The following is a 70,498-nucleotide window of genomic DNA, read 5'->3' as shown; positions in this document are numbered from 1 at the left end:
GAGAAGAAGACTTGCAGCATTGCAGTTCTGCCTAGAAGCTGTCATCAGGAATACGTTATTGTGCTGTATGAACATATAGGTGACACCATTGTCATACACAACTGGATCTTGGGACTCTGGATCACCCTGAGGAAGATCAAAAAGAATAAGAAAACAGAAGTTAAGAGATGAAACATTGTTCAGATGCTCCCACCAACTGTGAGGATAAGAACATTTAAATTACATACTTTGTCCAGAAAGAATAGCAGATCACATTGAAACTGCATATTCAAATCATCAATAGAAGGAACCTTGGAATGACAATTTATTGCAATTATACTAAGAAGCCTCGAATATTGCTTGACAAACGCACGTAACTCACATTTACGAATAACCAAACCAATAAGAAATTTCCGTCCAGAAAAGAAAATAAAAAACTTCATTAGAAGTCTTCGAAAATGATCGGAAACCATGTGAACTCTACGATCACCATGATCAATGTAACGAGCTCAGGATACCACACAAATCTACACCAAATCTCATCCAAATCAACAAAATTCGAGATCCAAGTCATGGAAAGAACAAGCAAATTATCAGCTCACCTCTTTCTCAATAAGCTTTGTAAAGAAACGCTCTGCCTGTACAGCTGAGACGTCACCTCTATAATCACGCCACACTAGGACGCGGCCTTTGATATCGAGAAGGAAAAGCGCCGATACGGCGCCTGCCATTTGCTAAAGTTCGAGAAGATCGGAGATCAGATCAGGCTGCAGAGACGGATCTGGTTTTCAATGTATTCAATGAATGAGAAGGATCGTGAGACGGAAATTCTAGGGTTTTTTTGCATCATTTCTGATTTGTTCACAGTCGTTTACTTCAATTTCCAAAGGAAGTTAAGCTCGAATTATGCTTATAAGCATAAAACAAAATTTAAAAAAAAAAAAAAAGGAAATAAAAGATGCGAGAATAATTGGGAGACTTCCTCAGATAGTCAGATCTCCCTGTCTGAAAGACAAGGAGCTCCACTATAATCCGCTTACTTTTGATGTACGTACACTAGATGAAGTAACGGGCTTTCAGATCAGGCCGGGCTTTTGTGCAACCCAGTAACAAAGCCCAGACGTAACTGTCAATAAGGGCCCATTTGGGATGGCTGAGACGAAGATCCAGCTAAGCTGGTTTAAATGCTTTGAAACGCTTTGGATAACAGGATAAGCCAAGTAGCCAACTGAAGCGGATAGTCCTTCCTTGAGCTCTTCGGATCCTTCACCAAACATTATTGCTTAAGAGGCCCACATAGGAAAAAACAACTAAAAGCCACTGCACTCCAACCCTGAGCCCTTCCACTTCCAGCCATCCAGGGCCGAGTTGAACAGTTCGCTAAGTTGATTGGGCTGCTTTGAGGCATTTGGAGTAATTTAAAGCTGTCCGGTAATTTAGGCATTTGGGAAAATTGACCGATAGTTGATTTAGGCTCTCCGGTAATTTAAAGCTGTCCATATAGCTATGGACCCACCTCGAAAGGCCATAGGCTGCTGCGCAGCTCCCAAACGGGCACCAAGTAATTTGGAATTCCTCAATTCCAGTCCTACGTTGTGAGGTTGTGCATTTTTAGTTTTTTCCTTTTTTTTGTAAAGGTGCATTTGTTTAGGACTTTAGGTGACGTTAAAGCTGTTGTTGGATCGATGAAAAATGAGAATGAATGTAACCCAAATCAATTAAATTACACTGGACTGGATTTTAAGCTGTACTAAATCATTATTTCAGAATCTTGTGAAACTTTGTAAAAAAAATGTTTATATAAAAAGAAATGTTTCTTTGCAAAATTTGTGAAATGAGAGCTTATCTTATGTCTCGACATTATATATAGTTAAGTTTTAATGCGTGGGAGTTAGACCTAGCTTAGTCAAAGATTGATATATCAAGTATTTTCATCTTTACAAAAATTACAAATATTAAACAAAATCGTGAACTCAACGGGTTATGAATGACCAATATTCAATCCAACGTTCAGTCTAATTATCTCATGTTTAGATGATTAAATTTGGATTTTGTAACCAATTTATATAATTATATATAAATATAAAATATACAATATATATGTATATATATATATGTATATAAGTGTATATTAAAATAAAACTCTCAGTTCAAAGGGTTTTTCCTTTAAACAAGTAGCATTATATTTTTCAATAAAGAATAGGGTAAATTGTTTAAGCTACCCTTAGTTAATTGATTAAGTGTATTTTTATTGTTTAAAAATTGACTAATGCTATTTCTACTACTTCACACAATTGACTAATACTGTTAAACATCCATTAAGATGAAAAAAACTATTTTACCTGTTCTTCTTCTTCAAATTTTTAAAATAAAAGAAGAAAAAGGGGAAAGAAAAGCTGATTCCTCAAAATTCTAACCTTTCAAACCCAGCGATGGCTAACCTTCCATGGCCCTCCTCTTTAAGAAATTTACCCTATATATTATTAACTATGGAGACTTGAATCACCCGAAGTTTTGTCTGTAAAGGTTGAGGAGGGATGCATCCGCGTCCAGTTTTTCTTCTGTCCCCCTTTTGTACCCACCTGAACTCCAACGGTGTTCTACGCGGTGACCACAATAATGGCAGTGGAGCAATACACTCCAAGCACCCCACGTGCCTTAAAATCAGTTTGAATTCTAACACTAGTTCCAGAGTTAGTCGGTAATGGTTTCTATTAAATGTTACAGTTACAATGATCTGAACTATGGAGCTTAATCTTGATGGGCGGCAACTAATGGAGGATGAATTTATTATATTTTTTTGTTAGAAAAAAGAAAATATATGGAGTGTTAAATGCCAACGGCTGCACCGCCTTGGATGTTTTAGCAAAAAGCTTGGGAGATGCAAAAGACACCGGAATCTAATCTGATACTCGAAGGCGTCAGGGCTCTATCTTACGGTCTTATGAATCAAGCCCTCAGTGACTCGAACACCGAACAACACGAATCCATCAGTGGATTCAGAAGCGCCACAGCTTCGGAGCAGGTAAGGGAGTTATGCCCGTTGTTCCCACAATGCAAGCCGCTGCGTGACCGAACAACATGAATCCATCAGGGGTTTTGGTTTTTGAGATCTCCTGTTGCTTGCTCTTTCTTTCTACGATTGTTCTCCTTCTGCTTTCTCAAAAAGTAAGGAAGAAGAATCTCAGACCGTACAACAATGCTTGAAGCCCATCATGAAGAAAGCCTTTGATGATGTTGAAACTAAGATCTCTTCGTCGGAACTAAGATCGAGATATCTGCTTCTAGGCTTTTGTTTGAAACAGATAAAGAAGTAATGAAGAAGAAAGCCTTTGAGGATGCTGGAACTAATGAGATCTCTTCGCCAGAACTAAGATCTATTCCACACGCTAGCTACGTCGAAAGCCTTTGAGTTTCAAACTGTTGGAATGATGAACAACAAAGCCTCCCTACGGGACTGAGACGAAGACTAGACGGAAAGGTTTTAGGGATGGTATTTTAGGAAAAGAGGTCCTTCTCAGCAATGAAAGAGAAAATCTCTTCTTGTTGATTCTCTTCACTAAGATGAAGAGCACGGTGAAACCCTTCCTCCTTTTAGCATGAGCTGATTTTCATGTCTTGTTTTGTGCCTTAACCCAACAGGAAAATGAAGGGGAGAGAGAGAGAGGGGGGAGGGAGGTGGAGGGTAAAATTGGGTTTTAAGGAAAATATATCATGTGCAAATGAGTTTTGATGGAATATTAACGGACCTTAACGGTCAGGGAAGAATTAGTCAATTATGGTTAGCGTTTGTCAATTTTCAAACAGTAAGAGTATATTTAGTCAATTAGCTAAACCATAAGGATAATTTAAAAAATTTATCCTAAAGAATATCAGGAGTGGTTATTTCCACTCTCACATAGAACCATTCATTTTTCATACAAGTATATATGAGCTTTAAATTTAGTTACCTCATTCATAAAAAAATAATAATGATATTTACCTCTACTATAAAAAAAACTCATTTCAAATGATGTAGGATCCATATAGTGTTTTTTTAAGCAATGATCCATAAAGTAGGTTATTGTTTATAAATCAAATCTAAATTAATCTCTTAAATTAAATAATATATATATATGAAAAATATCAAACAAAAAACTAAATTTACAAGCGGTACCAAACACAATTTATCATAATATTGGTTCCATGCATAGTACAGGGGTGGCCATTCTCTAGTTTAAATATAATAAATGCAATTTTCATATTTATACTAATTTATTATGTATATGTTATAAAGTATTTTTTATTTTAAATTTGTAGTTGTCTTAAGAAATTAAATGGAGCTGGATTAAACTTTGATCCAATCAAATTCTAATAGGTTTCAAATATGATTGAATTCATATTTATGTTTTCATCAATAGGATTGGACTCCAATTTGTATCTAATCCAATTAGAGTCATATGAGACATTTGTGTGTACCACATGCTTTAAAAAAACTTTTATGTGCCATTAGTCAGTCTTAAATGACAATTTGGTCATTTAATAATTAGGGAAATATTTAAAAATTAAAATAGAAACTAGTTGGGATCACTTAATGCACGAGCCTTGTTATGCAAATTTGAAGGTCCATTTGGTTTGCAATTGGAATCGGAATCGAAATCTTTTAGAATCATAATTAGAATGGCATATTCCCATTGTTTGTTTGGTTCAAATAGAAATGGGAATGAAAATTGGAATCAACAGTAATGAGATTTCATTCCCAAAAAAGGGATAGAGAATAGTCATTATTCTCTCAAATAGGGGAATGTCATTCTAATAGGAATGAGAATGAAACTCCATTCTACCTAACCAGATAGTTAGAATTGGAATAACCTATTCCAATTCTGATTCCGATTCTAGACCCCTATTCATGTGAACCAAACAGGGCCTCAAATAGAAAGAATATCATGACATTTCTAATTGAGCCAAGTCAATACAAGCCAATTGATGTATTATATTTTTGAGTTATATTTAGTTGTTCCGATAACAATCCAAAACCCTGGTGAGAATGGCTAATATCATATAGGGATGCTAATGGTGTTAAATAGTGTATGCCCTTAGCTCCAACAAGATTGATGTATATATACATTTATTGCAAATGAATAAAAGTACATTATTGTTTCATAATAATATTGGTATGCTTCTATGTATTTATCCCTTAAACTGGACATTTATTATAAGACTCATGTTAATCTATAATGTTCTTAGTTGTTGGATAGACTTGAGGAGTTTATCCTACCAAGACTGACATTGATGTACTGCTAAAGATGTTGGGGCAGTTTGTCTTAGTTGCTATTGTTATATTTGAAGCACATACAGTGTGTGTTCGGATGAAATATTGAACCCAAACCATTTTCCAATTATGCCCTGAACCTTGGAGATCAATGGGCAAAACTGAAAAATTACACATAACCCCAAACTTGATTATGGTACTACACTAGTTGTTGGATTGTGATGTCTTTGATATGCCAACCAATGAAATCCATCAATGGCCAAAACCTAGGTATGCTGGGGTAATTTAAGAATTCACCTGAGTGAATGATCATAGTGATTGGATTAGCCCATTTGTTGAACAAAGTGAATGGTAGAATTTACACTATCTTTAATGGAAACCTAAACTGCCGATAGTGAATTTCAACTATGTTTGAAATATGATTTTACAAAATATATTTATGATATATATATATATATAAATTATTTTTTTATGAAATATATTTGCAAAAGGTTTTAATTCTCAAGACCCATCCAAGTAGAGAGTGTGACAATGCACCTTGCAGTTAGGGGAGAGGTCATTCCCTATCTAGCAGTGTTTGATCATTATGGGGCGAGATGTTAAGTGTAAGAAATCATTATAGTGTTGATTACCTTATGGATTTTATCTTACTTAAGTCCATTATTCTTGAGTCTTAATAGGATAGTTGAATTCAATGTTCATTTAGGTGTAAATGTTGGGCCCATATTAAGTCGATAATGATGTGCTTAGGAATTCACTGTGCTTAGTAATAAATTTGGCCAAGCTTTTTCATAGAGGCTGGGCCAAACCCATGTGGATTCATGTGAGGTCATTGTGGGGTCCCACACCATACAAATCAAGCCTAACTTGGCCATACAACACATTGAATCGTGAGCTTTATAGCTGATGAGCCTAAGGCCCATAATTAATATGATTAATTAAGCTAGCACATGCTGTTATGTGCCATTGGACGAATCTGGGTATGAAGCACCTATTCTTATAAGAAGATAAAGTTTATTTCTAATTAGAGTTCAGATCTGATTTAAATCTGGATTATCTCCTAATTAGATTAGGAGATAGCCCCATAAGAGATTATAAAAGAGGAAGGGGCAAACTAACCAAATAAACTATATATTTTTGCAGTTTTCAGTTCTCTCTACTCCTCTTTATCTCTTAGATTTAGCCAATTTGACATCAGCTATCTAGAACTGATATAGATAAATTTTTCCTCCGATTTTTGCAAGAAAAATCAAGTATATTAAGCTCATATTCCTTAGTTCGATCTAAGTAGTTGGATCTCAGTTTACAAAAAACTACATTGCTAAACCAACTTCAGGTATAAATTACACCATTTTCATGGAGATTAATTTTAGGACTAATTTGGATATGAACTTCCACCTTGAGACCTACTCTCTAAAATCTATATCAAATATACATATTCCTCTTCATTTGATTTCAAATATGGTCCAATTTGCTCGACGGAGGCTTGACACATGATGAACCGACGCCCCAACAAACCCCCTACATTCACATCTCAGCGTGCATGGAGAACACTCCCAATACACGGGTGAGAGGTTCTGTTGGGCGCCAATCTGATTATAAAGGGTCTTTTTGTCATTTTAAAATTTACGTTACCGGGTAACGGAGTAAGCACATAATACCGTACGCACTACACTATACAGTATGCACTTCGATGGTTTCTTTCCGCGTTTCTCTTCTTCCGCCAGCAGCAGAAGAAACGGAAGATTAATATTCTGCTCCTTCGGACCTTCGCTTGAAACACCGAAGCGCTCTGCTCTCATCCTTTGATTTCGTTTGAGAGACTTTAATTCACAGTGAGCATTTAAATTAGATTTTTAGCCGATTACGTTCAGAGTAAGCACTATATGTTTTTCTTAAACCCTAATAAATCTTCTCCTCTGTATTTTACATTCACAACATTTTTTTTTTCTATTTCAGTTTTCTATGTGTTTTCCCCATCTAGCAAAAACTTGATACTTGATTTATTTTAATCTCATTAATTTATATACATTTTAATCTTTTTGTAGTTCCCAGAAATCAGCCATGACGATGTCGATAACAGAACTGGACGATGAGACCGTACATAATATGTCGATCGGAGCCGTTTTTTCAGACTTTGTAAGTTATTGCTTAATTCTATTTTCCTTGTTATTTATATGCACACGTGTATTTTTTTTGTACAATTCTAATTTTATATATGTATATATTTTTCAAGAAGGATAAAGAGTAGATTCTTCAAGTTTTGGAATCTGTCTTACAATGAAACGAATTCAATATTGAAAAGACAAGTGAAGTATATTTGTTGATATTCACTGCTTGGTGTGCATAACTCCTTAAGAACACTTGAAATGGCACAGACAAATTATATTCCGAATTCTGTTGATCTACAAGCTAAACTAATTCACTATTGAAACTAAGATTAACTACCTTAGACTCAAGAATCCTCATTTATACTAACCAATTACCTGATTCAGAATGCCATGGTTTGATATTTTGTTCTTTATATATATATATATACTGATAGGAAACAATTTATAATCGAAAGGGTGTTAAAAAGAAATGGACAAGAAAGGGCCATAAAAGAAAGATTTTGTTGATTATCATGATAAAGATTGTCTCATCCTCTCCAGTTAGTAAACATTATTATTGCAACATTTAAATTTCTCCAAAGTTACCATTTTGATTTTCAGGTGGGGAAGATAAGTTCAATTGATTTTCATCGGACCAAGGATTTATTGGTTACTGCTAGCGAGGATGACTCTGTGCGGCTCTATGACATTGCAAATGCTACGTAAGTGTGCTAGTATAATAAAAAAACAGTTAATTTCCCAAATCTCAGCCTATTGGTGATACTGACATTAGTCTTTAATGCACCTGCAATGCAGTGTCCTCAAATGGCCTGCAAGTAAACATCTTGATACATGGGTTATTGGGTTAGTAGACTATCATGGAATATTTGTCAGCATACTAGATGTGTAAAAGCAGGCTTTTAATTGGCCCTGCTGGCGCTGCTTTTCTTTCTCTTTTGTGTGTGTGTGTGTGGGGGGGGGGGATATGATCTAGTCTAGTAGAGAGGGGGGAGTTAGTTGCTGTTTTGAGTTCTAAGTTTTGGTAATGATGGAGATTGTTTTGGTTGTTTCTAATTGATAGGTGGCTGGGTATGTTTATGGAATGCTGTAAAATTTTGTGAGGTCATGGTTTGCTGCCTGTTTGGCTATTGATTTTAACTTGACATGTAGCTTTGGTTATAAATACTTACTTTACAACTTAGAATTTTGCAATCCTTTTGCCAAAGTTTGATGGATGAAGGATATCGAAATAAAAGGTGCAATTCATCACAGTACAACCATAATATTCTTATATATGTACTTTCTTTCAAAAAAAAAAATCTTTTTTTTTGATAAATACTTAAAAAAAAAATCTTATATATGTACTGTAGGATCTGCATGGTTTTTGAGCTTAGCGTGCGCTTTTTTTTTTTTTTTTTCTCTTCTTTATGAGAGCTAGCCTTATTGCCACTCTCCACCCCTGCATATACCATCCCAAATACAACAGAACTGCTGTAATTGTGCGTCTTGGGAGGGAGCATGCGACCCCCAATACAAAGAATCTCCAAGTGCTTCCTCTCTAGCAAGATCATCAACTAGGGTGTTTTTTTGGTTGAGGACCCAAGTGGATGATGAGTTCTGTGCATTTTAAGAAAGAAACAAAAAAGGAAAGAAAATCAATTTTCAATGTCTGACATGAGAAAATGAAAACCTTTCTAATTTGTTCTTATATTGTTTAATTTACCACATGAAAGAAAGGAAAAGATCAGGGGGGTGGGAATAAGAATAGGAAAAAGAGATTGCATTATGCATGAGCATGATTGTGTGGACAAAGCTTAATCATTTTTTTTATCTTTTCCGAAAAACACCAGCACTCAAATTCTGGTCTTGGCTACTTGGGTCTTGGGAGTAGACTGAGTACGGTCCTAGCCTCCTTTTTTTTGCACAATCTGGTTGCCCTTGGACATGAAATTTCATTCTCATGCTTGTCAGCCTGAGGTTTTACCATCATACAAAGCAGTGGTCATACAAACGTTTTAAGGTTTTAGCGGTTAGGTTTGCCTTGGTGAAATAAATGAATATTTAAGTTATATTGGTACCTAGAGATCCTAGGCTGCTTTGTGTTTTGCTGTCCTTTTCTTCTTCCAGATTTTATAATGGCCTGGAGTGGGATAAGTCCTGTCAACAGTTTTCTTTATTTGTTACTGGGTGACTAGTTGAGTGCGTACAAGAGGAAAGAGAGAGAAATAAAGTGACTAAAATTTTGGTATAGTTGTCTTGATGTGAGTCCAAGGTAAGTATCAGTATTATATGATAAAGATATTGTGACAACTTCAGAACACCTTTGCTTTACCAATTACCAGTTGAGAGTACTTATATATAGTCAAAGATGTGGTCAACTTGTCTGCCATTTTGAAGTAGTTGCTAATTGTTTCCTTTTCCCTTCTTCTCATGCTTCTTTTTACTGTTTGAATATAATCTTCAGGTTGTTGAAGACCACATATCATAAGAAGCATGGTGCTGATCGTATATGCTTTACTCACCACCCAAGCTCTGTTATTTGTTCATCAAGATACAAAATGGATTCCAATGATGGTAAGTTTCTGAAAGAAAATTTTATGACTAGATAGTGTGATTTTGTTGTCATCTTAAGAGATGAAGGCATTTGCTTCTTTTCATTTCCTCTCCTTTGCAGAGTCCTTGCGGTATCTTTCCATGTATGATAATCGATGCCTCCGCTACTTCAAAGGGCACAAAGAGAGGTTCTTCTTCTATAATTATTTTCGTGTCCTGTTAGTAGCATGCAAATATTGTTAATGCTGTAAGCCATCTCAGAGAGTAATTTTCCAATATGATACATTTGAGTGACCACAATGTGGATTACAAGTTGAAAAATAAAAGTAAAAAGTGTTATAGATCACTATTGGTATACACATAAAATCACTTGAATTTTGATTCAACTATTATTTGTGCAAATTCTCTCTCTCCAACACACACATTCACATCTTTATACTTGTAGGACACTTTTCTTTAAATATCTTTCCTATTTGAATGAATATGTTATTGGACATTCTTGCACCTCTTAGTTGGTGTTTCTGATTCCTTGTATGTAAGATACATAAAGATGTGTTTGTATCCCAATGACAGCTAGAAAGAAAATACTAAGGAATAAAAGAAGTAATTAGGATTCTTATTATTTTTAAAGGGGAAGATTTCTGGCTTCAAACCATACTCACTAGTGCCTGTTGGGTAGCTGCCCAACTCAGATCCTCTTCGAGGGAGGATAGCCTCCTAATAAGGAAAGACAAAGGTGGAGAGAGAGAGAGAGAGAGTCTTTATTATGCTTTATTGTAAGTACACCTCTGTTTTATATTCATCTTGCCTCTAATGTAACTGACTTGCAACAGAATTATAACAACTTGCCAACTTGTTCGATTCAGTTTATTTATCAAAAAAAAAAATGTTCGATTCAGTTACTCCAGCTGTCTTTGTAATGGCTCCACTATGCTGATGTGGCCTTCCTCTCCTTCTAGAATATACTTGTAATTTCTGCCCGTTTGTGCCTCTAAGAATGTCTTAAAGTGGAAATGCCCTATAATTACACCCCAAAAATCCAAAAAAAAAACAGTTTTCAATGCTTTGCTGCACCTTAGTGCAGAGCAACATTTGATGGGGTGTAGGAAGTTTAAGGACTATACATAATTATCCTGTGTAGCAGTATGACTACTCTCTTCTAATGCTTCTGTCTTTTATAGGCTGCTTTTGGATCATAGAACAGCTTGGGTTTGAATTGTTTTTCCATTTCAATTCTGCATAAATGAAATAACATTCTCCTGGCATTATTTCAATTTCTGCTAAAATGCAGAATTTACAACCTCTTTTTCATGTTTCACTGATTTCATGGTGTTGAAAAAGCATTACTCAAACTCTGGAATCTGAAGATTCCTGGAATTGACAAATCCAATTAGGCCTCTAATTCCAAATCCACCTTAATCCAAATGCATCCATTCATCCATCTGTATCTCCTCTCCACACACATGCACACATATATTTGTTTTCAGCTGACAATTGGAAAATATCTTGAGTAGTAAATAAAACATACCAAGGCAATGATGATGGTCTTTACTGTATGTGTGTCTTGCTTGCGCATATGTACATGCCTATATGGATGTACTAATTTGATATGTTAATACTTTGTTATAAGTTTCTAACATAATTCTTATGTTTTGGTTGTAGAGTTGTTTCACTCTGTATGTCTCCAATTAATGACAGCTTCATGTCAGGTTCACTTGACCACAGTGTCCGAATATGGGATCTTCGTGTAAATGCCTGCCAGGTTGGTGTATTGTTTCTTTTAAAGCTCTTAAAAATCCATGGGGTGAAAAAATCTAGGGCATCCGTCTTTAACCAATGAGAACATCATAGCAATAACAGATCAGTACACAATGACTAGAACAAAAATGTAATGGTGCAACTTGGGTGGGCAGTGGGCTTGGGTTGAGCTTTGAATGGGCCCAGCCCAATGCAGTAAAAACTTCAACTTGGGTACCCAAGTTACACCCCTACAGAAAAGCAGAGAGCATGTTCTGTTTAGGATCGTCCTGATGGATGATGGATCAACATCTTTCTAGGAGATTTTTAATGTCAATCCCAACAATTAATGGGTCCAACTCCATTTTCTGTGCATTATTTGTAAATTGGCAGAGAGCATGTTCTGTGATGGATGATGGATCAACATCTTTCTAGGAGATTTTTAATGTCAATCCCAACAATTAATGGGTCCAACTCCATTTTCTGTGCATTATTTGTAAATTGTTGGTATATTGTCCTTTAGTCTACCTAATGGTGAGGGTGCATTTCCCATATTTTGTACCATTAATTGAGCAAATTAATGATTTAAGACTGAGAGGAATGACACCTTTTTGTCTGACAAATTGACAATGTAATTACACAATTGTGATTCATGCTTACTTTTATAGTTTTCAGGGACTCCTGCGTTTGCGTGGTAGGCCTACTGTTGCATATGATCAACAGGGACTTGTTTTTGCAGTCGCAATGGAAGGGGGTGCTATTAAATTGTTTGATTCACGTTCCTATGATAAGGTCTTTACCATGAATGTAACACTTGACATGTAGTACCATTTATAGGGGATTTTAATTGTTTTCTTCAACGTGTAGGGTCCATTTGACACCTTTTTAGTTGGTGGAGATACAGCTGAAGTCTGTGATATCAAATTCAGCAATGATGGCAAATCTATGCTTTTGACAACAACAAATAACAACATATATGTTCTTGATGCATATGGAGGAGAGAAGGTTAGTTCACTTGGACGATGATGTTGTGCTTTGTTTTGGGTTAAAGGGTAAAGCCATAGAGTAATTCTGAGTCAGCTTACAGTTGTTTGATGTTCTATGGCTGTGATATTATTGAAATAAAATTTTCATTGAACCTATATTTTTGGTTTATCATGAATGCAGCGTTGTGGTTTCAGTTTGGAACCATCTCCAGGTACTAGTATAGAGGCAACATTTACTCCAGACGGGCAATATGTGGTCTCAGGTAAAGCTTTTAATTCTATCCTCTCTCTCTCTCTCTCTCTCTCTTCATGTTTCAAACTTATTTTGCCTCTACCCTTAACAGGATCAGGAGATGGGACCTTGCATGCATGGAGCATCAACAAGAGAAATGAGGTAAGGTTCTGCTTTGGTCCTGTATCCAAGAAATATATGTTATTGTGATTATAGTGCAACAAGGTTAAAGTTTCAAATTTCCAATCCTACACCATTTTTTTGTTTGAGATTTCTTCAAAATGTTCATCAAGTGTTGTAAATTTTGTACAATAATATGAAATAGGTTACTCATCAAAAAATAATAATAATATGAAATAGGTTGAGTTTTTGAAATTTATTAACATTCTTATTTTTTTTGGTAAAATGCTTACATTATTTACTTTCATGTAAATATGAGAGATATCACGAGAATAGAACTATAGGCATTGGTTGATGCTCAGTTTTTTTGAGAAGAGCACGGTCCTGGAGCTGGAAGGATTAATGAGAAATCTTCTTGCTCGTTGGAGTCCAGGAAGATTGTTGCAGCTAATAGAAGACTTAAGTGTGTTTGGTTGCAATGCAAATAAATTTGCACTGATGCAAAACTATGGCAGTGCAAATGATTTGAATGTAAATTCTGACCTATTTTTTGTTTCAAATTTTAACTTATTTTGTTTGATTGCAGTACAAATGAAGTAAATTAAGGCATGAAGCAGAATAAAGTAAAACCCATAACAAAATTAAACGAGAATTTGCATTTTTTTCATTTGTACTCCCCTGCATTTGTACTAGTGCAAATAAAATTGCATTGCAACCAAACACAGCCTAAAAAACAAAGAAAATATAGAAATGTCATGAACCAAAGGCTTTTGCTAGACTAAAAGGAAGTCTCTTTGGGATTAGACCAAATAAGAAGTTGCTGAAGACCAAGAAGACTGTAAGAAGATATTAGTATTTTAGCGGATCAAAGGTTGTAGCTTGTGAGTTGGTTTTGGCTTTGGTTTATTTTTGAGTTTAGATGTGTGTTTGTGGGGGTTTTTTTAAATGGTTTTCGTCCTTGTTGGCTTTGAGTTTTGAGTTGTCTTTGGGCTGTTTTGGGGATCCTTTTCTGTTGAGGGGCTTTTGTCTTGTGGTGATTATGTGGATTCTGGTTTCTGCTGGTCTTTTTGAGGCTATGCTGGCTTGGAGTACTTGTTTTTGAGTCTTGAAGTTCTGTTTTGTTCCTCCTCTCTCACTCTCTCGAGTGACTTCTGGTCACTCTCCTCTGTAATTTCATTTTTCCTTTTAATAATTTTTATTTTATTACAAAAAAAAAGAGAATAGAACTGTAGGCTGTTAACATTATTTAGCAGATACCAAGTATGGGTCATTATGGGTGATGAAGGATAATCCAGCATCAATGGCATTGGTGGGTGTGATAGTGAACGGCCCTGGTCAACTAAATGAAAGCCATAGATGTCGTGTGGTAGGCAAGAAGAGAGTGGGGGATGGAGTTGGGAGTTAATTTGAAAAGATGTGTGGAAGTTAATTTGAAAAGTGAAAAAGACGGTGTTACTGTAAGGGTGAAGGAAGCTTACAAGGGACTTCTATCAGCTGAAGATGCAGACAATATGGACAACGAGGAAGGTGAGAAGATGGTAGAGCAGATCTTTGAGAAGAATGTGGTTTTGGAGTTGGGGAGAATTAATACAAGCCCTAAGAAGTTTAAGGATCTCGAGGAACTTCCTAATGCTATAAAATACTTCAGAAAGCAGAAAAATATTCAAATGGTGCAGGTCTTGAAAGTTTTTTCTAGGCTGAAAGGGGGGTTTATTTGGCATGGCCGCATGGGTTCTAACAAGAAGGTGATGAAATCAAAGAAATGTTCCAAGAGAAGCAGAGAGGTTTTTGTACAAGTAGCTTATAAAGTTAAAATGGAGTTGAGTTCTTATGGGGGGTGGTGGTGATTGTTAATGGCTGGTAGGAAGTCTGGTGTTGGTTTATGTTTTTTTTCCTCATTTGGGTTTGTAGATGTATCAGTTGGTTTTTAGAGGGTAGTATTTCTTTTGCGTTGTCTTGGGGTGGAGTTCAGTTGGGGCAGCTGTACGTTTGATTTCTTCTCTCGGATGACTGCAGGTCACCTTTCTTGTACTTTGTGTTTTTTTTTTTTAAATATTTTTTGTTTACCTTCAAAAATCATTATGGATCATTAACAATGAAAATATGCTTTGTTCTGCCATTGTACTAAAAGGGTTATCTGTTACCATTGGACTAGTCTGTGCTAGGGATGGCAATGGCTCAGGTTTGGTGTGATGTCATCATAACCGTGACTACCATACTGAACCTAGTTCCAACTAAACCTTATTGACTTCATGAAAAAGTGAGGTGTGGAGTGAGCTGGAGAGGGTGACAGGACCATGGAAATGGAAAAAAACATAAAATGGGTCAGAGACATTGTTTCACACCCAAAAAAAAAATCTGTGTCTTACAGAGAAAAGGGCATCCTAGTCCCTTGTTCTCACATGAAGAAATGAAAGAAAACGAATCATTAAACAGAACCACCACTACATCTAAAATAGTACACAACCTCCATTTAAGCTCTTGATGTAGACAAACTTCACCTGCTGGTGATGTCTGAATCCTGGCCTAACTCCTTCCATCCCTATTCTTTACCTATAATTGTTGGTACTGACACCGTTATTACATAGTGTTTTCATTAAGATGGATTGCTTGAATTTGACAAGGGATAAGGATCTCTTCAAGTGTTGAATCTACTTGTTTCAGCCACATTTTTAAACCAAGTATAGTGGATGGGGATGTGGTCATTAATTGATTCCTCTTACAGGTTGCATGCTGGAATAGTCATATTGGTGTATCAAGTTGCCTGAAGTGGGCTCCCCGCAGAGCCATGTTCGTTGCTGCATCCACTGCTCTTACATTTTGGATACCTAACTACTCAAAGTTGAATGCAGAATCCGGCGCTGCTGATGTTGATGCTGGAGTATAGGTGGAACATGTTTCTTAACCTAAACATCGGTATTTCACTCATTTCTTGATCCCTCACAGTATATGCTATAAGCCAGAGCTTTGTTCTGCAATACAAGGCAAGTGGAAACGGCACAATTATGTTGTAATTATTTCAAGGAAAATTACTCATCTTTCTTTCCACTTCATATGCCTTTTTTACTCAACAAAGTACATTTTGGCAATGCCAGTAGTTTTAGTGGGTCAAAATTCCATGTGCAACAACTTTGAGCATGTCATGTATGTTGAATGTCTCAGTACATCAGAAAACAAAAATCGTATTCCTAAAGTTTTAAAGCATAATTAACTCATCTTTGGATATATCATATTACTGATTCCCAGGAATCCTTGGTTATATGAATGAATGTGATTTTCATTTTTTTCTATTAAATAGCCAGCCGGCTGCTCCTTCCAAGTGATGCTTCCCACCACCCTATGACAATGAGGTCACCAGGACCTGGGGACAGTTTTGCAGCAATTTCTTGCATCTCTGGTAGGTTTGCTGCATCTTTCTCATCAGAAACCTCCTCGCTATTTCCATCATTTCGAAGGGAGGTTTCTCAAGCTGGATATGGTAGTATAAAAAAATACACAACATGCATTTGAAGAACATTTACTTTATAATTTTGTTTAACTACATATTTACTTTATAATTGAGGGCAGGAAGAAGAAGCCCAACTCTGGTGTGCATGGGATGCATGCAATGGGTTAGGGAGACCTATTTGTTGGAATTAGGATATCCACATCAAAATTCCAGTATAATGCTTATTAACTTGCAATTTGCAGATAGTTCAACTTGTAGATTCCCCAAGTCCCAATAAAAATAATAGATAAAAGCTTTGTTTGCCAACAGTCCAAAGACTGCAATATCTTTATGGTTGCTGATAAAAGTAGTTTAGATTGTGGGAATTATTTTTTGTTGGACTTTCTATGAAGGTATCTTGAGATGGGAGGCATCCAATTTGCTGCATGCGATCCATTTGTACCATTCTGTATGGAGGACCACTTCTACCAGCAGTTACAGAACGATGTATTTTCTCATGCATGTTCACTAATCGCCTTTACTAGCATACTGCAGGCATCTGTTTGCTTTAGACTTGTAGATAATGTTCTTTATACATTGATCTATCCAAGTATACAATTATTTGACAAAAGGTGAAACGGATTTTTTTGATGGCCTGTTAGCATAGCATTGAGCCCTAAATATGGCCTTATTTTTAGTAATTACAAGTTACATTGGAGCTTGTAATTGTATACAATAAATAAACTGGCTTAGTTAATTAAAAGTTCTGGTCCTGAAATTGAAGCCGAGATGTTTAATTTAGCATCTAGATATCTTACCAACCATTAGTTCCCTCTCTGAGTTTCTGCTTAGTCCCAAGCTCATATGCAATCTCTGCCAATCTATGTGGGTTGTTTGCTAAAAGGATGCTCTTTTTTTGGTTAGCGATAGAAGGATGGTCCTTGCAATGTCTCAAATTCTATTCCCCAAATTGAAGACCTTCACATGAGATAGACCGAAAGTTTCTGTACGAAGCAATCCTAATTCTTATTTTAATAGCAGCTACTCGGTTACATTTTGGACACAACGATCTAGCACACAAATTTTCGGTTACATTTCTTTTACCGCTACTACTCACAAATCTTCTCGGAGAACCTAAACCTTAAGCATATATAGGGAATATTTTGTTCTTCCGGGTTCACAGATCATTGAACGAGTTAACTGACTTGTGGGCTAAAGGGGTTCAAGATCATCTGTTCATGGGCCGGGCTCGGGTAGAGCTTTTTGCCAAAATTTGAATGGGTGAGGAAGGAGTTTTTTTGGGGGCTGAGTGGCAGCCCAGGATGTCACATTGAGGTAGTGGGAAATGATTTGAGGACTCAAAATTTGAAAAGAGGATATGACCTTTGGTTGGGTAGAGTTGCCGAGGGTTGTATATTTACCAGGTGGGCATGGTTGAGATCACTAGTTGCAATTCGGGTTGGACATTATTTAGATGACTCCATCGAAAATACTTGCAGTCTGCCTTGTAATCGTATAGATGGATGATTACAAGAATCTCGAAAATAAGAAAGCAATGAGAAATTTTGAGATGGCCTAGCTTTATATGCTTCAAAGGGTAGCTTCCCGGGTGATAACCATCAACATGAGTTTTAAGGCAGTCTCCATTGTCTTCATTTTGGATTTTTGTGCATATACCTGACCGTACTTGAGAGAAAGAAAAAGATTAACTCAAGTCTCATTATCAGTACACGGTATTGAATAAAACGGCAAACCAACAAAATTTCAGATCTGGTGGATGCTGTTGCCTAGGCTGGAAAGATCAGCATGCTGCAATCATTTTATAGTTTGCATGCAGCTCAGCCCACATATGCAACATGTATATAATAACATGTTGAAAGTCTGGGTATTTGGACTAATTCTAGGTTTTTCCTTGAACCATTTCATTTCTACCATCTTACACTCGAATTGAGGTTATTTATCGAATTTTACAACTGAGGGTCTGAGAGTTTGGTTTCATGTTATATGCAATTAGGAACACCTTGAGAAGGAAAAAAAAAAAGGTTGAGGCATTTCAGTTAGAACTTTCTGGTGGAATCACACTTGCGTTGCAAAATGATGTTTAAGTAACAATTTATGGCGTACAACATTATGAAGTCATTTGACACTGTTTTGCTGTTTTATTTGAGCCTACGGAAGTCGGAAGGAATAAAATACTAGTAGTAAGAAAGTGGTGTTCATGAGGGAGAAACTGCATGTCATTGGAAGTGAATAACATAAAAAGGAGCAGGCAGCCCTGAGTAACGAATAAGAAATTTTCTGATTTCGATGCCGAAACTTTTTGAACCAGATTGGTATGAACAGGAGCTAACCCAATGAAAGATGGGCTGAATTCTGGTCTCCAACAGGCAACAGATCTAGTGCAATCAATCGGGGTTAAAAAAAATGCTAGTACCTCTTTTGGTATTATATGCTTTCAAGTTTCAACCCAATGAAGGTTGGGTTGAACTGTTGAAGTATGTACTTTCTCTCTCTTCAGTCTTCAGGATTCATTCTTGGAAACATTTCCGAGGCCACAGTTATCGTTTCAACCTACATAGCTAAGTAGCTAGGGACCGACGGGGATTATATGAAACAAACCCACCTTTTATGAAGCAGCTGATGGCTGGGGAATGGGGACACGGCCACACTGTACGTTGCCTCACCGTCACCGATACCGCCCACATGAGCCGAACGCACAGCACGAGGAATCAGTAATGGGACATGAATTTGCAGGATTCCATGAAGGATGACTTGGACGTTTAAGATGCAAACAGGAATGAACAGCTACTGATCAGCTGGCGTTTCGTTTTAATTACTTTTTTGAGGTTCTGCTTGGAAGGACACTGAAATCCTGCTGCCTCTTCTCCTTAGTCCTCATGAAATGACACCTCCTAAGTCCTAATAATCGGATTCAGTTCATTTGCGGCAAATTTAAGGGTCGATGTGCCTTTCCTCTTTCAAATCGAGGGATTTCTAACAATTGGCTCTATACGATCAGGACAGCACAGGACACAGACAGTGACCGTTCCATTTCCATACCAGGGCAAACAAGCGCCATATCGATCCTTCCAAACAGAACTTCAAATATTTCCCGAACCCAAAACTGTGTGAATATAGATTGATGTGGGTGTGGGGAGACGACAAACTGATCATGGAGAGAGGAGAGAACAGAGAAGAGTTCAGCGGTACCGTGGTCCTCCATGACATCATAGTCCCGACTCCCAAACTACTGTTTCATCCTCGCATTCCCCATGTATGTGCGCCTTTGTCTATCACTTCATCTCTACTACGTGTCCATATCCCGAGACAAGAAAATGATTTGAAAAGCATGCAATGCAGATCATCGAACTAGTGATCGCAAGCTACCATGCATCGATCGATCTGCGAATTGTAATGGCATAATTGACCGAACTGATCACTCGCGTCTGTGTTACAAATTAACTTCACAGAAACAGCTAGAGATAAACAAAGAAAAAACAGATACAGCAAAACATAGAAAATCCATCTCCTCCACTCGATCCTTCTTTCGCTTGGTTTGGGTTCCATTGACTATTGGATCATTGGGTCGACATGTCCTTCGCCTTCTGCTCCATATATCCAGCTGCTTCCTGCATGCGCCGCTGCGCATAGTCCAAGTGCTCAGGCAGTGTGGCTCGCTTCCCACGCAAGTAATTCAGGATCCACGAGAAAGACGACAATGCTGCCAGCCCGAACGCAGCCGCTGTAAGGAACCCCATCACCGCTAACCCAATAGTGGTCGCTGCAGGGATCAACACCGGGCTGAAAATTATCAACAGTGGCGTCGACACTACAAGGCCGATGACCGTGGCAGTTAAACTTAAGCCGGCGACGGCGAGTAGGAAACCACCAATGGGGAACAATGCTATCACAGCCATGACTTGGAAGCTCGAAGGACCCTTATCAGGGAGAAGGCTGTTGAAGATGTTTACTGGTTGCTGGGTGGTAGCCATGAGATGGGTGGTGGGTTTTCGATTGACTGGGTGAGAAAGTGGTTTCCCGGTCTGGGCGCTTGGGTTTACTCTTTTTATTGAGACTTGAGTTGGGAATCAGAGAGGGGAGAGAGAAGAGGTGTATTTAAAGAAAGGGAGAGATTGACGCGTGGGAATTTGTTGACACTTGGTTGTGATTTGGGGGATTAAGGCTTGCATGAGAAACAGGTAGGTCTGTTGCCACATTTTCCTGTTTGGTTTGGTTGATGCTAATTTTCACATGCAAACACTCGAAATAAAATCAGAATTCAGAACAACCGCGTCACCAGTCTGCTAACCCAGAATCAATCTCCCATGGCAGTCCGGAAAAAAAATAAAAAAAGAAAAGAAAAGAAAACTGTGATCTTCCACGTAGAAACTTGTTTGGGTTGAAGATGTTGCCACGAATTTAATTCAAAATACATGGGGTGTTGGTATTTTGAATTAAAAAATTAAGACTGTGTTTGGTTTGAAAGAAAAGGTTGGGAAACTTCCATCCCTTCCTTTCCCTACCTTATATTTCAAGCCAAACTCAACCTAAAAGTCAGGAATGATACTGTGGAATGCGGATATCAACCAGCAGGATTCCAAAATTACAACTTTTAAGGTGTGAGATAGGTCTATTGATGTAAAGTGCATGAGTGAGCTAGCACATGGGTAATATTCCATAGAGCTCTATGAACGATTCCTATCGACCATAAGATTCCTCTATGTCATTGAAATAAGTGTACAACAAGCAACTTAAATTGTTCTGATCAGGAGACATTTTACAAGAAAAAAATTAAAAAGAAATGTAAAACAACAGATATACAATTAAAGAAGCAAATAACTTTGGTGACATTTTTATGTGGCTAAATAAAAGTAAAAAATTGGGAGACACTTGTTGTTACCCACTTATTGAGCAGCTTTCTTTTTTCTCGGAAAAAAAGCACTTTTGACTTGTAGAACTGTTTGGTAAGAATTAACAAAGAGGCACTTTTTTTGCACCAGTGATGGCATATAGCATTTTTAGGGAGACTGATAAGAAGAGTAAAATATGAAAAGAATAGAAGAAGAAGAAGAAAAGGAAATGGATTGCTTTCATTCCTATTTCGCTATGGATTGGGTCAATTGAGTTGGGGGTGAGAGTGGGGAGATTGAAAACTATAAAACCCATTTCTGCAATTTGGGTCAGTTAAAGCGAGCAGGGGTCGAGTAGGACTCCAAAGCTTCCTGGACATAAATTACATGAAAGGGTGTCTGTCATTCAAAAATTCATATTTGGGAGGAATTGTTGAAAACCCTAGCCTCCATAGCAACCGAATTTGAACACACGATATTTTAGTTTCCAACCTTTTGACTCTGACAATGCTCCCTAACTCCGATGAGGGTTATGAGTTATGACATGTCCCTTTCTTCTTTTTACCCTTCAAATCTTCTATGTGTGTATGTATGTTTGTAGTAAAAGATTTTGATACATACCCAATCATATCTTTATGCCCTTTAATTTGATACATACCCAACCATATGCTAAAAGCCTTGACACTGATGGATAAGTACAGTAAAGCAAATGATGCCATATGCCATCACGGTTTGTAATAAAATTCTCCATATATCTCTTAATCTATGCAGCTCCACAATGATATAAACCTAATTCAACCTTATCTTAACCCAAGCCCAACCCAAATACATCAAAATTCAGCCTAAGCTCAATTCTTGGGATTGGGGCTAGGTAAAAAAAAGAAAAAAGAAAAAAGAAAAATCAGTGTGAGAGATATTTTTTTGGTAAAATACGTGAAACCCGTTTCTTTTTTGGTAAAATACATGAAACCCATTGACTCCAAATTATGAGGGTCTTACTTTGCATACCATAAAATAAAGCCATAAATTCAAATATACATATAAATTTTCATAATTCAACAGTAGATGTTAGAGCATGGAGTAGTCTGTGGTGGGAAAAAATGTGAGTGCCCCACTGACCATGCAGTTCCACCCTCCACGAGGTTGATATCCCATGTCTCCACTTTGGAATAAGTGATGTCATGCCAAGTGAACATCCTCAACTACTGTTCCATCGATAAAAAAAAAAGAATCAGATTAATTACTTTCATGTATTCTTAACCAATTGAAGATATTTACCTACCTAATTATATGAGAGAAGTGATATTTTCTGCTCCCACAGGCCGCAACACAGAAATTGCTTTTTACATGACAATACAAACACACCCTTAATTAGTTTTGGCTGGGATCTGGGAGAGTAAAAAGAACAGAAGGAAACATAAATAGCTCTGGGGTTAGATTATCAAATCTATAATAGGGAGGGCCCACAAATTTTATGGACTTAACTGCATGTCACCTCTATAAAAGGTGAGAAGCGTGTTATTGAAAAGTATAATGGTACAGAACAATCACATGTGTGCCCCCAATTCTCATCATATCATCTCAGTTGGAAGGAGAAAATTATTTGATTGGTCAAAAGAAAATAAGAAAAGCTTTTGATTTTCGCATTATGTATCATATGTATGCCTCTCTGCCTCTCTGGTTTCTCTACTGTTCAGGTCCTGCGAACTTTTTGCCTCATTTTACTTTGGCCATGTGGACCGTTGAAAACTAAGATGGACCATTGATTTTATGGAGTCATCTGACAGATTTGATGGTGGAGATTTTCGGTGTTAGCTGATCAACAGGGGCCAACATGATTATCGTACCTGGAATGAATTGGATGGTACTGTGCAGTGTGACTGATTGGCTTTCTAGTATTGATATTGAGAAACAACTCATTTCTCCATCTCCATTTCTTCCTCCAGCTAGAAAGTGCTCTAGACATGTAAGCCTTCATCAGTTTCTTGTTTGTGAATTGTGATGTGAAGCTTTCAGGTTATTTTTCTGAGTCAGGTGGCTGAAAGCCTGAAATGTCGGAGACCAATTCCGCCGTCTGGTGCCTCTTGGGGAGGGCTACCTCTCTGTTGTGTAGCCCATTACCAAGAAAAAAATAATAGTAATTGCATATAGACCTGTTTATAGGTCAGGTTTGAATCTGGCTTGCCTCTTTATCAATTAGTACAGTCTTGAGTATTGACATAAAATGTCCTATAATTTAATAAATTAATAGACTACTTCCTATTTACTGAATTGTAAATTGGTAAATGGTAATAATTTAATAAATTCATATTTTATATATTTTTATTGTATGTAATATTGTCGGGTTGTACTTATTTGAAAAAGCCTTACGAAAAATAATTGGGTCTGGTGTTTAAAGCATGAGCCTGAGCCCATGGGCCTAAAATTTTGTCCAACCCAATAAATAATAGGTCGGACTCTCCTTCTGATCTCTAAATAAAAAATAAAAAATAAATAGACCGGACCAGACCAGTCCATCGGGCTACTTAATCCATGAACAAGTCAAACAAATGATTTTTTCTTAGTAAACATTTTTTTTTTGAGAGGGGGGGTTGGTGTATTGATCATCAGGAGTGATCAAGCATTATTGGAGCACTTCGAATTTGCTAAGGTTGTCCTTGTAAGATTATTTGATCGGAACTACATTTAGTTAGAGGAATTGATTCATTGTAATGGACTCTTTAATTCCATTTCGTTTTTTTACTGATAATTCCATTTCGGACCACTTTGCAGGGACTACAATCTTGGCCACAGATATATCTAATGGTTTCGTCCAAATGAGGATGCAATCAGGACTCTGTTTAGAAAAAATGCCAGCCACTGGAAAGTGTTTTAATTTTTTAGTGTTATTATCTGAAACACCATCCACTTTACTGACGATTTTAAAATTCCTTGATTTTTCTTTTTTTTTTTCTTTATTTTTTTGCTCTGAGGGGCTACAAAACGGGGGTATAGGCCTATGAGATAGCTGATCCCCGAACCCTGCAGGCGGGATTTGATTCTAAGTCTTCGTTACAACTAGCAGGAGACCTTACCCATCAGCCGGTTGGCACCTTGCAAATTTCCTTGACTTTTCAAAATCTTTAAGGGGACATTTTACAATTTGAATTATTTTTTTTGTTGCCAGTTTCAAAAATAAATCAAAACCATATGGTTTGAAAATAGATAATTTTTCAAAATAAAAAAACAAAAAACATGTTCTTCATTGCTTATGTATTTTTTGTTTTCATCAAAAGTGTAATAAAAAAACATGTTCTTGAATTTCTTGTTTCGAAAATATATTTTCATCTAGTCTCATGCTACATGTATCATATAATTTTTATATTAGAAGATTTGTTTCTGTTTTAAAAACCAAAATGATGACATTAACACCCCAAAAATATTTCCTTTACACATTTCCTTAAGGCTCAGTTTGGAAACAGTACAAATGTATACAGTATAAATACATACAAAATAAAACAAAATATAAGATTTTACACCCTACATATTTGCATTTATATTCCTCCCAAACTCAGCCTTAAAAATTAATAGTGTTTGGAGGATAACAATGATGCCTTTATTCCACTTTATCTTTCGAAACCAAATTTAAAAAATAGGCGCATCCATCCAATCAAATCAAATAGAATTGTCGATGTACGAAAATACCCTCAAGAGTCTTCTTACTTATGTTGTATATATTCTAAAGAAGCTCATGCCATGTGTTTGAGCAAGATTGTGATCTTGTTTTACCTCTTCATATCTTCAAGCGCTTGTCGCTATATCATATTTTCATTGACACCAAATATGTGGAATAGAAAGCCAGATGGCGCTAGAACCATTTAGTGGTTCTGTCCACACTTAGGACCATACATTAAACCAACCAAGGGTATCTTGCACTCCTGGACCGTTAAAAGTGAATGTAGATTAGTCTGCGTTTGATCTTGTCTTATTTGTTTGTGAGAAGTAAAAATGTTGTGATCCCACTTTATATGAAAGAGTATGAAGGTAGGAAGAGGGTACTTTGATTCGATGTGAGGTTGGAAGCAAAATGTAGTCCCCATTTTAGAAGAGAAAGAATTGAAGTAAGAGGAAAGGTTGTGCAAATTTTGCATCAGTGCCCATTTGGAAGGGCTTTCATTCTTTGGCTTATGGCATTGCAAGGTAGGTCTCACATAAAAAGCTATAATGAAATACCCATAGCCCAAAAACACTTAATAGGACATTTGGAACCGGTGCGTTTTACAACCGTTCCGTTTCTATTGATGTGTCATGTGTGCCACATCAGTAAATAAACATAATCAGTAAAAAAAAGGTATTTGGTAGCCTTGTTTAAAAAAAAAACATTTTTGTAAGAATTAGCCTTGAGATTCGGGAAAAGAGGGGTTTCTTGAAATACCAAATTTTTGTTTCTTGAATCACCTAGGTGATCCTGAATCACCTTGGTGACATGGCACATTGAAATTTGAAAAAATTGACTATTTTTTGAGATGTCACACAGTTGTCATTATAAATATATTAAAATATTAAATCAAATAATTTTAAACATCCAATCAATATAAATCACATTTTTTTTTGTGTTTCTCAAAAAAACAGGTGAAACAAATTACTTGTGAGTCGGGGCCTACTTGTGAAACGGAATGGTAGTGAAATGCTCCGGTCCCAAACGTCCCCTAAATGGAACTATGGTTGTCAACCTGCCCAATTGGCCAAATTGATTAATTATTAAATTAAATATATATAATATTTTCCTGATTTCATTATATCTCATGTCTGAGGTGAGACCTGACAATTAATCGGCATGGCTTTGGGTCCATACTTTTATCCCAATTAGTAATTGGTTCAGGACTGCTTCTACCTAGAACTGACTTGGACCTGACCTGTTGACAACCCTACATTCAGCTAAGAAATTCACTTTCATCCACTCAACACAACTCAATCAACCATGAAGCCCCCCCGCCCCCACCCCCTCCCAAAATAACCTTCACTTTCTAAGATGCAAAATTTACACTACTAACGAGTGCGAATAAAACAAGAAGTACAAATTTTGCATCATGTAAGGGTATAAATCATAGTTACGAACAAGACCTAATTTGTGTATCTAGTTCAAATTTGCACCATAAATAGGTAGAACCTAATTGTGCAATAAAAGATAATGCTCTGTATTGAAAGCAAATAAAATAAGGTCAAAACCTAATTTGTATATTGAAATTTGCACCCCCGTACTTGTGCATCAATACAAATGAAACAGCACTATAAACAAAGCCAGACCTTAGGAACAAATTAACTTTAACAATTATTTAGAGGTCCCCTAGCTGATTTATAATTGTGAAGATTTGTTGAAAAAGAAAAGGACTCAAATTTCTTAATTTCTTCCAATAAGTAATTGAATGTGTTTGGGCTTCACAATAATCACCCATAGGGAAAAAACATAGTATTTAAAATAGTAACTAAGAAAAAAAATTCAATAGCAACAAAATAATAAAATACAAGCAAAGACAAATAAAAACAAACATCACTAACAACACAATGGATTTATATGGTTCGACCTTACCGTTTACGTCCGTGGAAGAGATGAAAATTGTTTTTCACTATGAAATAAAAAATGAGAAACAGTAGATGTACCTTGTAGCTTACAAGTTGCAACCGAAACCAACCCTTAACCCCTGTACACTCGTTTTTTCTTTTTTCTTTTTTTTCTCAACCCGAAGAATAAAAGCAAGAAAAAAACCCCACTCTTATACTAAAAGCACTCTCTTTTTCTCTACCTCTCCTTTTCCCTTCCAACAATAAAATGAGTAAACTTCTTTCTCACTTTTTTAAACCTTACATACAGAAGAGACCTTTTATATATAAAACCCTCAAAAAAGACCTTTTATGTCTAAAACCCTCCTTAACCTAAAGATGGACCACACCAATCATTAGATTAAAAAAAATAGTCCAATAGTGAAAAATAAGACAACCCCAACAAAATGACATGTTTTTAAGAATTAAAGGCAACGCCTCTTTCACTAGAACAAGAACAACAATCTAGTTAGTTTCGACAAGATCTAAGAGATTCTATATCTCAGTTGGTGCACTAGGAAACGTATATGTTTGGATCTTAGCCCAAATCTTTTTTTTTTTTTTCATTCAAGTACCTTGCCTTCTAGCTTGGTGCCTTTATGTATATGATCTTATTGACGTGAGAAATTCAGTAGATTTCAATCTAGGCTGAACAAGAATTGAGAGGTGAAACCTCACTATTATCCCAAAGTAAAAAGATATGAAATATAATAACGAAATATTTCAAATTTGGTTTCTTTTCATATTGGCTCCATTTGGTTGCACGTGAAGTGAGGGAAAACAAAAAATATCCTGCAAATGAAAATTTGCAATTTTATGGTTTTTGGTAGCACGTAATTGAGAAAACAAAATTTTCAGGAAAAAAAGAGCCATACTATTATAGGAAAATAGTATTACTTTAGATTTTTCCATTGATCAATCTCCAAATCAAGGTCTGTCATCGCTATTCACGTCTTGCGACACTCATATACATGGTTTTTAAAAACGAACCGGTGACCGAACCGGTCAGGGGTCCGGTTATTGGTTCGAACGGCCAATCCGTTCTGACAAAAAAAATTAAAAAAATTGAAAAACAGTCAAAACCGTTCGAACAGTTAATTAGCCAGTTCAGCGGTTTGCTGATCAAAATCAACGGTTTTGGGGGAAAAAGCGGTTTTGGAGGAAAACGGAACCGGTAGGTGACCGGTTCCTTTTTCCGGTCCGACCGTCCGGTCTGGTCCGGTTTTGAAAACAGTGCTCATATATATACTCAGGTTTGGCAATGGGGCGGGGATCATATTCCCCATCCCCGCCCCCGATTTTGAAATTAACCTCCATCCCCATTTTTTATTCTTATCGGGACCCGAATCTCCAAAATTTTTTTAGATAATAGTATTTTTCTGAAAATAAATAAAAAATTTAAATTATAAATAATATTTTAAATATATTTTGATATATATATATAATCGAGGTCAGGGCGGGGTGAGAACCTCAATCTCCATTCCCAACCCCAACCCCAACCCCGATTGGAGATTCATATTAATCCTTGACCCGCCAAAACAATCCCCATCCCACCTCATTGAGTTGGGAAAGTTGAGTCCCTGTCGGAGATGGACAAAATTGCCATCCCTAGGTTTGTTTTACAAACTAAAACAAGATTTACTGATCAGCTTCTTCCTTCTCTAGCATTAATTGATGCTTTTTTCTCAAGATTGTGATACTCATAGGAGGTGTTTTACAACATGATTTTTTTTTCATTATTTTTTTTGAAATTGACCTGTCAGCAAGTAAACAAAAGTATGCTCTCCAACTGCATTTTTGTTTCAGAAAACAACTCATGTTTTTAAAATCATCAAAGTGTTGGTTTTTAAAATAAAACAAATTTTGGAATATAAATATTATATGATCTATGAAAGATGACGAGAGAAACATATTTTCCAAACCAGAGATTCAAGAAAATGTTTCTTGGAATCAGTTAAAAAAACACAGTGAACCAAGAACATGTTTTCCATGTTTTTGATTTAAGAAACATGCAGATGGATTAATTTGTTTTTGGTACTCACAACAATAAAAACAATTTACATTATATTGAAGCATATATATACCCCTTAATTTGTCTAGTTGATGCTAGCTTGCTAGTCCAATTATTCATTTGCTTACGAGCAAATGACAATAATATTATAATAATATCCAAGTTTCAGAGTTAAGGGAACATGGGGCAAAATTCTATACAAATAACAAAATCTAATACTTTTAGTTTTAAGTTTTATTAACACTTCATGCTCTACCTTGAATGGGCATCTATCCCATCAAACACTGGTGGTTGAAAGAAACGATAAGAAGAAAAATTACAACCCATCTCTACAGTCGGACATTTTTTGTTTAAAAAAAAAAAAACTATATATTCTCATCTGGATAAAACTTTGGCATCAAAATGAATGGTGTATGGTAAAACCCAACGTAATAGTCACATAAATTAGTTCTGAGTTTTGGCTGGTCCCTAGCTAGCTAGCTAGCAATTACACCATCAAAAGTCCACAAATATGCTTTGAGATTTATATGCCGCAAAACACGACTCTCTAGGCATGCTTGAATGGTAAAGATGCTCAGAGACTGCCTGCCATAAACAATGATGTCGTTTAGTTACCATTCCATCGATCCATTATATATACATATTCAACATCAACATGAAAACTCTTGTAACTAAAATCAGTAAAATCATCATTTAATCATCAGCCTTTTTCCAGTCTTATTTATATTTATATATATATACATTGCAATTGCAGCTGTAAGCCTGTAATCTGTAGACCGGAGGCGCAGTGTTGAAGAGGCAAAACTGAGTCCATAATATGGGTTTTGTCTCTTTCCTCAACTTACAATTTTTTTCACCTGCTCTCTTTCAGTCCTTTTTTCCTTCCTTCAGTGGGATTGATCGACTCTGAACAACTGAAACTGTTGCACTCTTCAGAAGACCCAACAAAAACTTCAGAAAGCCATACTCTATTCTGGGCCTTGTACAAACGCCACAGACTGCACAACAAGTTAAAGAAATAACCCACGAAATATTTATAGATTTATTAAAGATTTTTTCCGTATGATTTTCCTTGTGGGGGTTTCCAGAGATGGAGTTCGTTCCCCAAGATTCAAACATTCAAACAGGGCCCCCCTCATTAAAGGTGATTCTTTGGCGATTTCAAGAAAGGTGGCCGAGGAATTGGAGGATGATGGACGTGACCCTCGAATGGCAGAGATGCAGAGAACACAAAAGAAGACAGTTTAACTTTTCTTTTCTTTTCTTTTCTTTTTTTTTTTTGTAAATTTTCTCAGAGAGAGCGAGAATGAGCTGATAGTTTTTTCTATGAAAACTTTCTTGTTTCTTCTGTTGTCCATGAGACACATAAATGATCGCATGTGAGGGAGGGAGTGAGGCAGAGCGAATGCATTGAAGAAAATAAGGAAATTATCAACTCATTGACATGTCAAATCTGTGTTCGGTGTGAATATGTTTGTGCGCTGATCGACAGTGTGCTGATATATCTCTACTTCCATCTGAACTCTTGAGAGTTCTAATTATGTATGTTTATTACTCCTATATACTTGCCAAGGTAATTAATTAAACACAGAGATAACTGCACCCTCTTCTATATAAATCCAATAAAAACAATTTCTTACTCTGAAAATCAAGTAATTAAGTTGTGTAGTACCGTGCTTTATATGTTTTCAAATAATTACAAGATAAAAGAAATTGAAGCTGATATTCACAATCAATATAGTCAATACAGAACAGAAGGGAAGAAGAAAAAGAAGAAGAAGAAGAAGAAGAAGTTACACTACCAATTGTCTGTGAGTATGTGGAAAAATTAATTGTGGGAACACAAAAGAATGCATAAATGTTGAAACAAAATTTTAGAAAGTTCAGAGTAACTCAAACTAATCCCTTTTTCATTTAATTTCTTTAGGCTGAGATAATGAAGGAAACGTGGATTATTGAGTTTATTCAATGATAATGCTCTCTTAGATTATCATGATGCTTAACAGAAAAGAGATAGAGAATTCATAACCCTAATTTAGTAAATAGATTTATCAGGTGCTACCTATAGTCCTATAAATATTGGAAAGGACCAAAATATGTTCACTAACTAAACTGTTCTTACTGAAAAATGAGGGTAATGGTCTTTTTAAAATGGAAGTGAGAATATTTAATCTGGAAAAAAAATAGACATGAAGATTTTAGACTGAGCTAGAGAATCCTCTTTAACATAAAGTAATAATAATATTAATATATTTATGAATATAAACAACAAAGAGAATATATGGACTCAGAGATGCTGCAGAATTAATGCAGTGAGCACAGAAAAATCGCAAAACAATATAAAATCAATCACAGGCCATGTGTTCTAGAGTTTCATCTAAAATCCAATTACATGTTAAAACACTGATATAGACTGATCTTAATTGAAGAACTGGAACTTCACACTGAAAAAAAACACTAATTAAATTCACCAAAAGTTTTTGGATAGGAGAGCGATAGTTCCCAATTCTCAAGCTAAAACCATAGCAACTCATACCATGAAATGAAAATGTTAAGCACATAAGCCCTGTATATTGAGGAGAACCCTAGAAAGGGTCTTATCTTTCAAAAATGCCCACTTGAATTCACATAGTGCCTTCTCCTCCTACCCTATCGTGAGTATCTCCTGAAGGGCCGTCAGGCCATGGAGCGGGATATGGAAGAGGAAAACCAGGAATCTGATAGAAAGAACCTACCCCATCACCCATCCTTCTACCGAACTCAGCAGACCTTTGACGAGGAGCCATCGGTGATGGAACTATCCCAGTCGCCGGCGTTGCGGGCAACGCTGTAGCCATTTCATTGCAAGCATACCGGATCAGATCAGCATTAGCGGCGTCTAGTTCCTTCTGGAGTCGGTGAACCTGTCTTTGGAGGACTGAAATGGCCCCAACGCAGCCGTACACGGGATCCTTCATTCGTGCCTCGGCTTCGTAGGCAAGGGAGTTCACTGCATCTTCCCTCTGATGAGGGAGGAGCTCGTTAAGGAGTTTTGTGACGTTGCTTGCACCGAAGATCTTGTGAACATTGGCGAATTTCTGTGGCTCTTCGGGTGGAAAATAGGGTGCAAAGATGCAACCCGGCATGCACTTCCTCCTCAAGAACTTGCAGGCAGCACAGGGAGAGTTGGAAGAACTGGATGAAGCCATCCTCTATGCTGCATATAAGTAAATCCAAGTCAGTCATTAATTCCTATTTGCAAATTCACCGATAAACATATACAATCATTTTTTTTTTCTTTTTCTTTTTTGATCTTTCAAATATGAAGAAACTTTTAGTCGCTTGAAGGGACAGAGATTTCATGTACAACCCAGTTGCACCATCTCTCTTTCTGATTCATTCTTATTTCTTTCTGCAAGTATCTAGTAACTTGGGTTTTCTTTTTTTCGATAGATGCAAGGAACTTAATTAGTTTTACGACTGACTCCGGATTCTCCATTTACTTTTTTGCTGGAACCTGAAGACGAATTTTACCCATTCTTTTTCTTTTTTCCCTTCAAGTCACCTAATGAACACGCATATTTCCTTGAATTGCGAGACTAATTTCGTCATTTCATTGTTCCATGACCATATTACTCAATTATATAATACAAAAAGCGCAACCATTATAACCTTATGCATGATTTCTGGAGTTAAGACACTGATTTTGTCTTGCTTTTCGTTTTTTTCCCCTTCTGTTAACACCCGCACGCCGACCTCTCTCTCTCTCTCTCTCTCTCTCTCCAGACACACACACGCAACATTTCCAGAGTCCTTGATTTGTGGAATTCAGTTGCACCAGCTTCTAATATCGATCCCTCTGAGGTTCGTTTAGCATGGGATCTAACTGGTGCAATCTCAGCCTTGATTATATATATTTCCAAAACTGCTGTAAAATGTCACTGGTATTCGTATTCTACCCATAAAAGACTCCATATCTGGCAAAACCCTAAATCAGAGAGCCTGAGACCCAAAGTCGAGTGGCAACCAAAAAAGAAACAGAAAAAAAAAAAGAAACTTTAGTAAAAACTGGACAAAGAAAAAAAGAAGAAGAAAAAAAAAAAAAAGAAACTAAACTACGTATGCTCACCTGTTGGAGATCAAGGGGTTGTTTGTTCAGAGGAAAAAGGGCAGTACCTTTTTCCGTGTGTAAGCTCTTTCCTGTTTCTTGGTTGTTGAAGGAAGAAAGAAGCTTTAGGTAATGAAAGTAAAAGCTTATGAGTAACTATTATGGGAGAAAGGGAAACCCTAATTGGAATGAGAGGCCTGCAAATTCAGTGGCAAAAGGATAGGGAAGGAGGGGGGGAGAAGGCAAGGAGCAGTTAGTGTGGGAGAATGAATGAAAGAGAAAGGACAAAGGTAATAATAAATGGGAGAGAGTGAAAGGTACACTAAAAAAAGGATGACATTGACACTGCGCTCTTATTATAATATCAGGGCGAGGGGATGCCACCCGTATTGCCTTTCCCCTATTCTCTCATTTCATATGTCTTCACTCTTCTCATCAGTACTTGAGACTTGAGAATACTATATGTATATATATATATATCATCTTCTATGAATTTCAGATGGAGAAATTAAAATAAAATAAAGTGATCAAGAAAAAAAAGAAAAAGAAACTAGGCCCTCCAAGTTCAATGCATTGAATACCAATCAAGGTTCAAAATTTGAGAGGGAGGTCATTTTTTGGGGTATTTAATTATTAAAAGAAAGATTTTTTTTTAAAATGCATTAAAATAGATATTTTAATTTGGTCATTAAAAACATGATATGGTACGTCCGATTGTATTAAAATTTTGAACCTTTAATTTGATTGTACCATTATGAAATGATGCAAATGCACACAAATAGTTGTGTATGGCTATGCACCAAATTTAAAACCTGGCCATGCATATATGTGCTTTCTACAATTCTATCATTCTATGTCTAAAAGATGTGAAGCCCTGTTTTCTCAAGCCTATAAACCAAAAGTATAAAAAAAAAAAAATCGTTCTTTGCAGTGTTTGTGATTAATTATATTGAATTGTAAATAGGATATAAGTTGAGTTTCTTTATGTGAGAAAAAAACAAAATTCTAATATCACATTGTTATCATGTGGACTATAATAACAGTGATGGGAAATATGACCCAAAACATTCTCTTGATTCTTTTATTTTATTTTATTTGTCATCTTCTATAACTTGGATTTAATTAATTAGTAATAATCAGGCGAATGGGCTTGCAGTGAGTAAACCTTGTGAGCTATAATTGGGTAGAAAATTATAAAAACTAGAGTCTAAATTTTCAAGTGAGCTAGTGTTAGCTAGGGCTCGCATGCATATGGTTGCATGATCATTTTCTGTTAATTAGATAAGCTATTAATTAATTAATATAAAAATGACAAAGAGGTTATAAGTCAAAATACTGAGTTCCCGTATAAACAAATAGAAAATGTGCTACAGTCCAAAGGATTTGCAGGAGCAACTTCTATATACGTGGTTAATGTACCTCCATTAGCTTTTATGGGCCAGACCCACTGACACTGTAGCTTTCTGGATACAAGTACTGTCTTTCCCCGCTGATTAGGGATTCAGATTTGGAATACCCAAGTGCCTTCTCCTCTTAATAATCATAAAATGGAAAATGGATTTTTGGCATTTAAAGAATAAAGGGATTATTTAATTGAATTGATCTAGGCTAGGTATTAAATTTACCTAATTAGTTCTATATATCCATATATATGGCCCAGAAAAAAAAAAAAAAAAAAACTTATATTTGTAACAGGTAAGTTTGGATCCTCCCTCCCTTGGAATGGAGATTATGTCACCAAATCTCGGTCTCGGAATGATTGTATGGTCACACAACACTATATGAAACTTATTCAAAACCCCTTGAAATGTCTTTATATTCCAAACACTGCATGTACCCAAAAATGGGTCAGATCAACCTTAGCTTGACTGATAATCTGTTTATTATGCCCCTGCTTATATTTATTTTAGAGAGAGAGAGAGAGAGGTACGGTGTCGCAACTATTGGGCGATTATTGGACGAGAAGTTTCCTTGCTGTGTTTTCTCAGTAATTCATGAACAATTCTAAAAGTGTTAAACCCTTTCAAATGTGTACCTTTGCTTCTTGAATATTGATTTGAAGCATATCTGTAAGATATGTACAGACCTATTTTAGAAGATATTTGAGTGTCTTCCGCGGATGAGACTGTTTGATTATACTGTACTCTTAAAAATACATTGATGTTAATTCTTATAAAGTAATCATTGTAGAACTGTTTGGTTCAAACTCTAGACCTAAATTTCTGTGTCCCCAACCTAAATTATTTACTTTAAATATTATATACATACATATCAGAAACCTATTTGTTACTTCATATATATATATATCACTAGTGTTTTGCATGTATACAAATAGGCATAGATTTGGGCTGTGTTTGGTTTGATGGTAAGTGAGAGAGATACAGGGAGTTGAGGGAAAGTGCTTAAGGAGTTTCACAAAATTTCTTAAGCACTTTTCCTCAACAGTACTGTTTGTGTGTGTCTCTCTCTCTCTCTTACTTACTATCAAAACCAAACATAGCCTTGGTGTTGGGGCCTTAATAATCATCTCCCACAAGCAACATTTTCCTGGAAGGATTCAATGGGTGATCAAGAAGAGTCCAGATCTGCTACACTTTTTTGGTACACTATGTGGTGTAGAAGCAATCAGTGTGTAAGCAATGTCCCGGATTTATGTGTAAAACTCGGTTACTCTGATTGCTTTGTACGCCACAAAGTGCAGCGAAAAAAATGTAGCAGGTCCAGAGACTCGATCAAAAAGGCCCCACGACCTGAGCTGGCGAACTGATTGCGCATGGTCAAAGTAAATGACATGATCAAAGCATTAAGAACAAAAAGGAGAAATGAGAAAAGATGGCCAGTTCTTTGTGAAATTTACTGTAGCCAGCTTGGGTCCTAGGAGATCATGAACACATTATATCAGTTTTCTGAAAACCTCCCAAAAACTACATTCCATGAGCTTATGCTGAGGAGAAGCTGCACCATAATTAAGCACTTTTTACATATAAAACAACAAATCCAAATTTGCTGATGCTAACTGCTAAGCATGGTCGGTCGGTGCAATAGTTTTTTTAAAAAGTACGTTAAAAGGAATAAGAGTACTCCAGTGATCTCCATTCATATCCCAACTCTCCACAACGTTGGGTGTGGCCTCAGCTTCAGTTGTTAGTTCCAGATGGAACCCATGAACGGTGATGCCATCATCATCTAGTCTATAGTAGGAAAATTTACCACCACCAGTGAAAAGACTAGTATTTATTCATGGAGTGAGACTTGTTCGTACCACCTGTATCTGCACCCAGTCATGGACATCCGTGAAGAACACTAGTTCCTCCACATATATCGTACCGGTACGGTTACCGACACTCACCGTAGTTCATTAATATTCTTTGAGGAGCTTACTATATTAGGGCTCTTGTGCATCAATCTATCAGTTCTACACCTTCACTACCACTAGTGGTGCACAGTATATATTTGAATTTCAGACCACTTTTATGGAATTTACCAATGAATGAATGAATGTAATACAAACCTTTTTTTGTAATTCTCACTGGGTCACCGTTTTAATGGCTGACCCGTCAGTTAGATCATTCTCACCGTCAAAACCATCAATTAACCATGAAAACCCTACCCGGCCCAATATATCCGGCAAATTATAAACTCATCTCTTAATTGTTTTATTTTGAAAACCAATATAATATCAATCCAAATACATCATAGAGCTCTTAAAGTGAGGGGTGGATAAGTTGGTTCGTTCCATCAAAGATGTGGATTCAACTCCCATAACCATCAACTTTCGAGGAGGGGTTTATTTATGGTTTCTAAAAACGAACCAGAAGCAGAACCGGTCAGGGGACCGGTTTCCAGTTATACGGTTCAACCATCTGGGTCGAACAGTTTGACCCATGACATCATAGATAAATTAAAAATAAAAAATATATTTATAAATAATAAAAAAATAGCATAAAATTAAATAAAAACAGAAAAAATACAAAAAATAAAACTATCTAAATAAAAAATAATACAGCACAAAGCACAAAGAAAATATAAAAATAAAATACAGAAAAATTCTAAAAAATACAGAAAAAACACAAAAAAATTCAAAAAATACAGAAAAAATAAACGGAAAAAATAAAACTATCTAAATACAAAAAATAACAAAGTACATAACAAATAGAAAATACAAAAAAAAAACACAGAAAATATTGAAAAAATACAGAAAAACAGAAAAATAAAACAGAACATATAAGGATTTCAAGAAGAAAACCCTCAAAAAATTTAAGTCAAATTACAAGAATACAAAGCTCTATATGTGGATTCAAGAATCAAGAACCAAGAACCATATGAGATCCTATTATTAGTTGGAATCTAATATGCATTGTGTTACTTAGAAATCAAAAGAAAAATCAAACGAACTCCCCAAAGTATCACATTTTGAGCCTGTTGTAAAAATCAAACAACACCTAATAGATGAACTCTTAGAATCATCAATCACTCTGATTTTTAGTTCAGTCCAGCCTCTAAGCAATAGGACTGTTCAAAAGTTTAAATAATCAGAAGTTTGATGTCATTTCGTAGTTTGTTATCCTATTTAACTGAACGCAAAATTTCCTTATGGTAAACTAATTAGAAGAAAGAAAACGTTTGTAAATAGACCCGTTTTATGATCTACCTTCAAGGTTAAAGAGAGGCAAGAAAGTTCAGATCCAAAGAAAAGCCAGTTCTGCATGTTTTGGTTCTTCAACTATGAGTAGTCGGCAAGATGCCCTTTTCTGTATATAATATCTATAAATAAACCCTTAAATCTCTATGTAAAAATCAGCTGCAAGTGCTGCTCCAACTTGTATAATCGCCAATGGTGGTGTTATTGTCACTGCAAACCCCCTGCCCGCCACTGCAAACTCGTCGCCCGCCGTTGCAAACTTACCTGCCGCAACTCTTATTACTAGAGCCTGGAAGTACTGCAAAATACACTGGCCGCCGCTGCAAACTCATCGTTGCCGGTCTCCGTTAATCGTCGTAGGTCGGTATGTATCGCCATCAAATGCTGGAGGTACTGGCCGCCGCAGGTGGTTAGTTGGGTGTGAGGGTTGAGATGAAGGAAGGGTTAGAACGAAAATGGGGTTCTAACCCTAAAGGGCCTAAACGGTTTAGCAGCCCAACCGCCCAGGTCAACGGTTTTTTTACTTTTTCAACATTTTTTAAGAATTTCCAATTTCTAGTATAACCAGACCTGGGGCTGACCGGTTACCGGTTTTTTCAGTCCAAACATCTGGTCCGGTCCAGTTTTGAAAGCCATGAATTTATTAGTGTGGCATTGTTCTATTCAAACGACCCCTATGGAAAATTCGGGCATATCACCAAAATACCAAAAAAAACAGGTTTAGTGACATAAAATATTCAAAGGGGATTTTGTCTGTTAAACCATAACTTCTTGGAAAAATCAATGCAAGGATTGTCATAGGCTTGTTGGATGACAAAAGACTGCCACTTTGAAATTTCATTAACCAATATTTAAAGAGAATAAAGAATAATAGGAGAGGATGTACCCCACATTGCCCCATAGCCATAGATATACACATTAAAATCTCTCAACCCAACCCTTTGCACGAAAGAAAACCCAATGAAAACAAAACTAACCTTGACGATAGAGAGGAAGTTTTAAATAATCTTTTTTGATAATTCTAACATGCTCACTAGGAAGTTAAGAGGTAGGGATGGCAATTTTTTTCATCCTCGACGGGAACTCGATTTCCCCAACCCTGATCTCGATTGTATGTGTGTGTATATATATACATATATATTAAATATATATTATTATATTATTTCTATATATAAAAACATATTTAAAATATTATTTATAACTTAAGTTTTTATTTATTTTTAAAAAACTACTGTTATCAAAAAATATTTCAAGGATTCAGGTCTCCATGGAGAACCCATCCCCGTCGGGGGTTAGGGATGGATGACACATTTTATCCCCGACAGGGATCGAGAAGGAGATGGAAGTTATTTTCAAAATCAGGGTCAGGAACGGGGAATAATTCCCACCCCAAACCCGCCTCATTGCCATTCCTACTAAGAGGAAGAAATATAGATCCGTATATTTTCTTCAATACCTCCGTTCAGATAGTCAGCTACTCCATTTCCTTCTCTCAAAGTATAAAGGAAAAACTACTCTCATGGAGTTAATGACTCTACTGATCTTTCTTAGAGTATAGACTATGGACCATGGGCTTTTAGAAGGATCTTATTGTCACTCTTGATTTCCACAGCTCGTATATCATGTTCATACCAAAGACACAGGCCATCAAGCATTAATTGCTAAAATTTGGGCTTGAAGTGAAGCTTACTACCATAATCCCTTTGGAAGCCCAAGCAGAACCCACCATAAGCATTCCTTTTGAGACCATCACCTCCGAGTTCGGATCTATTTCTCACAGAGCGCACCTCACACCAGCCTCACAACACATTCTGGCCATGGTTCCGTGCTTGTAAATTTTTACTTATAAGGGCCAACTGATGGTGGCTCAGTTGGTAGGTTCTCTGACTCGTCGGAGTAGAGACCTGGGATCAAATTCCGCTGCCACCAGGGGTTGGGGGGTTAAGGGAAAAGGGATGGATTACCCCTGTTGTGGACTCCGGATCTCCTGCCCATGAGAACCCTGCCCACGCCTACCCACAATACACCACCCCCCATGAATTGGAAACATCTCAGGAGATCCGGGCTCCTGTTGTGTAGCCCCATGAAACGAAAAAAAAAATTACTTATAAGGGAAATATTCCAAATGCACACACAAAACATATTGTGAGGTCAGTGTAAGGCGCATTCTGTGAGGAGCAGATCCAAACTCATCACCTCCACTTAAGCCTGGATTGCCCCAATTGGCACTATCAACATTAAGTTTGTAGAAGAAATTAGTAGGGAATTTGCAAGAGACCCACCTCCCCTAATTTAATTTAGTAGGACTTTCAGTGATTTTGAGTAACTAAAGAATATTTTGTGTTAGTGCTGGCTATGTAATTCCGCTAACTGGGCTTGTTGATGTCTCGAAGCCAATTAAAAACCTTTGGATTCTATATAATTAACCCAAAGAATGATTGGAGTTCTTCTTGACGTGGCTGGAAGAGATCTTCTTGAGGCCATTACATCATTGCCAAAAAATATGTAGCTCCACATATTAGGGGACGTTCTAAAACATGAACTGTTTTTCTTGTTTCCGGATCAAAAAACAAATCAAAACCATCTGGTTTGAAATCAGGTTATTTCTTAGGGGGTGTTCTTTTTTCAGATTTTGAGAGGGGGAAAGTTGGTCAATGGGATTTTGGTTCTCATTGACCAAGAATCCCATGTTCTTTTTTTAGATTTATGTAGGGACCAGGGAAAATTTATTTACCCACATCTCCTAGGTGGGTAAATAACTTTCCCACATAGGGGGAAAGTTGTCAACACTTGAATGGGACAAAAATATCCTTTTTAATAATGGATTTTTATGGCTAAAATGGCCATTATATTATTTACATGAGAAATAAAAGAGCATGGGTAAATGCACTTACCTGGGTAAGTGTTTCCCAGGAAAAATTTACCCAGGTAACTGCATTTACCTGGATAAGTAACTTACCGAAAAGCGAACGGGGCCTTAAAACAAAAACACAAAAAAATCATGTCCTTGGTTGTGTATTTTTTTTTTCAAAACTGAAACCAAAAACATGTTCTTGAATCTGGTTTCAAAAACATGTTTTCATATGATTTGTTCAACATCATGTTTGTACAAATCATATAATTTTTAGGGAAATTTCCGATTAGTACCCTGTATTTTAGGCCTAGTGCCACTTTGGTCCACGGACTTTAAAATGTGACAACTTAGTACCCAAACTTTTAAAACGTGACAATCTAGTACCTACCGTAACTAGTTGTAAACCAATCGTTAAGTGGCATTTGAAAAAGACACAAATGCCCTTCAAGTGTTATTTTAGCTTAGTTTGGAAGGAGTGCAAATGCAAATATGTAGAGTACAAAACCTTATATTTTGTATTGTTTTTTATGTATTTGCACCGTACATATTTGTATTTGTACTCTTTCCAAACTGAGTCTTAATTTTCTTTATCAACCATCCAAACATTGACAAAAAATTAACAGTCCCAAATCTTTGCCTTTTCCATTCAAGAAAGTTGGGGTCACGTTTGAGTGGGCATTCTGGTGACTCCAACTTTCTTGAATAGAAGAGGCAAGGATTTGAGACTGTTAATTTTTTGTCAATGTTTGGATGGTTGATAAAGAAAATTATATGACACTCGAAGGGCATTTGTGTCTTTTTCAAATGCCACTTTGTGGTTGGTTAATAGTTAGTTAACAACAGATACTGGATTGTTATGTTTTGAAAGTTCGGGTACTGAATTATCGCATTTTAAAGTTCAGGGACTAAAGTGGCACTAGACCCAAAGTACATGGTACTAATCAGGAATTTTCCCTAATTTTTATACTAGAAATATTGTTTTTTGTTTTAAAAACCGATATTTTGTTGGTTCCAAAAACATGCATGTATTGTTTTTCAAAACAAAACCAATTTGTTTTTCACTTTGAAATAAAAAATAAAGTTCAAGAACATGTTTTTTTTTTCGCTGATGTGGTAATTCCAAAAACAAATGAAAGCAAACACATTCTTGTTGTAGAATGCCCCCTTAATTAGCTTTTGAATTGTTGTTGAGCTAAGCTCGAATAATCTAATATTCAGCTTAGCTCCATTGGTATCTGCCCCTATTTGCAAGGAATTATGGCTTTACATGCATATAACTATTTTATCCTAATAAGCAAAGAAATAAAAAAGACTAAGGGGTTGTTTGACAAGTCGTTTAGCTCAGATGGACAAAGACATAATGAACTTTTAGGGTCTTGTCTTTAAACATCTAAGAACATTTGGTAAGTATCCTAATATGCCATGATCTTTCAAGATATGAGATGAAAGATTTTAGGCAGAAAGACAAGAAGCTTAGATTTGACAGTCACAAGACGCATTGAGCTTTTGCATGAAGATCTGAGCAGCCTGAAGCACGTTTGGCAGATGTCTGTCTTTCCGCTTCTTTCTACGCAAGACTAAAACGCGAAAGACGTAAGAAGCTTCATTTGGAGCTTCCCAAAATGGGTTTTTTGCGTCTTTTCGGTGTTCCATCTTTTGGCGGCTAGATCTTCCGTGCACCAAACGGAAATAGACCAAAAGTCGGTCTTCCTGGCTTGTAAACAGCCGAAAGATCACATGGAAAGGCGCACCAAACAGGCCCTAAAATTTTTGCCATTTTGGTCTTTTATGAGCTTTTTAGGGCATAGGTCTTTCTAGCTTTATATCTTTTGTTAATGCCTAGGATGGGGCCAAGGGAAACAAGGTAACTTCGCTTCTAGCCAAAGCCGATGAATCCAACATGAGAATAAGCAAATAGCACATGTCAGAGGCCCTGGGTATTATCCCAAGGGCGGAGACTCTGATGGTCAAGTTAGTCAAGTGCTTGAGAGGGGTCGGACCAGGGTTGAGACGAGGTCGCTTGGAAGCAAGAATGCAAGAGAGCAAGAGTGAACAAGATGATTTTACCTTGAGCTGGGCACCCCCTTTTATACTTAACCTTGCCATAGAGTGGTTGGAGGCAATTAGAGATGAACGGCTAGGATCTCATCCGGTCGATGCCACATGGTGCCATCTGGGACTTTCCATATTCACCTATATCATCTTTCATTGCTAAAAGGAGAAAGGCTAACCTTTGGTCTTCCAAACTTGGAAAAGCCCAAAAGACTGCAGAAAAGACATGCCAAATGCTCCCTTTTTTTGATAACCCAAACGCCCCCTAAAGATTTGTATAAGACAGAGAACACGAGAACCCACTGATAATATTGAGTTTTCAGTAGGATTTTTTGAAATAAAGTACTGATTCTTCTCTTATAAGATGAAAGATTGGGGTTTAATGGTATACTCAAATTATGTAGTCAGAGCTCGGAAGAAAAAAAAAATTCTTAACCACAGTACAGAAATCGCTTATAATATAAAGAGAAGCAAAAAACAAGGAAACCTATAATACAATATTCCTATACTCACAGGATGGTAGGCTTTTTCAGAGCTCCATATAGAAGGACAATGGTCACTTTCATCTTCCAGAGTTCAAAATAACTTTTATGTGGTAGTTTAAAAAAAGTACAATTATTTACAATATTAATAGCTTTCAAGAATTAATACATATAAACCTTCACTACTGCAGTCTACTAACCAGTTATGGATGCCATAAACATGGGTTATCAAATATTTGGCTAAAATAATCTCATCAATCAGATAACCTGTGCAGTCTAATCTCCGGAGAGCCTTGATCAAGAACCAAGAACCACTGAAACACATGACAAAGTTTCAGTTTCCCAATGGTGTGAATTATGATATTGTTCCAAATCTGAACCCAGCAAACAGACTGAACTACCCCGAGGTTGACTCGGGATCTGCTACAGCATCATCACCATGTATCGGGAACATCTCTCATGAATGAGATGATAGGGGAGATATTTCCAATGCATAGTTGTACGAGCTAGAGGTGTCTATCGAGCTTGGAATTTGATGGTCTGATGGGATCTTTGGCCCAAATGGGATGGTTGGAACTTGGAATTCCTTAGCCAGGAGTAGTAGTGAATGGTGATGGACCTAAAAGCTTCACCTTGAAGCCATAATACAAGTTGACGGCATTCTATTCTAGACTGGGAATTTGCTGATGAAAATTCAGAGATAGACCCATTCTGTAACAAACGTACGATAGGTGCGACTAGTATGAATACCTACCTGAGCCTTGGTATCAGGGCTTACGCCTGAATTGTTGCTGGGCCAGTCTTAGGTCCCAGTGGCGCAGTCTCTCAGTCTGTCAATTTGATTTCCAGACCGGGCTGGGCTGGGTGCAGTTCTTGGACTTGCTTGAATCGGTAATTTTGGGTTCAGCCAATCTACGTGTCCTTTGTGCCAGAACCGAGATTTAGCCAGCATAACTCTTCTAAGGTTCAAAGTTGAAAGTTGAAACAATTTGAAAAAAGAAAAGCAGACCAGAGAGAGACAGAGACAGAGAGGCTTATCTCTTGTGTCGATCACAAGAACAAGATAATGTTGCAAAGAGTCATCATCTATATACTCATCAGAACCAGAAGCTAGCTGTTATTAAGACTTACGGGTGAGAACTGAGAAGCAATGACACTGTATGACTGCATCAGGATTAGCCCATGTGATAGTGCCAACACAATCAATCAACACGATCTAAATTCGAAACCCAGCACCATGACTCATATGGATGGTCGTGATCACTGGTGATGAGCCCACCAAGCACCAGGCCCCAACCCAGAAGCAGAAGCAGCAGGGTGACAGCTCTTTGCAGATTGCACAAATGACCTTTTGCAACAACACTCCAACTTTATACAGGAATTTGGTTGACAGAGTAACTCAAAATTAAACTGTGGAGAGAAGGGTAATCCAAATCCAGCAGAAGGTGACATGACCTTTTGTCAGTTTCCAGATAGCTCACGTCTAGAAGTAGAAGGTAGGGATAGGTATCCCTCTGTCCCTGCTGTGTGCCCTCTCTTTCAAAAGGAAAAAAAAAAAAAAAAAAGAAATTGTTGACGCAGAGAAATAGAATCGTTTTTATCTTATTACATGAACAAGTATGTGGTTGGGGCGTGGGGAGGTAGCAGGTTGGGACTTGGGACTCTCCGACCTTGCAATAAAGCGCCATGGCCCATGGGCTAGCTAAGCAGTAGTGGCACGTACAGTGGAAAAGAATAATTGTGTACATCACATGAACCAATTAGCTCTTGTCTGAATCAATTGTTTTCAGGGCCCTCTTAGCTGTACAGCTTGTCTACTCGTATTTGGTTTAAAACCGTACCCAGTTGGACTTGCCACCACACAAATGTAATTTCTTCAGAAGGTGGCATCATATTGACCACACCTGTATACATGTATGTGATATAGAATATCTCATGCAAGCCAAAGGCATCCTATTTCATAAATTGGTCTTCACTGCCTTTAATGGGTAAAAATCCACTGTTTTCTTTCTTTCTCCATTTCCGATCTTTTCCTTGAAAATGGAAATGGATTTTGAAGAGATTATTTAATAACTCAATATATATACTTATTAAATGATTAAAACCCACTTTTAACAATTTTCAAAATACTTATTAAATGCTCGTTTAATGTATTTATTTATATTGTGCCTACTAGATCTGATCCAGTCTGCACATAGGGGTGCAACTTGGGCGGGCCCAGCCCGAGCCCGAATCGATCCTTGGGCTGGGCTCGGGCCCAAAAAGTCAGGCTTTTTTATTTTTCAGGACGGGCTCAGGCCTAGCCCTTAGGTAGTCTGAACCCGGCCCAAGCCCGACCTAATTATATACATTTATACATATATGTGTATACATATTTGTATATATAAATATATGTATATATATTTGCATAAATATATTTATATATGTATAATTTAGAGGGATCCATTGACCAATCCGAATACATCAAATTACAAGGAGGACTGGGTTCGGATTGAGAAAGTTGGGCTTGACCTCGGGCTCAGGCCTTAAACCTAAATTTTAGGACCGGGCCTGGGTTGACCATAAACCCGACCCAACCCACCCGACTTGCACCCCTATCTGCACACCTCTGTGAAATAAACAAAATTGGGCCACCCAGTGGGTTTTCATGTCCAGGCCCAGCTGTGACATTTCGTGTATGACAAGGACCAGAGGGTAGGGCAGTAATGGTCAAGCGAGCAAATCAGACGATCATGTTACCCAAGTAGATCGAGATCAAACAAGAGTAATAGGGGAACCGAAAAGGAAAAACAGAGTGGACCAAAACAGAAGTGAGTAGTAAATAAAGATCAGCACGAATAAGAATGACTTTTATGTATTTTTAATGGAAGGGTTTTCTTGAGAATATAAACAAAGTTTGTCCAAAAATAACTAACTGCAAAAGAAAAAGATAATTGATGTAGAATTAGTAAAAAAAAAAACATTGTTGAAATTAGCTAATCGTGTAGTCGTGTGTTTGTTAGTTGGGGAAACGTCAAACTAAATTGGCCGACCGTCTCCGACCACCAAATTCATGAAAAACGTCCACCCTAACAACCAAAGACTCCTTCTACGCGGGTGCCAACTTTGTATCCATAAAACAAGGAGAAATCTATGCTCTGCTCTTGGTATAAATTCTTGAATTGTTGTCGTTCCAAATTAGCCGGCCATCATCACCAATTCCAATCAACATGAAGGCCGGTTCCGTCATTACAACAACCTTCTTTCTCTTGCATTGCCTCCTCGTTCTGTCGGAAGATATTGATCTTGACGGCAACCATTTACATTTTGGATTCTATAACAAGACCTGCCCGCAGGTGGAGACGATTACACGTCTGGTAGTGGCGCAAGCCGTGAACAAAAATGCGGGCGTGGCCGCAGGCCTTATTCGACTGCATTTCCATGACTGCTTTGTCAATGTTAGTTCCCTTCTCTTTCTCTTTACAAATTACGATCTTTGTCTGTTTTGAGCTTAAAATGTTGTGTGTGTGTGTGAGAGAGAGATGTTTAGATTAGCTTGCAGGGCCATTGCTTGTTGCAGTGGAAGGAAAAGTGCAATGATAAGGGTCCATATTCAACCCACCCCTCCTAAGAAGACCCAGATAGCTAGAACCACAACATTGGGCAATGGCTGATTTATATCTAAAAAAACTTGGAGCTTGTATTTTGCTTTGTCAAGCAAGCACAAAATATATACGTGCAGAGAGCTAGCTTTGTAACTATAGCACTAATCTTGAGGCTTCTCTTGGACATTAGATGCGTTATTAACGCTGTGGGTGGTGCTAGGATCATCTAATGTTGCTTACCCTTAGATGGGTTGCATTTGTTTGAAGTGATGAGTGGTGGCATGGTATCTGATGACTATCTGCCATGGATGGTATGTCATCACTCATCAGATGGAGATTGCACATTGTTACATTTCTCAGAGAAAAAATAAAAAAAAAAAAAAAAGAAGATGCAAAGTGATAGATGACCAAAGTATCAAACCTTCATTTGAACTTTGAAGCCGTGACTGACAAGGGACAATTGTTACTTGTGAAATGTGAATTCACAGGGTTGCGATGCCTCAATTCTGTTGGATGCCACCCCGTCTGGAGAGCCAGTAGAGAAGGAAGCCACGGGCAATTACAAATCGCTACGGGGATTGGAGGTGATCGACGAGATCAAAGCCCGTGTAGAGCAATTCTGCCCTGGCATTGTGTCTTGCGCTGACATCCTGGCGTTTGCAGCCCGCGACGCTGCTGTCATTGTAGGCCTCATTCCCTACAAAGTCCCAGCAGGTCGCCGCGATGGTCGGTCCTCCCGAGCCGCTGACGCAGCCACCGAACTTCCTAAACCCACTGCAACAGTTGACGAACTAACGAAGCTCTTCGCCAGGAAGGGACTCAGCCAGGAAGAGATGGTCACGCTCTCCGGGGCACACTCCATAGGCGTTGCTCACTGCCCTACCTTCGCCTACAGGCTATACAAATATAGCCCAACAGTGTTGCAAGACCCAAGTTTGGATTACATATTTGCTTCTTACTTAAAGGTAAGTTGCCCAATGCCCGGGACTTTCATGGCAGATTACTTCAGTGAAGCAACCATCCCATTCGACCAGGCCTCTCCCACGACGCTGGATAACAAGTACTACCTGGGTCTCAAGCTCGGGAGAGGGTTGTTGGAATCAGATCAGGCTCTAATGAAAGACAGAAATACCAGTAAGATTGTGGAAGAGTTTTCCCTTAATCCCACTAGTTGGTCCCAGAAATTTGGCAGAGCCATGACTCGGATGGGGAGAATTGAGGTACTAACGGGAAACCTAGGAGAGATAAGGAACTACTGCCGATTGGTTAACTGATGAAGTGATTATGATGATGATGACAATGAAATTCTTCTGTTTTTTCCTCTTCCTTCCTCCATTGACATTGAATCATACATGGGTTATTGTGCTTTGTGGGTTTGTTATATCATTATATGCCATACTAGATTTAGCTATTTTTTTAAGAATAAATGTAATCAATGCCATACTGCAGACCTGCTACAAACAGAGGCGTGTACATAGGTTGAGGTAGCCAATCAACAGCGAACACGCCAGTGATCCGTGCGCATTGGGAGTCTGGATCTGCTAGTGCTAACTTCAAAATGCTGGCCACATCACATGACCCTGCAGCCACAATGAGATATGCTCCCCCACCATGTGCGGCTAGTGTCTTGTGGTGAGCCCATGAGCCCATCCAAACTCGTAGCAGCATGAGCTGTTTGGAAGCCTTTATGCATATGATACACTAGCAGATTGAACGCACGGGATATTTGAATATCTAGTGATGTTGTAATATTGATAAAGAATGGTTGACTGAAAAAGAACCTGTAAATTTGCAGTGTCATTCTATGTCGATGTTTCTATGTGTTCTAGTGCAATATTTACATTTTAGAGAGATTAAACATTTAGCTGTGAAAAAAAAAACGCTATGTTTGTCTATATAGTATTGTCTTTGATCCAAAAGGCAGGTACATATATTCCACTTCAGGTGAGTTATTTGGTTTGCTTTTTATACTGCTTCAAAAGCAGCAAGGGTTATAGCTTCCTCTGCTGGTGCAACCTTCAGTTGGGTTCCCAGGGAACAAAATGCTGTAGCTGATACTTCAGCAAAATCTGGAGTCCATAGATCTCTTTTGTATAGCAATGACTTGATGCCTTGATGCCCTGTTTTTGGACTCTGTTTTTGTCTCAGACTGTAGAGCCTTTGGAGATCATCTTGTAAAGATAATTTGCATCAAAATAGGATTGAAATTATAAACATTAGAGGGCATGACGCATGTTAATACGTGCAAATAAGGTAAATTTAACAAAGTCAACATTTCTAAGAAAGTAAGAATGAGGCGAACAAAAATTCAATTTGACCATTGGTTCTTGTTTAGAAATCCTACCTGGTATATATAAGGATATTTTAAACTTTAAGTGCAGAGTAAGGGTGTCAATGGACTGGATTGGACAGACCAACAAGATATAGCCAAAATATTTATTAGATTGGATTGGACCTGGTCCATCCATAATAAATTTATATTGGATTGGGTTGAATTAATCCAATATCTGGTCCAATGATATGAGATAAGAATATAGGTTCAATGGACCAGGTTTGGGTTGAAACCAATCTAAATTAAAACAAATTTGAACAGATTGGACATTCCAGACATTGAATTGGACCGGTCCAAAATGGTCCAAAATATTCATTGGATTCGATTGGACCTAGTCCAATTGTAATGGACCCACACTGGACTGGATCGGATTGGACCAAATCCAGTCCAATTGACACCCCTTGTGCAGAGAAGCATCCTTTGTCATTTAGTGAGAAAGGGTTTTTACTTTATCACAGATTTTTGTTTATATTGTATTGGAGATTGTATTATAAGGGATGTTAAGCCTACTTTGGAAAATAAATTAAAAGTAGGGGAGGGTTTAGTAGAGAGAGAGAGAGAGTTACGTACTTGTAATAAATTTTACAATTGTACGAGTTTTTATCATATATCCATATGGTTTGGCTCATCTCATCCTTTCCTGGCAAGCAATCCATGTAATTGAAATATGGACTTTAAATGAAGACATCAAACGCCTAGGATCAATGATGTCAAACACAACCAAAATGATTCAGAGAATCAGATCTGGTATAAAATGATTTTTAAAATTCTATTACAAGTAGACTACAGACATCAAAAGCATTGGCTGCTTCAATTGTTTCATTTCCCCCTATCCTATTTTATAAGCGTAGGGTAGTTTCTACACTTCCAATACCACCACAGCACAAGTGTGGTAATCAATCAACCATCCAAAAATGTTCAGCCATACCATGTAAAGGCCAACTCATAACAAGGAAGACAGAGAGAGAGAGAGAGAGAGAGCTTTTTACTGTAATTACAGATTTATAGTGCCAATTCCCCTCCCATTTGAAAGATAACTTTCTCAACTTTGTTCAGCATCTCTGAAAAGAACAAAAAACATATACAATCAGCAACTCCTCTTAAAATATAGTGGAAAGGGCTATACCAAAGGAAGCTTTAATTATTTTTGGAATGGATCAAGCAGTTGGTTCTCTCCAAGAAAAAAGTATAGATCAAGTCATTTGGCAACACAAGGTAATCAACGTATACATGTCCCAAGATACTAGTCTGGTCAAATCAAATAAATGTACAAACCGTGCTACCTCAGCCATCTAACTAGCCAAGGCAAGCAAGAAGAAAACAGCATCATATTGAGTGGAACAGTTTAGTTCCAGAAAGGTAACTAATAAATGCCAACACTGTCAGACACTTAAATTTTTAGTGTAAATTTCATGTCAACACCTTGTCCAGCCATGTCCTGTTGGTAATGCAGTTATTTAGTACATGTAAGGAATTCCACTTACCACTGAAGCAAGTATCCGACATGTATTTCTGCAACAAAAAGAAATAAATAAATACGTAAATGGAAGGCAAAGGTAAAGGGGAGATTAAAAAAAATTATTGGACTAAAATGTCCACTGGAATTGCTCTTGTCACTCTCTAGTGGACAAATACAACTATAGAAGTCCGGAGAGCTCCCAAACCAATCCAGCACAATCATAGGCAACATGTGAAACTGTGAAGTAGTAGAAACCACATCAATTAAGGATGTTGAATGCCAGAGTTTGGAAGGATACCGTGATCTGAGACTTGAGGTCAACTTCCTCAGCTACCTGTTGTTTCTCTGCAGTATCTATGTCAATTAGAAAAGTCAGGTATTCAAATGAAATAAGAATACTTGTATTTGCGGTATGTGCAACCAATCAACCTTGTTCAGCCTCAGAGGAACAGCTGGTAAGCAGTGCTGTGAAGCTAGGAGGCAAGCTTTCAAATGTTCCATCAAAGTTATGATCAACTTCTGGTTCTGGTTCCTGGGAACATGTTTGCTGCTCACCCTTGTAGTTTGGTTGAGCAGTCTGAGGGGTATATGTATCAACAGGAGTCAGGCAGCTCAATTCCTCATCAGTTCTGCAATAGCCATAATCCTCATGAATCAAACCATACTTCAATATCTTACATTTCTCTTTTATATCACAAAAAAGAGGATTTCAGAAAGTGCAGAGATCATGCCTGTTTTGGAGCACACTAGAAGAGATTAACTCAGATTGAGATGAAATTTCAGATCCGAAATTTCCTAGTGGATACCTGATGTTTACTATGTCCTTCAACCTCTCCTAAAAAGGCAAAGAAAGGTTGCAGAAGCAAGGTCAGACCATTGGTGCTTATATTTCATATGGCATTGAAGACCATAACTTCTGTTAGGATTACAAGTTTTGATGACTATACCTTCAAAGCATTTATGAACCTCTCTGCTTCACAAGATGTAGAGAACCGTAGGGCAAACTTCTGGATCTGCAAAGCCACGGAAAGCACTAATAGAGGTTGCTGTAATGGAGGATAACACTAAAGAGGCCTAATAAAATAAAACAAAATCACAAAAGCTAGCCTCAAATAACACAGTACAACTGACAAAAAGCAAGAGGATATAATCCAAATATCAACAAACCAATAACTAACTTTGGAATGACATGATTTGATATCTCAACCATGTATATATGTTGTTTTGATGGGGATTTAAAAGATGTAAAGAGAACATCATCTTACCAATTTTTTAATCATGCACAACTGTGTATGACATTAAAAGACAATTAAGGTTTACTAGTTAATAAGATTTGCAGTTGCTTATTTGGTTTGGAATGTTGAACTAAAATGTGGGCTTGGAAGGAAAGAGCATTTACTCCTCCTCATTAAAAGTCATAATTGCATGTGGTAATTTTATACTTCTCATCACCGGATGAAAAAACTGCCTGCAGTATAATTCATATGCAGAAAAGGTATAAAAAACTGTAGGTTCACTCTTATGTATACTCTTTTGTTTCTAATGCATTGATGTCACAAGAAACACTATTTGGAAATAGGTGAACTCCTGAAAAATAAATAGTAAAATATGTATTCCCTAGGACCTAGACCATCACATTCTTTTCCACTGTAGAAGATTGTGACTGCAAATCAGCTACTCCTTACAAACTGTTGCAGTGAAGTAAGTATGAAAGCATTCATCGGGGTTATGGTATCACCAAAAGTAGAAACGAAACTTTTAGCCAATCAATCCTTCACATACCAAGTTTATCAGTAGTGATCTTGAAGAAAGTGAGAGATAAAAAGCTTGCCTGTCCTTCACAGTCTCTGTAGCTTGCAAATACAACTCTGCTCCCTCTGGTAGGGCATTGATAGACGCATGATACCTGAGGCCAGGAAAATTGCAGATTGGAAATGAAGTGCTCTTCCTGCACCATATGTTAAAAATAACAATGAAGAAACATAATTTTCTGTTAAAACATCTGAATCTGAAGGATGGCCCAATAGCAAATAATCCAGCATTTTCAAAAATACATTTAACTAATTGCCTCATAATAGAAAAAGAAAGGAGATACAGTATAAACTAGCTATTGAAAAACAAATATATAAGAAAAAGGAAGTTTGAAATTCCAAGAGACTTGAAGTCCCATGCCTATAACCCTCATGGAGAATGACAATATAAATAGTGAAGTTAAATAAACCAAATGCAGGTTCAGGAATCCTTCAATGCAATTTCGGTGAATGAGAATAAGAAAAATCAAGAAGTGAACGGAGCAACAACGAGAAACAAGCCACTTAAATGCAATTTTCATGAAAAAAAAATAGGCATCAACGGCCACAGTATCCATTAACCTGATAAATCAAATGCCTACATAATTTGAAGAGTTTACGGTACAAAAGGCACGCATAACCAAAGGTAAAATGAATCCACAGAGGTTTTCTGTGTTAATTGTATGAATTTCTCGTTCAGAATACGAAAGGACATGGCAGAGGTATTTTACACAAACATCGCAGTAATACGCAAACCTGTTCAAGCTTACATATACAAATAATTCATCTAAGGATATAAAAAGATGTGCTATCCAAAAATTATGATTCACGTATCTTAAAGAAGAGAACAAGAAAATAGGATCCGGATAGGGATAAAGTTCTATGAAGTCGATACGAGAGGAAAACGGAAAATGAAAATAGAAAATAGTAAAAACTAACGACTAATCCAGACAAAGCCTGAAACCATCGGCGCAAATAAAAAATGAAAATAAAAACTCTGGAAATCGAGACTGCAAAGAGAACGTGTTGAAGCGCAACTGAACAAAACGAATAAAAAGAACGTATAAACCTCTGACATCGAAACTGTTGACGTGAAGCGATTGAAGCCCGGTTAAATGAATTAGAAAACCAGGAAACCTCCAGAAACTTAAACAAATGCATAAGGAAAAAGAAAAGAAGCTCGTCAGCATCTCGGTTTCTTCTTGACTCACATGGATCTTTCCTCGGAGAGTAACGACGACGATCACTTCAGGACTCGGGTGATAGGTTAGGAGATGCAGAGCAGCAGTTGAAGAAGAAGATATCCAGGTTCCTTTGCAACGGCTGCGTTTGGATGTTCCGAGAGGTTTGAGAGTGAGAGACGTAGAAGACGAGGGAGGAGGAAGGTTGAAGAAGCGGGAATACTCGACCTCCCAGTGGTCTTTAATGGCGTTGAGTGAGGTCACAAGATTCTCTGCCGCAGTAGCCAGAGAAAGAGCTCCCGCCATTTTTCTCCAACCTACGTTTTGTTTTTCACCTTTTTTCTTTCTTTACGTTTTGGCGATTTCTATGATATACGACTTAACCTTTTCCCTTTTATATACTTTTGTAGTGTACCGTGGGCGGTTATCTGATGGAGTCCGATCAGGATCGACCAGTAACCGGCAAGGCAAAAACACACACTAGGCACAACGAACAAGACAGTTTCCTACAATCAACACAGTAAGGGACTGTTGGCCAACGTGTATGATTTGGTTTGTCAAAACAACACCAAATGACACTAGCGGAGGGGCCCTGCGTTGTAAATTTTTTAATTAAAAGTTTATTGGAAAAAATCTATTTAAAATAAATAAATAACCACAGTCATCGGGCAATACAGTGAAAGAGGGAGAGATAACTTTTGTAATTGTATTTTTGTTTCATATAGTGGAATAATTGTAAATAGTTCAATAATAATTAATTTAATTTAATAAATAAATAAATGAGATAAATAGACAATCAAGTAAGGAGTAAATATATATAAATATATACACGGTTCTATGTCTTACTTTTCTAGCAATAATAATTTGTTCGGTTATTAAATTATTAACTAATTAAATAATTTAGTAAAATAAGTAAATAAAAAAAAGCTTTATGTATTATTAACATAAGATTGGTAAAGCCTATCTCAAATTATTTAATTAATTAATTTAGTGTTGTTAATGGCTCGGGCTGAACTACTAGCTATCAAGCCCATGAACAGGCTTAGCCCAGTTCGTGGCCCAGCTTGTGGCACGACACGGGCTCGTGTGGGCTCAAGCTAAAATAAAATTTTAAGATCTTCTTTAATTTTTTTGTATATTTTTTAATTTATGCTAAAATTTTCATTATTTTTTTCAAATTTTTAAAAATCATGGCTTAGCCAATTGGTGGCTCGACCTGGCCTAAGACTTGGCCCATGGACTAGCTCGACCTGTGGCATGGCATGGGCCTGCACAGGCTCAGGCCATATATATACAATAATTATATATTATATTAATATATAATTTTATTTTCTATTTTATTATATTGTTTCATTTTATTATTGCATATATAAATAATATACACATCAAAATTCATATAAAAAAATTTAAGATCTTTTTTTATTTTTTGTCTATTTATTTAAATTTGTGTTAAATTTTTCATTATTTATTTTCAAAATTTTTAAAAAACATGGCTTAGCCTGGTTCGTGGTCGGCCTGGCCTAAGACTTGGCCTGTGGCACAGCATCGCCCGCGCGGGCTCGTGCCGTATATTATATACAATAATTATATAATATATAATTTTATTTTCAATATTATATTATTTCATTTTATTATTGCATGTATAAACAATTGTATACATCAAAATTTATCTATTTTTTAATTTATGCTAACTTTTTCATTATTTTTCCAATTTTTTAAAAAACATGGATTAGCCCAATTCATGGCCTAACGTGGCCCATAAACCAACCCGACCTGAAGCATGATACAGGTTTGCACGGGCTCAAGCCAAGGGCTGTGTCGAGCTGACCCCCTAAAGTATCCCAGGGAAGGGAAGCACGGCACGCATAGCACGGCCCAACACAACCCGATTGTAAATAAAATGAGAGATAAAAGACAATTTTTAACAAATGTGAAAAAGGTAAAGTGACATCATTGTAAATAGTTATCATTAGCACCATTGTAAATAATTAGGACAAGTTATGATTTGTTTTGTGTTTTATTCAATAGCATTATTGTAATTAATTAAATTTGTAATGGTAATAGTTAAAAGCATGAAAAGGGAAAAGGGAAAGATTATAAGATTTCATTTAGCTTATATAAAAAAAGATTCCATTTGGTAGAGGCCTTCCTTTTGCTTTTAGAGGCATGGTGACATGGACTATATATATTGTGTGTGTGTGAATAAATTTTCAAAAATTAGCTTTCAAGCAAGCAAGGTTAAAAGTATTTATACATGTCCCACTCTGTGCTGTATGATAGGGGTGCTCGCGGTTCGGTTAACCAAACCGTGGGTCTATTTTTTAAATCGAATCAATATTACTAGAACCTGTAACCAAAATCGAATTGAAGTCAATCGGTTGACTGGTTCGATTAATCGTTGGTTTAATTCATTAGTTTTTTTGTTTTTTTATATTTATAATATATAAAAAATATATAAATATATAACAAAAATAGAGGCATATATAAAATATTGTATATATTTTGGCACTGTACTTGGGCCTAGTGCCACTTTGGTCCTCGTACTTTAAAATGCGACAATTCAATATCTAAACTTTCAAAAAGTGTCAATCCAATACCTACTGTTAATTACCTATTAACCAGCCATTAAATGCCTTTGAAAAAAGGCACAAATGCCCTTAGAGTGTCATCTAATTTTCTTTATCAACTATCCAAACATTAACAAAAAATGAACAAACTTAAATCCTTGCCTCTTTTATTCAAGAAAGTTGGGGTCCAGAATGCCCATTGAGATGTGCCCCCGACTTTCTTGAATAGAAGAAGCAAGAATTTGGGATTGTTAATTTTTTGTCAACATTTGGATGGTTGATCAAGAAAATTAGATGACACTCGAAGGGCATTTGTGTCTTTTTCAAATACCACTTAACGATTGGTTAACAGTTGATTAAAAATAGGTACTGAATTGACACATTTTGAAAGTTCGGGTACTAAATTGTTGCATTTTAAAGTTCGAGGACCAAAGTGGCACTAGGTCCCAAGTACAGGATACTAATCGGGAGTTTTCCCTTATTAATTTATAATATATAGAAAATATAAAATATATATACATAAAATATATAGAAATATATGTATATTGATCGGTTTGGTTAACCATCGGTTTTCTATATTAATAAAAATACCAAACCAACCAAATCTATTAATCAATTTTTCGGTTCGATTTCGATCGATTTTTCAGCTTTTCTTGCTCACCCCTAATATCGGTTTTCAATGTCACCAATATCGTTAAAGTTTTATGACAAATAGTCATAACATACCCTTCCTAGAAATGCATGATTTGGGCAAGGTTTAACTGAACGTGTTAATTGTTTAACGGGTTGTGGAACCAATAACAACGTTCTGCACTAGCTATCATAGTGGGGCCCATGAATTTATGACCGACGTAAAACCTCATCATTGGTTTCACAGCCAAAGTTTTCGGCTAATCCAAATTCATATGTTTCAAACTTGAAAGCTGAAACAATTCCGATCCATGAGTATCGGCTTGTGAGAATGTGATATACAGAACCTTGTCTTTAAGGGTACGGACTCATTTTCATTTTCATTTTCATTTTCTTTTTTGCTTGAGAAATTTTCCGTACATGATCCACTTATTTCTACCGTATGAAGGAATTCAATGGCAGATTTATAGCTTCCCTTTTTATTAATTTTACTTTTACAATGTCTATAAAAAAATGTTTTGTAAGGACAATACACTAGCAATGTCTTTTGAACTGAAGTTTTCACAACTAGATGTTGAGAGAGGAAGACAAGGCTTGCTAGGGGTGAGCAAATGGATAGGTTTTACCCAAAATTGGTTGGACCAAACTCAAATCAGCTTTGAACTGATTCTACCCAATCTGTTATAAAGTAGGGTTTGGTTTCAAATTCTTGGAACTGACCTCCACCCAAGTCTGTTTCAGGGTCTAGGAGTTTACCCTACCCGAACCGATTCAATGAATCGGCCTTAGTTGGCCTTGGTGGAACAAACCTTAGAACCAAACTTGCCTTGAAATAAACCCCAAAATATTTTGAAAGATGTAAATATTTGAACCCAAGCACTCATGGTTACAAAAGCCATGGTCTCACTTGACCATTGAGTTACTTGAGTGATTTGACCATTTGTTTTCATTTTAATATTTGAATGTGAATAATAAATAATGTAAAATGTAATATTTGCAAAATTTAAATTACAATGACAAATTTTGAACAATATATTAATATATTATGATAATCTATATATCAAGTTACTCAATTTAATCAGTAAAGACAATATAAGTTTTAAACTATATATTATCATTATTGAAAATAAAGTTTTTAAAGGACATGTTTCATTTTTTTAAGAGGGAGAGTAAAGAAATAATAGGTTCCATAAGTAGACCCTAGAACCGACCCCAGAACTACCAAGGCCAGAAACGACCTTCACAGGGTAGGTTCCAATTTCAAAAACTTTGAATCGACCCCTACAAGGTAGGTCCCAAGTTTTGCCATGGAACTGAACCGAACTAACCCATGCTCACCCCTAGAGCCTACGATAGAGCCCAAAATAAGTAGCGATCTTGATGGTCAAGGAAGTTGACAAAACAATGTGACTAACAAACCAGCTGCTTAACAAGGCAGTCACATTGCATCAAACCAGTGTTTTCAATCCATCATTGACCCGACCAATTGAATCATTTGAACCATCACCCAATCTTGATTTTTGGGTCTAGTTTTGTTGAAATCTATTGTTTGGTTAAAAATATTGACTTAGCCAAAAACCATCCAACCTGAGTGGTTTAATCGTTGATCCGTTTGACCTAGTTATCAAGTCACAGGTTGCACGTTCAATGTATGTGCAAACTTTTAGAGGCCATTACTTTGCACTCTAATGTATGATTGGGTTTTTTTTTATTTTGAGTAATTTTTTGAGATCTATGTCAAAAGACACCTTGCTTGTTGTTTTCATAGAAAAAATCGGGCCTCAAATTACAATTTTTAACATTTATTTATAAAATAAAAAACAAATTTAAAAATGTAAACTAAACATGAAATAATATATATATGTATATTTCATCACAAAAATAATTATACATTTTTTAATAATGAAATACATGTTTATACATATCTATGTGTGTATGTATATAGACAAATAGATAGATAGATAGATAGATTTAATGACATGGCATGGTCTGACCTGTTCAACCCGAACGGTCAAACCAATGACCCCTCTACCAAAAAAACCAGTGACCCAGACCCAAAAGCAAAATGGATCAACCTCCCATTCGGTTTTTAAAACATTGCATTCAACCACTTGAATGACAAGTAGGGGTGGCAGTTTTTCACCCAACCCGCCTATTTACTTGGCGGGTTGGAAATGGATTGATCACCCATTGGGTCAATTTACATAGGTTGGGTTGGGTTGAGTTGTGGATAACCATTGGGTTAACCACTAAAGATACAAGTATTAATTCTTTAGCCTTTTTTTTAATTTTCTTCATTTGAATGAAATAATTTATAATTAATGTATTAATTTTCTATTAATTATTGACTAAAATTAGTTTTGTCTTGAATCAACACACTTCACCCAAATCGACATAAATCCAAATCGACCCGAGTCCGAAGCAGATAAATTTGGTTTAAATATGAACAGGCCTGATCATCTCGATTCAGTTCGTTTGGGTCGACAATCCCAATCCGAACCCGACCAAGGATAGGCCGATCCAATCGACCCGAATCCGAAATAGGCATGTGCGCGATGGTTCGTCCTGACCAAAAATCTACCCCGCTTACTTTGCCCGGTTTGGATCGTCCGGACCGTATCCGCACAACCCGACTCAAATCTAGACCGGTCTGATTTACTTCTCTTGACCCGCTTCGGGCAAGTTAATTCGGTCACAAACCTGATATGGGCCGGTCCAAGTCAATCCGCCATTGACTGATCCGGTCTGGTCTGGTCTGATCAGATTGATCTATATCTAAATGGTTCAACCACCCTTGATGTGATTAGCTCGAAGACAATCCAATTAGATAGTTCAAGTTGGCCTGATCGGTTTGAACCCAAGTGGTTTGGTCAAACCCAAAACCCGAAATAGTCAAATGGCTTTGCCACTTGTGTAAAAATAATATGCATGTAATGTGATTTGAACCTTCACTACTTGTGTAAATAACAACTACTATTATAGTCAAATGACTTCGCCGCTTGTGTAAAAATAACATGCATGTAATGTGATTTAAACCTTCACCACTTGTGTAAATAGCAACTACTACTACCACCAAGCTATGACCAACTTATTTGTGGAAAGGGAGTTTTTTGTTTTAAGTACATAAATATAAAATTAATGGAATTGGGCGGATTGGATTGGTTTAAAGTGGATTTGGATAGACGCAATGCGTGTCATGACTCGTGCGGTCTCTATTTCACGTTGTTTGTATCACATCTGTTAATTCCTTCTCGCCCAAAAGGGTTTCTTCTCCCATTGTGGGTATTCTTTCTCCTATTCTACTGTGAACCGAAATCCTTGGTGCCCCCTTTCGTAACCCACCCACTGGAGATAAACTCTTTCGAGTTCCGTCGACCGACGCCGACGGCCATACAAAGGGGGAGAGATAGAGAGAGAATTAAGAATCATTGTTGTAAAATCAATAATAATTTGATAATTTCATAGTAGAAACAATTCAATGTAGATGATTTAATAGATACAAAAGAAATTTAAGAAAAAATTACAGATGATGAATACAAACAAAATTAATGAACCCAAGTGATTAATTTCTTTTATTTTTTTTTCCTGGGTCTTATTCTTTATTTTCGTAAGTTCGACTTAAACCCTCAACTCCACGAATACGGAGTGGTGGTCGCAGGTCGCCACCTTAATCAGCACGCTTTGAGAATGGCCTCTGCATGTTCCTGCACTACCTTCCCTGCCAAGTTCACATGGCGGTCCTCCATAAGGCTTGCACCAACAGCAAACCTGATCATGTAAACACCCCCAACCACCGCATGCATCATGTATATGCGCCCAGCCAAGTTGATTGACTCCAGCAACTTACAGTTGATCTCGTTTGCATGTTCCAACTCCGACAATTGCCTGAGCGTGTCATCCTCATGATCCTTCACCGGCGGCAGTAGCAGCCGGAAGCATACCATGGCGAAATTCCTCGGCACCACAATCTTAAACCTCTTGTCCATGGTTACCTTCTCTTCGAAGTGCTTAGCCATTTTCACGTGGGTTCGAAGGAAATTTCTTAGGTTGGCCACACCACAGCTCCGAAGCACCATCCAGAGATTCATGGCTCGGAATCGATGACTGAGGGCTATTTGCCAGTCTTTGTAGTCTATCACTTGCTCGGAATCAACGACTGGTTGACAGGGCCTTAACAAGGGCGCTAGGGTCCTTGACCCAAAGGTAGCAGCAATCGAGAGTGGTGAAGAACCACTTGTGTGCATTGAAACTGAACGAGTCGGCATCCTCTACCCCATCGATGAAGTGTCTGAACTTAGGACATATGCATGCACTTCCGGCGTATGCTATATCGATGTGAACCCAAACTCCATACTCTTTGGTCATTGCGCATAGAGGAGCAATTGGATTGACGACTGTCGATAGAGGAATAATGGGATGAGCCCAGCTTGTATATCTGCTTGAATTGCAGACCGAAGAGACTCGAGGGCCAGCCCGAATGAGGTGGCCTTACTCGTTGCAACGGCACGGAAGTTGTTTGGAAAGATCCCTGCAATCTAGGCAGCTTTCTGGAGTGCACAATGGGTCTGATCTGATCCATAAACCACCAACTTCCCTATGTTCTCCCTACCAATTCTGTTCACCATCCTATCTCTGGCTCTCGTGAGCGTGCAAAGGATGGCTTCGCAGGTAGCCCCTTGTAGCACACCACCACCGTTTCCAGAGAAGAGGAAAGGCTTGGGGAGCTTAACCAGCTCTGTGGCCGCCGGCGACGACATCCAGTTGAACCCAATGACATTAAATCCGATGCTAAGCATTTCGCTGAGAAAACCAGCGACGCTACCGCTGGAAGGGAAGTAAGAATAGTAGTTAGGGGGCGCCAAGAAAACCAGCGACGCTTCCCTCCATTACAGAATACTTACCTTCTCGCCATTTGTATGGCCATCGGTGTCCGCCGGCGGAACTCGAAAGAATTTATCTTGGGTGGGTGGGTTACGAAAGGGGGCGCCAAGGGTTTCAGTTCACAGTAGAATAGGAGAAAGAATACCCAGAATGGGATCAGTAATTGAAGTTGGAACAAGGATTGATATTATTTTCTGTCGATATAGGCAATGATACAAATGCATTTAAGCCGCAACTAGTCCAAAATTCTGAGACTCTCCAAATGCCATCAAAACTTGCAAATCGAAGGGGAAAAAAAGAGTAGGTAGATAAATAGAACTTCTCCGAACATAGACTATGTTATATCTTAAGGGCGGCTGCTATGGAGCCAGCAAGACTAAGCACTTCAAAGGGGCGTCTGTTTTTAACTTCCTTCACTGTCAAAGGGCAGGAGTCTGTGATCCAAAAGTAGGCCAGTCCATTATCTGGGGACCCTGAGAAGCACAAGAACTTATATAAGAATAATTAATAAAGAACGAAAATAAAATGAAATGTCTCAGAAATAGGCAACTAGAACATTTAACGTTAGTATGAAATATGAACCTTCCATCTGGAACAAGAATTACCATCCAGCATTCTACTTCCAGATCAGTTCAAATGAATGAATGAATGTGTACCCAGTTTAAATTCTAAACTAAAGATGGTCTGATTAAAAGATCCACTGATGACATGTTGGTAGGGCATCTAAAAAGGTCCATATCTAGATCTAATTACCACAAACAAGGAACATGTAAATTAATAACCGAAAGTTATAACAACACTGACAATAGTTCTAGATTTGGTCATCACTAATCAAACTAAAGCATAACGAATGCATACATACCTCCACTATCGTGTTGGAACCGTTCCCAGGACCTATTAGGGAAAATTCCATGTGTCACATATGCACTGATTTTGGATGCTCCATGTGCAGCCAGCATTTTCTGAAATAAATGGCAGTGTAATTTAAAATTTCAAATTAAATAACAGTTATATTGAAGGGATTAGATGATAAATTTGTGTATTGCAAACCAAATAGTACTCTAGGTATTCCCTATTTAATTGGTGGTAATTGATAATCTGCTTGAAGCCCTGTAAAGGTCAAATTATCATTTTAAAATGGAAACCAAGGACTTGGGGGTGTCCCAGCCTATGATTATTTTCTTTTTGAATCTCTATGTATGGTATGTTGAAATGTTTTATATTGACTGCAAAAGAAGTTGGTGGATAGGGTTCTCCTATGTATAATGTTCCACTGCTCGTTCAGCCAGTTAAGAGAAGCCATGACATAGGCAGCCAATCTCAATTGCTCGTTCAGCTGGATATCAAGGTCTTCTAACAGCTTGGCAGATAGCCTAGCGGGGATGGGAAGGAATTGGAATGAGGTACTGTGGGTCCAGCAACATCAATTGTAATCTAAGGCGTCAGTTTCTCTTTTATGATTTTGTCAGCTTTTAAATGTTCTGTGTTACACAATCTCCAAACTACGAGATCATCTCAATGGGCTTGCATTGATTCTACCAGAATATCAACCCCAGTTCTTAAAAACCCCAAAAGACCAAGAATTTATAACAGAACATTTCCTTTTTCTTTTACAGAGTTGTATTTATTGAAAACTAAAAATAAAGCATTGGATACACCATGAATTAATTCACTCTAACAAGCCAACATGAAAAAAAAAATAAAAAAGAAGGAAATATAAGGCAGATTTGGTCTCAAAGAGCAATGCTGGTTTGGGGTACGATACATTTTGTTGAAATGGAGATCTCCTCTCTCCATTCATCTTTCAAAGCCAAAAGTTCCATTGGAGTCATGGTGGGAAGAGGGTGGTTGGAGTTCAAGAGAGGGCTTTTTACAGGTTTCAGTCTAGTCATGTTTTGAAAAGATGAGTGGGTACTTTTGTGTTTTTGGTTTTATTCTTAGGCTGTGTTTGGTTTAAAGGAAAAAGTAGAGAGAGAAAGGAAGGGAAAGGTAGGGAAACCTTTACAAACCTTGTATAGGTTTCCCTACCTTTTCCTTCGAACCAAGCATAGCCTTAAAGAAATTCAAATGGAATATTATCTCTCAGCTTGCCAACAGATAAGAGGTAAACTGAAAACTAAAAAAAATAATAATAAAAAAAAAAATTATGTGGCACAAAGAGGCATAGAATCCAAAGTGCAAAAGTTACTTTGTGAGCCCAAGCTGAGTTGGGAAAAAAGCTCAGATCAACTCAACTTGTACAATACCCTACCAATAACAGCTGAAATTCAAAGCCACATATCTGAACACATACAATGGGAACATATCAGCATTTGGTGCATTAGAGGATGAGCTTTTTTCTGGTAAATGGTAATCCAAAAAACTATATTAGATACCACTAAGCATTTCCGTGGGGTTGAGCTTATCAAGAAGGGCAGCAAAGTAGGAGTGCAAATCAGGTATCCGACTAGAAGAATTTACATAGCATTAGGTCTGGGCCCATTCAAAATTTGGCAAATGCTCAAACTGAGCCCATCCAAGTTGCAGCCCTAGCAGCAAGCCTGCAGACTTGGTATGTGTTATCATGCAGGTAAAGAAACAAAAATTGTGACGAACAGCACAAGCTCACTTAATACTGGTATTAATGTCCTTTAATAATGTATTTGGTTGATGCAATACACATGTTCACCCCAATGGATGGAAAATGACTAAAATAGAGTAAAAGATCAATTAGGATGGACTTGCCTGACATTCAATCAGAGTACCACCAGATTGGACCAGATCATCAACAATTACAACATGACGGCCTCTGGGATCTCCCTCTTTAAGGCGTACAATTCGTTGGTCGTCTTCACGAACTTTATTGCAGACAATCTGAATTTTGAATTTTGTAACAGATTATACAAGTGAAAAGATACATGAGATAACTAACAATCACAATAGAAATGATACATCAATTAGGAATTACTGAGCTGGGCAGAGCCATAAGGGCATCGTTGAAACACATGGGCATGGGATGTCTAGACGAAAACCTTTTGCAGCAACACACAAAAAATGTCCATATAGTTGAGCCATTTTTCCCTTGGGTGACAAACATTCTATTGACTGTCTAGCCAGTTAGAAAAAACTCAGGCCACTCTGTGTTTTCATGCCTGTGTACACACAAAAATGTATGTACACATTTCAGTTGAGAAAGTCCATAAACAGTGAAAACCAGGTCAGATTGAAATTGGGCAAATTAGACCAGAGGAGCAGCATAGGAATATATAGATTCTTTCCTCCTTTACTTTCTGCCACTCCTATGACTGGTAAGTTTATGTCATTAGTGTGCATAGCTATTCTGATGTGCGACTCATTTTTGTGTCCATCATTGCCATCTAAAAGTAGATTATCCATGTTAGGCACATTACCGTTGGGAAATGCTGCAACTGCCTATGGAAGCGCTTCCATGCACCATCATCAGGAAAAGCAATGGATATCTAAAAACAACAAATGTGACACAGGTGTCATGAATTAGAATGAATAAGCAATTATCACATTATCATCAATGTCCCCATTAACCCAAAAGTTTGAAAAGGCAATCAAAGAAAAGTTATCAAATGGCCATTGCTTGGTGCAACGATAAAATCTCAAGCTGACAAGCAGGAGAAGATGGGTTTGAAGGTGGTAATCAATAGAAATAAATACTAGCTGCAAGAGAAAAAACTCCAGAAGCAATAACTTTCGGTCAAAAGAAGAAAAAACTTTAACTGTTATAAAATGGCTATAATAATGGCATCATTCACATAGAAACCCACCCTGCATGCTTTTGCTTGGTCCAATAAATTAGGGCTTTCACAACTGCATTTCCAAATCAATTGGCCACAAAAATATGCTGGCTTGCATGGAAAATTATCTTTGAGCTAACACCAGAAGAGAAAAAATGCCATGGATGCTGCATGCCATTTTCCATATATTTGTATGGGCGCCCATGCAGCTTCCTTTTCTTTTAGGATTTCCTGTCCATTATATTGTTGACATTATGCAGATGCAGAGCAACAAATGAGGAGATGGGAAAGCTGTTTTACTATCCTTAAAGTATATATATATATATAAATATTAGAAAAAGAATCAATCTTACATTGTCAGAATCAGGGAGCTGTTGGAGCCTATTCTTAAGCAAAGGTACTCCACTCTCAAAGTATGGTAAGATATTATCACCAAAGTAGAATCTTTCCTGAAACACAAATAGATAAGAAAGGTGTCAATTTTGAAATATGGCATAGACAGGGAGGCCAAAACAAGAAACCCTGCATGTTACTGGATAATACAACCAGGGCCCTGATAGTTTACAAAATAATTACTGCTGATATCAAATTATATTTTGAAGAATAAAGTTTGTTCAAAGGTTTATAATTGATATACCCTGATGTTTATAGATAATTGTTCAAAGGAACTTATATATAAGGTTAAAAGACTGACTGGACACTTCATCTAAATGACTAGATCTCTTTATTTCAGGACTCCCTGCCCCTCTACAGCCATCTTGATTGATGAAATTGCCAATTGAAACTATTCATCAAACAGGAGACAATTATTGACTGGTTATGAAGAGGGTCCTTAAGGGCTCCCTGCATACAGAAAGAAACAATATATTGTACTATATTCTAAGAATTGGCACAAACCTGCAAGGCATGAATGTCAAAAATCACTAGACTAGTGGGTCCACCCCTTGAAATTGGTATATTTGACAAGATCCTTGCAAGAGTGAATGCTGTTGCAACATCTCCTTCCTCCTCCATACGCTCAGAAGTACCAGTGGGAAAAAAGGGGAGGACAAGTGTAAATGATGAGACAAAGAGCTTCGGCAATGCATATATAACAGAGAGTTGCTCAAAAATTACCCCTGGGGAACTGAATGATGCCAAAAAGGCTACATGCTGGCCACGTATGCCATGAGCATTTGTAATGAATAAGTTGGGGAATCCATCTTCAAATGTCCTAAAGCAGTAGATTGCATAAAATATGTCAGAAATGGGCATAAAACCAAGGCTTAACTCTATAGCTTTGGTTAGAGAATAATATCCCAAAGGCTTAGTAAGGAAACAATGGCAAAGTACAAGAATATGGTTAGCCCCCAGAAGACATGACAAGGGGGCATCCAACAATATGGGCATAAGAAAATTAAAAAAAAAAAAAAAACTCCATAGGGGTTTGTTCCCTAGAGTCAAAATGATAGAGCTTGAACTTATAGAAATTAATGAAAATTTGCCTTTCAGGTTACCAGTAAGTGAATGAAAGATTTGGAATTGTACAAGAGAATAAGCACCTGCTTCCTCCAAGACTTTAATGTCTAAAAGACTTGCAACAGCCATCCTCCTCCTCCTACTTCCAGAGGACCCGGATTCCTAGGGGTGGATTCGAGCTGAGCCAAGCCAAATAGCTAGCTATTCAAGCTCGGTTTGCCAAGACAGTATGAGGCTCGAGCTCGGTTCGAGCTAAAGACTTGAGCTCGAGTTCAGATCGAGTCAAAAGCTCATAAGCTCGAGCTCGACTATGAGAAATGCTTTAAAAAGTAAAAAATTATTTTTTATTTGATATTTAAAAATTAATAATTATAATAATTAGTTATTATTATTATATATAAATATATAAATACTATATGTATGTATGTATGTATGTATGTAGAAGCTCGATTAGGCTTGCGAGGCTCACGAGCCGAGCTTTATTAGGCTTGAGCTTGGCTCGAAGCTCAATTTAAACCGAGTCGAGCTCGAATAGCTCGTGAAAATCTCGGCTCGTTGCCACCCCTACTGATTCCCTATATTTAAGCTTCATTAAAGTTTGGCATATGGAAAGATAATTGTCAGCTAGTAAGTTTTTAGAATATGTTCAAACATAACTGTCCGGGTTTTTTCTTTTGATAGGTAAAAACTGTCCAGGTATTCTCGTCTAAGTATTATCACATTCTTGGCTGACAACCTCCTCAGACTTGTGTCCATCGCAAGAACATGTAACTAGAGCATACCATAACAACATGATTAAAATTTCACAGGACCCATGTTCATGTCCATGGAAACCAGAACCATCAAATTCCACCTGATAAGTTGTCAATCCCAGTAAACTGAGAAAAAAAATAAATATACAATATAAAATTAGACCTATCTTCGTATATATAGTTTAACCGACATTGGGGGAGGGGGGGACAATTGCTCAATTTGAGACAGGTAAATGCACGAATGGAAGCCAAAACAACGGTGTATTATAATTGTAGCCATGAATACCGCTTAACTACAAAATATCCCACCTTTTTTTTTAATTTGGCTCCACCCCCTTATATTATCTAACCTGTATTTTAATGTAAACTTCACAAGCTCGCCAATCAGATGTAAGAAGGTGAAAATTTATCCAAACAAAGAAATGCAAGAACATGAAACAGTTTGGAAGTGTTCCTCGTGAATGCGACCAGAAGAACCCACCTCCACGTGATGCTTCGGAGCTCAATCGCGTCTGATTCCGCAGCAACTCTCTCGGCGAGAGCCTTTGTCTCTGCGCAGTAGAAAAGGCAGACCTTCTTCGAATTCTTTGGAAGCGAATCTAGTGCAGCATTCGCGGCCATTGGAAGAGCAGAAGAGCTCTGAATGATGTTAAGATGATCGATTTGAGACCCGTAATCTGTGTTCCATCTCCGATGGTCTCCGAAACCTCTAAGCTCGCAACTAATCTGGCTTTTCTCCTTCGGCAATCGAATGATTGAAGGTTTCTTGGTGAGAAACGAGTCTTTTAGGGTTTTGGAAACACAATCGAAGCCAGGGTTTGTGCTTGTGCATGAAGAAGACGAGCTTAACGGAGTTGCCGCCATTTGGGGTACACTTCTGACTTCGGAGGAGAAGTCTCGGCCAGCCTCTTGTAGCTGTGAGCCTGTGACTACGGAAGAGAGCCTGAGAGGTGCATCGGTTATTAATCGGGACTCGGGGGGTAAAAAAGAATGGGAAAAGTACAACTTACGCCAACTCTCAGCTTAAATGACAATAGGACATTCAACTTTAAATATTCGAGAGAACGTCATCTTTTAAAAATACATTTTAATTTAGGACAAAATGTTATGAATTACTCAAATACATAATATTGTTAAGTAGAAAACCATAAATGTATGACTTTATGTTAAAAATACATCTTATCTTAACCCATTTATAAAAATGACACCCTGATCTCATATTTCTAGGATTTATTCTCTTAAAATGTTTAAAATTGTCAAAACATCCTGATTTTATATTTTTAATATTGCCCTTTTTGAATACGCCCCTCACATGCCCTCATTTTAAACAAGCATTAATTCCTTTTCAACATGCCTGGTCTATCTTTTGTTATTTTCCCAAACATTCAAATATTAAATTGGACCAGTAGAAAAATCTTTGTATTTTTCGACACTTGGCAGGGATGAAGTGCAAAGTGTTCTTTTGGTTTTGGTTCGACGACAGTGAGAGGATGAGCAATGCCGAGATGAATCAACCAATTTTGGTTTCCTATCAAAAAATCCCTTATTATATTGTCAGTTTCTTATATATATTGGCTAATAAGAATATTTTTTTATGGATCAAGTTCATAACATATTACCATTCTATGAATTGAAAAATAATTAAATATAATCCAATAAAACTTATGAACAATAGCACTAAACCATGGTAAATTCGTGAATAGTGACTACCAATACCATCCATCATTTCTAAATGTGTCATCCTTCCAATTAATTACATGGTTAGAACTCCCAAGGGTTCATTCCCTGGCATCACAAATCTCATAGGAAAGGATTAACATGGTTGCCCCTTATTGAAATCATTGCTCACATTGTTGAGTTCATGATGGATCCTTTTGGGAATTACTTTGTCCATAAGCTTTTTCAAGTTTGTGATGAGGACCAAAAAATGCAGATACTCCCATGCAATCATTAGAAAAAACTAAAGACCTTGTTAAAATTTTGTATGGCATGCATGGATCAGTTCATATTTTTTTGCCTTGTAATGTTTTTTTCAATATCGTTTAACCTACACTAAGGGTTTTCTCAAAAAAAAAAGCATAATTTTTGGCTGTGTGGAAACTGATTAAAAAACCCATAAGACTATAGAACAAATTTCCATGGTTCTCTGCTTGGGCAATCTATTTGTACATCTAATTTTATCAATATATTATAATTCAATAAAGATTTCTGATCTCTTGAATGATAACCTACACATTTATCTATCTAAATTTCCACATAATTATTGAGACCATTTGTCACATTGATGGGCTTCTTGAAGTCTATGATGAGGACTAGAAAATCCAGATACTCCATGCAATCACTAGAAAAACTGGAGACCTTGTTAAAATTTAGTGTGACATGCATGGGTTAGTTCATCTATTCCTGCCTTGTTATGTCTCTGGTTCATTTTTCCAATTTAGATTTATGATTTGTTTGTGATTTTATCTATATGTTATAATTCAATAAAGATTTATGATCATTTGAATGATAGCCTATACATGGTTTAAGTATATCGTGCATTGCACAGGCCATTCTACTATAAATATTAAAAAGGAAAAAAGGACCATTAGATGAATTCAAATCACATCCCAACAAATGGTCCCAATACATAGTTCCATCAGCTTTGCAGCCGTGCATTTGAAATATCTCCCTTATCCTCCACGACAGGATGTTCCTAATATATAACTACAATGGTTATTGGGACCAGTTGTTGGGACTAGATCCCATTTTCTATCGGATGGGATTGCATGTGAAATCATTGTTAGGTTGAAAAATGAGCCCAACTTGACTTCAAGTTAGGTTAGGGTTTGGATCTCCAAGCAAGGTTAACGTTGTCAATTTGATATTTGCTGCCCAAGATGACTCATACTTCCGAATCAACAAACAATGCATTGCTCCACTACCCTTTAATCCTTTATCCCAATTCCCAAGCTATCTGGTTCAGCTGCTCATACTTTCATACGTGGATCCTATTTTTGTTATCCAATCTCCATGTTAGAGCTTCATACTCAACTTTTGCGCTTATTGCCATTACTTATTGGAACATCCAGATATAAGCTCACAATTGTTTGATCTTTGAAGGAATTGATTGTTCACCTTCCCCCCTCCTTTGTAAAAATCAAAATGGAATGCAACCATGGCCACAAGTGGGGCTTCACTTAATG

At 37.1% G+C, this 70,498-nt stretch overlaps 7 protein-coding genes, 1 long non-coding RNA gene and 1 pseudogene across 12 annotated transcripts in view; 3 read left to right on the top strand and 6 right to left on the bottom strand.

The window, feature by feature from the left end:
* Positions 1-1,046, bottom strand: part of LOC104593121 (AP-1 complex subunit mu-2) — an 8,291-nt gene extending 7,245 nt beyond the window's left edge. The window contains exons 1-2 of the mRNA XM_010252822.3: positions 582-1,046; positions 1-126 (exon numbers count right to left, since the gene is read on the bottom strand). The exon at positions 1-126 is cut by the window's left edge and continues 21 nt beyond it. Of these exons, the coding sequence (XP_010251124.1) occupies positions 1-126; positions 582-710 (255 nt within the window). The 5' untranslated portion in view covers positions 711-1,046. The remainder of the gene's footprint in view (positions 127-581) is intronic.
* A 5,860-nt stretch (positions 1,047-6,906) lies between these two features.
* Positions 6,907-16,173, top strand: LOC104593120 (Transducin/WD40 repeat-like superfamily protein). 2 transcript variants are annotated; one of them, XM_010252820.3, is made up of 11 exons: positions 6,907-7,105; positions 7,279-7,369; positions 7,942-8,042; positions 9,785-9,894; positions 9,995-10,061; positions 11,536-11,635; positions 12,286-12,402; positions 12,478-12,615; positions 12,778-12,859; positions 12,941-12,990; positions 15,674-16,173. In XM_010252820.3, exons 2-11 carry the CDS (start codon positions 7,295-7,297, stop codon positions 15,833-15,835), a joined length of 1,002 nt encoding a protein of 333 aa, XP_010251122.1. In that variant the 5' UTR covers positions 6,907-7,105; positions 7,279-7,294; the 3' UTR covers positions 15,836-16,173. The 2 variants fall into 2 exon arrangements, with proteins under 2 accessions (XP_010251122.1, XP_010251123.1); XM_010252821.3 differs by having other exon boundaries at positions 6,914-7,065.
* A 46-nt stretch (positions 16,174-16,219) lies between these two features.
* Positions 16,220-17,006, top strand: LOC148800936 (uncharacterized). Its single transcript, XR_016083977.1, has 2 exons — positions 16,220-16,345; positions 16,789-17,006. It is a non-coding gene; the product is annotated as an uncharacterized LOC148800936 (long non-coding RNA).
* A 2,705-nt stretch (positions 17,007-19,711) lies between these two features.
* LOC104593119 (oleosin H2-like) lies at positions 19,712-20,470 on the bottom strand. Its single transcript, XM_010252819.3, has one exon. It carries the CDS (start codon positions 20,365-20,367, stop codon positions 19,954-19,956), a length of 414 nt encoding a protein of 137 aa, XP_010251121.1. The 5' UTR covers positions 20,368-20,470; the 3' UTR covers positions 19,712-19,953.
* A 10,785-nt stretch (positions 20,471-31,255) lies between these two features.
* Positions 31,256-33,310, bottom strand: LOC104593118 (LOB domain-containing protein 25-like). Of its 4 annotated transcripts, XM_010252814.3 has the most exons (3): positions 32,925-33,310; positions 32,468-32,797; positions 31,256-32,012 (listed from the first exon to the last, which is right to left on the bottom strand). In XM_010252814.3, the coding sequence occupies exon 3, from the start codon at positions 32,002-32,004 to the stop codon at positions 31,441-31,443; it is 564 nt and encodes a 187-aa protein (XP_010251116.1). In that variant the 5' UTR covers positions 32,005-32,012; positions 32,468-32,797; positions 32,925-33,310; the 3' UTR covers positions 31,256-31,440. The 4 variants fall into 4 exon arrangements, with proteins under 4 accessions (XP_010251116.1, XP_010251118.1, XP_010251119.1 ...); XM_010252816.3 differs by lacking the exon at positions 32,468-32,797 and having other exon boundaries at positions 31,256-32,007; XM_010252817.3 differs by lacking the exon at positions 32,468-32,797 and having other exon boundaries at positions 32,972-33,310.
* Positions 33,311-46,034: 12,724 nt separating this feature from the next.
* On the top strand, positions 46,035-48,410 carry LOC104593117 (peroxidase 5-like). The gene is made up of 2 exons (XM_010252812.3): positions 46,035-46,370; positions 47,006-48,410. Exons 1-2 carry the CDS (start codon positions 46,143-46,145, stop codon positions 47,789-47,791), a joined length of 1,014 nt encoding a protein of 337 aa, XP_010251114.1. The 5' UTR covers positions 46,035-46,142; the 3' UTR covers positions 47,792-48,410.
* A 1,168-nt stretch (positions 48,411-49,578) lies between these two features.
* LOC104593301 (poor homologous synapsis 1) lies at positions 49,579-54,026 on the bottom strand. The gene is made up of 8 exons (XM_088899566.1): positions 53,310-54,026; positions 52,140-52,256; positions 51,256-51,321; positions 51,036-51,143; positions 50,738-51,005; positions 50,607-50,653; positions 50,334-50,361; positions 49,579-49,910 (listed from the first exon to the last, which is right to left on the bottom strand). The coding sequence occupies exons 1-8, from the start codon at positions 53,583-53,585 to the stop codon at positions 49,852-49,854; spliced, it is 969 nt and encodes a 322-aa protein (XP_088755692.1). The 5' UTR covers positions 53,586-54,026; the 3' UTR covers positions 49,579-49,851.
* Positions 54,027-59,904: 5,878 nt separating this feature from the next.
* LOC104593300 (tyrosine decarboxylase-like) lies at positions 59,905-61,272 on the bottom strand (annotated as a pseudogene).
* Positions 59,905-68,307, bottom strand: LOC104593116 (ribose-phosphate pyrophosphokinase 4). The gene is made up of 7 exons (XM_010252811.3): positions 67,795-68,307; positions 66,001-66,316; positions 65,457-65,552; positions 64,747-64,815; positions 64,082-64,210; positions 62,220-62,319; positions 59,905-61,830 (listed from the first exon to the last, which is right to left on the bottom strand). The coding sequence occupies exons 1-7, from the start codon at positions 68,175-68,177 to the stop codon at positions 61,697-61,699; spliced, it is 1,227 nt and encodes a 408-aa protein (XP_010251113.1). The 5' UTR covers positions 68,178-68,307; the 3' UTR covers positions 59,905-61,696.
* Positions 68,308-70,498: the final 2,191 nt, after the last annotated feature.

This window comes from Nelumbo nucifera, chromosome 3, assembly GCF_055504915.1.
Source record: "Nelumbo nucifera cultivar China Antique chromosome 3, China Antique-T2T, whole genome shotgun sequence".
NCBI classification, from domain to species: domain Eukaryota; kingdom Viridiplantae; phylum Streptophyta; class Magnoliopsida; order Proteales; family Nelumbonaceae; genus Nelumbo; species Nelumbo nucifera.
This window is presented reverse-complemented; position numbering and strand designations above follow the sequence as displayed.

Excerpts from the sequence above, each read along its gene's own strand:
- LOC104593120 (XM_010252820.3), top strand. The coding sequence starts at position 7,295 with ATGACGATGTCGATAACAGAACTGGACGATGAGACCGTACATAATATG. Across the intron at positions 11,636-12,285 it reads TTCGTGTAAATGCCTGCCAG|GGACTCCTGCGTTTGCGTGG; the intron begins GTTGGTGTATTG and ends TATAGTTTTCAG. Across the intron at positions 12,860-12,940 it reads CGGGCAATATGTGGTCTCAG|GATCAGGAGATGGGACCTTG; the intron begins GTAAAGCTTTTA and ends TACCCTTAACAG.
- LOC104593119 (XM_010252819.3), bottom strand. The coding sequence starts at position 20,367 with ATGGCTACCACCCAGCAACCAGTAAACATCTTCAACAGCCTTCTCCCT.
- LOC104593118 (XM_010252814.3), bottom strand. The coding sequence starts at position 32,004 with ATGGCTTCATCCAGTTCTTCCAACTCTCCCTGTGCTGCCTGCAAGTTC.
- LOC104593117 (XM_010252812.3), top strand. The coding sequence starts at position 46,143 with ATGAAGGCCGGTTCCGTCATTACAACAACCTTCTTTCTCTTGCATTGC. Across the intron at positions 46,371-47,005 it reads TCCATGACTGCTTTGTCAAT|GGTTGCGATGCCTCAATTCT; the intron begins GTTAGTTCCCTT and ends GTGAATTCACAG.
- LOC104593301 (XM_088899566.1), bottom strand. The coding sequence starts at position 53,585 with ATGGCGGGAGCTCTTTCTCTGGCTACTGCGGCAGAGAATCTTGTGACC. Across the intron at positions 51,006-51,035 it reads GTGTGCTCCAAAACAGGCAT|TGTGATATAAAAGAGAAATG; the intron begins GATCTCTGCACT and ends AATCCTCTTTTT. Across the intron at positions 50,654-50,737 it reads TTCCTCTGAGGCTGAACAAG|AGAAACAACAGGTAGCTGAG; the intron begins GTTGATTGGTTG and ends TAGATACTGCAG.
- LOC104593116 (XM_010252811.3), bottom strand. The coding sequence starts at position 68,177 with ATGGCGGCAACTCCGTTAAGCTCGTCTTCTTCATGCACAAGCACAAAC. Across the intron at positions 66,317-67,794 it reads CTCCGAAGCATCACGTGGAG|GACATTTGAAGATGGATTCC; the intron begins GTGGGTTCTTCT and ends CTACTGCTTTAG. Across the intron at positions 64,816-65,456 it reads AGCTCCCTGATTCTGACAAT|ATATCCATTGCTTTTCCTGA; the intron begins GTAAGATTGATT and ends TGTTGTTTTTAG.